Here is a 65,986-nt window from a genome sequence, read left to right as displayed (position 1 = left end):
TTCTCTGTGCTTCATATCCTCCTATTGAATTCTGTCATTAACTGAAATTGAATTATTTTGTATTTTATTTGTAGTGATCACCTCAACAAAATCAGAGCGACGCTGCTCAATCAAGAATGCATTGGCCAATGTGACGTGGCCACTCATGGGATGGGGTCAGGGGTGATAAGTATAGTATTTGAATTAATAGGGGATGTCCTGAACCAAGAGAAACAAATCATCAGCAAGGCTTCGCTCCAGAGATGGTCTAATAAAGTTAAGATGGCTTGTAGTAGCATGTGAGCAGTGGATTTATTTTTTCTCTTTGCAGCTAATTCGAATTTGCATGCATTGTTAACAGTCGGAAGAAGATTTTATTTTAGGATTGTATATTTTTTAGCCTTTTAAATTAAATATTTAGTGACAAAAGCACAGCCTTATAAATAATGTCCTTGCCGAGAGGAGTTAGTTGTTCCTATTTTTTATATTAGACTGTTACACCTTAGATTGGTAAAGTTCTCTCCGCAACATGTGTATTACAAAATTGGATGTTTTTAGAATGTGTTAAACAACTCACAGAGACTGAAAATAAACAATATTCACAAGATAACATTTATTGTTTGTGCTCATCATGTTTATATACAGACCATTAGAATCTAAGTAGATTATCACTCTATGCACATTTGATGATTCTCAATTACTTGTGCTTTCTTTGTGATGGTGATTTTTATTATTTAGGCACATGAATGGGAGCAGACTCCAGGAACAGTATTTACAGAGAGCGTAAAAAAAATGGAACGTTAAAGAAACAAAAGTTGTGGCAATCGCTCAAAGAAATGGGTTCTACTGGCAGTAGTGTAAATAAAGCCAGTAGCATTTGATTGGAGGGTAACGTATTTGATAGAGAACAGGTAGCCAATGAATTGAATATAGTTTACTACAGTTGCTAACAACCTAGTTACCACACTTCCAGCCAATTCTGGAGTACTCAAGAACATAATTTCTATGAAGACAAAGGGGTCCAGTTAGATCCCTTCACCTTCAGTAGATAAAGCCATAACATGTGGAGTTCCCCAAGGAAGTGTGCTGGATCCGTTGCTGTTCTTGCTGTTTCATGTTAATGACATAAAATCAGTTTTCTCCTGCCAACTTTTTCTTTATGCTGATGACTCTGCTCTTCTGGTGTCCAATAAGAACAAAGACACAGCAGAGAGCATCTTGAGTGCAGAGCTGAAAAACATCAGTACATGGCTTTCTGACAACAGACATTTCATTTCATTTCATTTCCTCTTATGGCTGCTAATGGTAAAATTCCTGTCGATGTTCTCAGTTTTAAAAATGTTTGGTATTTTTGGACTTATAATAATTGTGATATTTCATTACAAATCGATTTTGCTTGTTTTTTCTCCATGGGTGCAATACATGGATCCTTCTCTGACTATATTTTGACTCAAAATTTCCAAAAGCAATTTGCTGTGCTTTTTCCAAGGTTTGTTTTAATTCTGCTGTTTCATGAAAGTCTGTACCCTTGGACCATAAGTAAAGTCTTTCAATAATTTGCTGTGTGGCATTGCTCTGGCAAGCTTCTACAAGGTCATGTGGGGTCTGCTCTTCTAGGTCCTGTACATCAGTGTCTGCAAAGATTCTATTAAAAACTTGAGTACAGATGCACAATCTCCCATGGCTAGCTGCAATGCAGGAACATTTCTTGTACTTAACATCAATGCAGCTAAACACATTTGAAAAAAAAAACCTCTCAACTAAGACCATGTCTTTGCACTGGGAAGTCTTTCCCCACTGAAGCAGCTCCTGGACAAGTCTCTTCTGCATAGAGTCCACGTCAAGACCCTTTTGTTTTGCAGCTTCCAAAGCAATGTGGAGGTGTTTGCAAAGACCTATGAACAATGCTACAATTACATTTTTGTGTAACATGAAAATGAAAATAATAAAATGATATACATACTGTGTATATATACTGTAAATATACAAGGCTGTATTCACATAGACATACTTCATAAAGGTAATGTATGTCAATACTATGCAGATGAGAAGAAACAAAATACCTCCATTAGAAGCTGCAACACATTCACAAGTGTACTCTGGAAGAACCACAGTGTACCACCAGTTTTCTCTGCTGGTTGACGGTACAAGGCATCTGTAGTCATCCATCCAGTGACATCGCTCTATCCAGCCCTTTTGAAGAAGTTCCTCAGCTGCCCTAAGACCTGTTGACTCCTTCTCTGCCCTTGGGTTGGTCAAACGTCCAGCTTCTTGCAGCCCATCAAGGTATCTACAGTATATAAGACAAAATAACACTTGTTTGAAAGCCATCAGGTAAGGCTGCAATCAACTAGCAATATTAATCTCAAACCAAAAGTTCTGACAGCAGTATTCTCACAATTATTTACCGTTCAGCTAAATTATTTGTTTCACTGTCCTCATGGAAGAACCGCCTTCCAAAGGACGACCACATCTGACCACATGTAATCCAATTTTCTTTAATGTAATTGGCTGCCTTAGGGTGGACATTCTTGCAGTGAGATGAAAAAACCTCCTGAAACTGTGACTTCTGCAGGGAAAAAGGAAATCACTGTACACCTGTGACATTCATTCAGTTACCTTTCAGGATAAACATTCACACAATACATGTTATTGTTGGATGTCAACTTTAGGATGTAATTAGTGGTAGTCTACTGCTGGTGAAAATATTGGTTTAAAAGCATGTGCAAACTTACTGTTGTGCAGTGCATCAACTGAAACATTAAGGCCATTACTTTATTCCGCTCCTCCTTCAAACTTGGCCCACTTCTCTCTGAATCTTTCTTCGTTATCCATCTCTGAACTGCCTAAACAGTTATGGCACAAACAGACAGTGCATGCCATTACTCTTAGTTGAAAAAAATCGAGAGCATTAGAATTTCAAAACCGTTTTGAGGCAGCCTGAACAACAAACCCCTTAATCACCAGACATGTTGGGCGCAATGCAGGCACTCTTATCCTTAAATGTGAAACGTTTTAAACAAGATGGGCTTTTCCAAACTTATTTGGACCGGGATGAGTGGTGGGCAGGAGGCTATTGTACTTCACTTCAGCTGGCCATGTAAATTCAAGTGTTATCACATTAAACTTCTATGTTAAACTCTCAAAACCTGTCACACTATACATTACCTGTGTTACATGGAACCAGCAGAGCAGAATGCTTGATTGAGGGAAGACTTCTTTTATTGATTTGATTAGTTTCAGGTCCTTATCCACCATGAAGGCCCTGAAAGAATTTGTATACATGATACATTATTCTGCTTATTTTACTTATTTAAAAGAAACAGTAACTTGCAAAGCAATCACTGTGGTTTCATAAGTATCATACTCTGAAAAAATGTATTGATAAATCTCATATTTCAAACATTTAAAAGGGACAATCAGCAATTGCTGCAATAATACAGAGTCAAGCACAACAAATACTGTAAATATGGTACGGCGGGTAAGGATTAGGTATAGATTAAAAGCAAGTATACAACATGGGTGGCTTGAATAAAAGTGGAGAAATAAATAAATATTTCAACATTTATTTCAACATTTATTTCTCTATGTATTTTTTTTTTAATTTTGGCATAGATAGTCATCCAAAGATTTCCTTGAAACAATCTTTTATAGTAAAATGAACACATTTATTCCTTTTAAAAATAAGTAAAATTGAGCTGTCAGCAGTGGGATTTGAACCCACATCTCCATTCAGAGACCAGAACATACAATTCTTTGGAAAAACAGTGTCCTTGAGTCTGGCGCCTTAAACCACTCGGCCATCTTGACAAGCTACGTTTTCTGCACTAGAAAACCACATTATTTATTTCAGCACAGACTAGGGTTGTCTATTGTATCAAGGCCCGATTGGGTTTATTACGCACATACCAACTGTTGCTCCATGAAAGATGTAATGACAAGTGTAAAAAAAGAAACGGATTGAAGCCAACCCAAAAAAGTAAGATTATTTATTTCAATATCGTTATAGCTATAAACGATGCATGCATTTTACAATAGCCATTGCTATATGACAATGACCAGTAACCCACGACACTGAGATTAAGAGTTTCATGCTCTACCGACTGAGCTAGCCAGGCTGACTAGTGCATGTTTCTTTCACTCTAACCAACTGAGCTATTAATTTGTGTTATTTGAGAAAATACTGTAAGTGACAACGACAGAACCCAAAGATTCCAAATATAATCCACTGAACGTCACCAGAAACAGCTTTGATGACACAAAGTCGTATGACACGAACCCTAAGAATGTTATTCCAGATTCATTGTCGCGTAGAAACAACTGCAGCCTCCCAGCCTCAATACAAATAATACCAATACAAAAATCGAATTACATGTATTTAAAAATGAATAGTCTCAACCATCTGGAACAATTGGTTCTGCATTTATACAGTATCAACCTTAATCTGAGTTGAGAGGCACCCAACCTGTGGAGGATTTTAAATGTGAGGGGATGTGAATAGAGTCAAATACATTTGCATCATTCTCTATATATTTCAAGTAACTGTAGCTTTATATCATAATGAAAACACATTACACAAGACCACAGTTCTGTAACAAAATGCCACGACGTCCCCATACCGGGAGTCGAACCCGGGGCGCCTAGGTGAAAACCAGGAATCCTAAGCGCTAGACCATATGGGAAGCTGAAAAATTATGGACATACAACAGTAGCTAGTATACAGCACAATGATTTGTAATTGAACCACAAAAACTGATATTTCATCACAAACACATTACAAATGAAAGCAAACTTCAAACCATTTATATTTATTATCAATTAACACAAACTGTTCAATTGCTAAAAAATATATAAAAAATCTCCCTTTGTGTTTCTCGGAAGGCATACGATGGAGGGCGCACTGCAGTTTTTCAGTCGGGAATATTACAAATTAGCAGACTGTGCTTTAAAATACCATGTAGGCCGGGCGTCTCTGTTACAAAGAATTGTCACACTTTGTATTTATCTCCATAGTGCGTTGGGACTAAATACACAGATACATTAAAACTATTTGGAGAATGCGGGCATCGATCCCGCTACTTCTCGCATGCTAAGCGAGCGCTCTACCATTTGAGCTAATTCCCCTTGAATCAGCCAGCGATTCTCATAGTCTACATCGCAGCTTGATACGAGCAATTCAGATTGTCCATGGTTTGGCCCGGCCACTGCCGTGTCTGGTTAAAACGAGGAGTTCAGTTTTTTTTCTGCTGTTTGGTAATTCAGTCATGAGGCAGCTGTAGCAGAGTGGCGCAGCGGAAGCGTGCTGGGCCCATAACCCAGAGGTCGATGGATCGAAACCATCCACTGCTAGCTTGTTTTTCTTCTGTTAGCAAAGTAGTTTTTCTAAAATATTAACTGAAGGCAATTAATTAATATTACATTTCGCAATCAAGGATGATATAATGCACAAGGATACTTGTCTTTCATAAGAGCTGAAATAAATTATAGCGCTTTGAGATTATATATGTTACATGCGGTAATGTACTTATATTACAACTGTTCTAAAAAATAATGTTATCTCGAAAAATGAGCCTTCTCAAGCCGAAATAGCTCAGTTGGGAGAGCATTAGACTGAAGATCTAAAGGTCCCTTGTTTGATCCCGGGTTTCAACAAACAGCAAGAATATTTTTGTTTTGTATTATTTTGAACAAAAACAGATCACATTTTTTTCCCTCAGTGTAATTGGAGGAAATAATAATGTATCAGAGTGCCATTCTCTAATGTGATTAAGAAATGCATAAAGCACCGTCCCTGGGTGGGCTTGAACCACCAACCTTTCGGTTAACAGCCAAACACACTAACCGATTGCGCCACAGAGACCAACCTGCTCAGCCGAACCTGAGACCACATCTAAGAAGAAAGCAACACTGGGCAGAAAAGTGAAATCACATGTATGCAAACCAATGCAAGCAAACTTCAAGCCATTTATATTTATTCCCAAATAACATAAACTCTTCCATTGCTAAAAAAATATATATAAAAAAATCTCCCTTTGTGCTTCTCGGAAGGCATACGATGGAGGGCGCACTGCAGTTTTTCAGCCTGGGGAATATTACAAATTTGGAGACTATGCTTTAAAATACACAAGTAGGGCGGGTGTCTCTGTTACTGTGGCCTCCACGACCTATTCTCTACTTAACTGTACAAGTCGCTATGCAAACTACTCCATCTATAGTTTAACGAGGAATTGAACCTCACATAACCTTATCTATCTAGCAGCAATATTTGGGTACCCCACATAGAGGTACCCCTCAAATAAATGAAAAGACAAAAGAATGGAAATTGGTTGTGCTCTTTTCAACAAAATCTTTACTATAAAAACACTAAAATCAACAATTGCTGCAGTGCAATAAAACAAACACAATCCTAACCATATATCTTGCACAAAAGAATAATTGCTTATTTATTGTCCCTAGCGACACCTAGAGGAGAGATAGAGAAACGTCCATCCAATTAATAAATATTTGGCTGCTCCACCCACCAAAGCCCAGAAGGGCAATCAACCACCACCTGTGATAAAATAAACAAAAAGAAACCACACGTGAATTATTAAAGTAAATATATTAAAAGTGTAACTACAATCAAAAATCACCACACCAAACGTAATAGTGCACAATTCAAAAAGAAAATACAACCCAGCACCCAACTTGACTAAGCGTTCAATGCTCTGTAGAGCAGAGCAGCCACAATAGCGACGCTCTCCTTTGCAGCTCCTATAGACACACACACTAAAAGCTAGCTAACGCCGCACGGTACTATAAAAACTGTAAAGACAAATAAAACCGTGCGTATACACAAACTAAAACAAAGGGGACAATAATTACAAAAACAATGTGCAAGATATAAACACAGGGAAAGAAAACTAACAAGAAACAGTGGCTGGCGGCGTTACACTTCCTACACAAAAGAAACCTTTTTACGCCGCACCAGCACAACACATCTAACACAGCAATTACATTTCAAACACAGTTTATATTACCTCGGGAGAGTCCGGAATACTGACGTCCAAAAGTATATCCGCCGACTCGCCCTACAATATACCAATAAACAATACCATAAAACCAGAACACCAAAAGAGTACTGCATGTAATGATAAAGAGGGAGCAAAATAATAGTGCAACCGGCTTACCTCGTCACAGGGGGAACAACGAGAACACAGGAACACCAAAACACAGCTACACAGCGACTACCTGGCATTCTTGCACCCTTATGGTGCAGGTATTTATAATACCAGCAATTCACACTTCCTGGTTCCCACGGTCCCACCTGTTACATTACAGAGAATTGTCACACTTTGTATTTATCTCCATAATGCGTTGGGACTAAATACGCAGATACATTAAAACTATTTGGAGAATGCGGGCATCGATCCCGCTACTTCTCGCATGCTAAGCGAGCGCTCTACCATTTGAGCTAATTCCCCTTGAATTGTGCCTGCGATTCTAATTGGCTACATTGCAGCTTGATACGAGCAATACAGATTGTCAGTTTTTTATTTTATTTATTTATTTTATTGGCAATGTAGTCTGCCATTTGTAAATTCGAAAAATAAATACATTAACTAAATAGCAAATATTTCGACGAGAGGTATGTTTTCAATTTCTTCAAAAAGTAGTCTCAGCTCGTTGATTCAGTCGCTTTAAAATCCACCTCTCTTTATTTATTTAAAAATATTTATTTCTAAATGTATTTATTCCTCTGTGCATTTGTTTAAATCATTTATTTATTTTGTATTTAAAATGAGGAACTACAGTTTATCAGAGTTCAGAGATTTAGAAAAGGAAGCTACATGCCACTCTTGTATGCAATTCCATTCTATGGTATCTACCAATCAAACAGGAAACTAGAAATTTTCAAAGAGGAAATCGGAGCTGGTCAGGCTTCGGTGTAAGCTTAAAAAATGATTGCTAAGGTCGTGTGCTTTTCAAGAACGTTATATTCCAAGTTCAAACCACGGTATTTTATTTTTCCACTGCGACATGTGCTGTTTTAAAACATAAATAATTTGTTTAATATAAATGGTGTGTCTGTTGCTAGCGGATTGTTTAGAAATGTACTCAATTATATTACAACTGTTCTGTCTACGAAATATATCTGTAACATTTATGTGATTTCTTTGTGGTTTTTTGATAAAGTTAATTTGCTAACAGGCTGTGCTGATTTGTTTCTAACCGTGAAGCGATCGCTCTGTTTGTCGTATATTTTCTTTCTGTAAGGGGAATTTCCTTGTGATCCCATAAAGAATGCGATGAAAAAGGTCGCCCTCCTTAATATAAACAGAAAAATAATAAGTACACACACCCCCCAGGTGATTTATTGCAGCGTCAGACATCGGAGGATCAGCAGTGTAGTGCGGTGTTGTGAAAAGTTGTGCGTGTAGTTCAGGATGGTTGAGCGGTATCAGGCGCTGCGTTCAGATCACAGTTACCCTGGAAGCGTGGGGTCGACTCCCAGTGCTGACAGTTCTTTTTTGGGGTCGAATCCCAGTGCTGACAGTTCTTTTTTGGGGTCGAATCCCAGTGCTGACAGTTCTTTTTTGGGGTCGAATCCCAGTGCTGACAGTTCTTTTTTGGGGTCGAATCCCAGTGCTGACAGTTCTTTTTTGGGGTCGAATCCCAGTGCTGATAGTTCTTTTTTGGGGTCGAATCCCAGTGCTGACAGTTCTTTTTTGGGGTCGAATCCCAGTGCTGACAGTTCTTTTTTGGGTTCGAATCCCAGTGCTGACAGTTCTTTTTTGGGGTCGAATCCCAGTGCTGACAGTTCTTTTTTGGGGTTGAATCCCAGTGCTGACAGTTCTTTTTTGGAGTCGAATCCCAGTGCTGACAGTTCTTTTTTGGGGTCGAATCCCAGTGCTGACAGTTCTTTTTTGGGGTTGAATCCCAGTGCTGACAGTTCTTTTTTGGAGTCGAATCCCAGTGCTGACAGTTCTTTTTTGGGGTCGAATCCCAGTGCTGACAGTTCTTTTTTGGGGTTGAATCCCAGTACTGACAGTTCTTTTTTGGGGTCGAATCCCAGTGCTGACAGTTCTTTTTGTTCATTATCCACTCGGCCACGACTACATGCTCTCACGGTTTTCCGTGAAAACATCCATATTATTGTCAAAAGAAGCAAACGACACCCGCAGTAATGTTGTAGATTGCAGTATAGTCTAAATAATGAACCGAAGTCAAACGCCTTTGTTGAAACTCTATCAGATTTGTACAAGGCAAGCACACGTGGGAAATATAAATACAATATCCTGTCTGCCAACATTCATAATAATGAATACATCTTTATTTCAAAATACGTAGCTATGTAACTGATCTTTTCAAAACACCCATACACAAAAACAAAACAGATATTTATTTCAACTGAAAAACGAACTTACTTCATGGCTGCTGCTACCGCACTCGAGCACATAGTGCCTAGCGTGAGCGGACATAGCAGATAACAAGATCTACAAAATATCACATGCCAAGAAAAAAATATGATAAGAATGTTCGTTTTAATAATACCATTTCACTCCAGATGGGATTCGAAGCCACGATTCCTGGTTTAGGAAGCCAGTGTGTAATCCATTAGGCCACTAGGGGTGCCAGGGTTAGCATTTTTGGTAGTACTAAAGAAAGTGGGAACAATAGTATTGTGTTTTACTACATAATATCCCACCAGGTGTTCAAACAAAGCAGAGTGTTACATTGGGAAAGGGCCGTACCTGTCAGTAAGTATTTTAAATTCATTTGGGAAGGTTTAAGATTGTGAAGAAGTTTAAATATGCTGCGTATTTGCGCATTGGGAACTTTGCATAATGACGTTTTTATTAATGCCACTTTCTTACGGACAGTAGTCAGGGTGATGATACAAGACCAGAGCCAATAAACCTGTTATTTGCTTGTCCTTTCACTACCATATTCTATTGTGCTTGTTCAGAATACGTGTGAATCATGAAAACATCTTGTTAATATTTAAACAAAGCCAGCAGCCACTTTATTGATCACCCTGTGGATTATGATTGTGTTAAAGATGTTAATAGACTTTCAATGTACACGTTTTAGAGCTAAGCGTTTGTTGAGGCAGTTCAAGCGCTGCACTTTCAGGCAGCCAGTTCCAGTGTTTGCCTTTTGGACTTACTCTGGAAGGAATACAAAAAAAAAAAACATTTGTTGAGAACCGCATTTGGGAGAAAACTTAAGAGTTTCAAAACGCATTTGTAAGGCATCGGATTCTATTATGGTGTTGCCGAGCTGTTGAACGTTTCTCATAATTCACAGGTTTACTGGATTGACAAAAAGGCGATTGCCAAAAAGAATGCTATCTCGAAACATTAGTCTTGTCAAGCTGAAATAGCTCAGTTGGGAGAGCGTTCGACTGAAGATCTAAAGGTCCATGGTTTGATCCCGGGTTTCGGCAAATAACAAAACGATATTTGTTTTGTATTATTTTGAACTAAAAAACAGAGTTAACCGATAGTGCCGTTGTCCTAATCTGAGGCTACTTTGTCATTTTTGGCTCATATTTAACTGGCATTTATTTAAATGTTCTTTTAGCTCTATTGTTATGATAACATACTCTAATTGTGTTAACCGTAACAGTTAAGTCTAGATGTAACGTATCAGATTACAAAAACACACCTTGTGTTCAGATTTCTTTTAATGTATTGGTCCTCTATGGGTAGAGGCAGGTAAGATGCGTACCTGCCATTTCTACACATTAACATTTACGAAATACACACTATAAACTGAAATGTAATAACACAAAGTCTTGCCTTCAGTTAATATATTAGAAAATCTACTTTGCTAACAGAAGAAAAACAAGCTAGCAGAGGATGGTTTCGATCCATCGACCTCTGGGTTATGGGCCCAGCACGCTTCCGCTGCGCCACTCTGCTGCAGCTGCCTCATGACTGAATTACCAAGCAGCAGAAAAAAAACTGAACTCATCGTTTTAACCAGCCACACGGCAGTGGCCGGGCCGAACCATGGAAACGTTGCAAATCAGAGATGATCCGTTTTCTTTTTTCCCAAATACGTTATGCAAAGTATGCAACTTTTCTGCCCACTTTGATCACAGGCAGTTTTATCCCTGAGTTTCGGCTGCCAATTCCAATATTCTGTCTCTCGAAAGCATCTTAAATCATGGAAAGCGCTCTTGGTTTAAAATTACACAGGTTCCATAGTGTAGTGGTTATCACGTCTGCTTTACACGCAGAAGGTCCTGGGTTCGATCCCCAGTGGAACCATTGCAGTTTGTTTTTAAATTATATTAATCCCTAGTCAAGACAAAGTCTCTCTGGGGTGGGACCATCATTAAATTGCGGATGTAAGGTTCTTGGTCCCATCGTAGAAGCAAGATAGTTTATTCACAAATAAATACCTACACACTCATTGTCAGCTCGGTGCTGAAAAGAAAACACTCCCACTCCTCCTGGTGGATACCGAGACTAATCCCTTCAAAACGTATTTCACTCTAGAAATGATCCTTGCAAATATAGTCTTAACTTTTATTGGCAGACCGTCGCCCCCAAGACAGCCAAGCCGTTAAAGCATACCTTAAGTTTGTCGTGTGATACAAAAGCAAGTTTTGGCATTTTTGCATTGTCTGCCTCGCCAAACAAGCTCGAGCCACAGCACACAGCGCTGCTGCATCGGGACACAGAGGTGGATTTTAAAGAGACTGAATCAACGAGCTGAGACTACTTTTTGAAGAAATTGAAAACATACCTCTAGTCGAAATATTTGCTATTTAGTTAATTTATTTATTTTTTGAATTTGCAAATGGCAGACTACATTGCCAATAAAAAATCCAATATGAATTGCTCGTATCAAGCTGCGATGTAGCCTATGAGAATCGCTGGCACAATGCAAGGGGAATTAGCTCAAATGGTAGAGCGCTCGCTTCGCATGCGAGAAGCAGCGGGATCGATGCCCGCATTCTCCAAATAGGTTTAATGTATCTGTGTATTTAGTCCCAACGCATTATGGAGATAAATACAAAGTGTGACAATTCTTTGTAACAGAGACGCCCGCCCTACATGTGTATTTTAAAGCACAGTCTCCTAATTTGTAATATTCCCCAGACTGAAAAACTGCAGTGCGCCGTCCATCGTATGCCTTCCGAGAAGCACAAAGGGAGATTTTTTATAGTTTTTTTTTTAGCAATTGAAGTTTGTGTTAATTGAGAATAAATATAAATGGCTTGAAGTTTGCTTTCACTTGTAATGTCTTTGTAATGAAATATCAGTTTTTCGTTTTTTACCAATCATTGTGCTGTATACTAGCTACTGTTGCATGTCCATGATGTTACTAATCAACTTCCCATATGGACTAGCGGTTAGGATTCCTGGTTTTCACCCAGGCGGCCCGGGTTCGACTCCCGGTATGGGAACGTCTTTGTTATTGTCATTTTGTTACAGAACTGTGGAAATGTGTAATGGGTTTTCATTATGATAATAAAGCTACAGTTATAAAATAAGAAAGTATTAAACAAAATTAAGAAAATAAAGCTACAGTTACTTCAAAGGTCTGCAAGGGTGTAATTGCTGCAAATGGAGGATTCTTTGACAAAAGCAAAGTTTGAAGGACACAATTATTATTTCAATTAAAAATCATTATTTCTAACCTTGTCAATATATTCCCTATTCATTTTGCTATATTTCCTACTCAAACTCATTTCATGTATGTTTTCATGGAAAACAAGGAAATTTCTAAGTGACCCCAAACTTTTGAACGGTAGTGTATGTATATATATATATAATAATGCAAATGTATTTGACTCTATTCACATCCCCTCACATTTAAAATCCTCCACAGGTTGGGAGCCTCTCAACTCAGATTAAGGTTGATACTGTATAAATGCAGAACCAATCTTTCCAGATGGATGAGACCATTCATTTTTAAATACATGTAATTCGATTTTTTTATTGGTTTTATTTGTATTGAGGCAGGGAGGCTGCAGTTGTTTCTAAGCGACAATGAATCTGGAATAACATTCTTAGGGTTCGTGTCATACGACTTTGTGTCATCAAAGCTGTTTCAGGTGACGTCCAGTGGATTATATTTAGAATCTTTGGGTTCTGTCGTTGTCACTTCCAGTATTTTCTCAAATAACACAAATTAATAGCTCAGTTGGTTAGAGTGAAAGAAACCTTCACCAGTCAGCCCGGCTAGCTCAGCCGGTAGAGTATGAGACTCTTAATCCAGGGTCGTGGGATACTGGTCACTGTCATATAGCAATTGCTATTGTAAAATGCATGCATCGTTTATAGCTATAACGATATTGAAATAAATAATCTTACTTTTTTGGGTTGACTTCAATCCGTTTCTTTTTTTAACAAGTCTTAACAGCATTCAATAAACCCTAGTCTGTGATGAAATAAATAACACGGTTTTCTGCTGTAATAAAGGCAGCTTGTCAGGATGGCTGAGCAGTCTAAGGCACCAGACTCAAGGACTCTCTCTTTACAAAGAATTGTGTTTTCTGGTCTCTGAATGGAGGCGTGGGTTCAAATCCCACTTCTGACAGTTCAATTTTACTTATTTTTAAAAGGAATAAATGTGTTCATTTTACATTGGTGTCAGTGTGTGTGTGTCTGTGTGTGTCTGTGTGCGTATGGTGTGTGTGAGTGTGTGGGTCTGTGTGTGTGTCTGTGTGTGTGAGTGCGTATGTGTGTTTGTGTGTGTGTGTTTGTCTGTCTCTCTGTGTGTGTGTATGTCTGTGTGTGTGTGTGTGCGTGCGTGCATGTGTGTGTGTTTGCGTGCGTGTGTATGTGTGTGCGTGTGTGTCTGCGTGTGTGTGTGTGTCAGTGCGTGTGTGTGTGTCAGTGCGTGCGTGCATGCATATGTGTGTGTGTGTGCATGTGGGTCTGTCTGTGTGTGTCTGTCTGCCTGTCTGTGTGTGTGTGTGTCTGTCTGTGTGTGTCTGTCTGTGTGTGTCTGTGTGTGTGTGTGCGTGTGTGTGCGTGTGTGTCTGTCTATATATGTGTGTCTGTGTGTGAGTCTGTGTGTGTCTGTCTGTTTGTGTGTGTGTGTGTCTGTCTGTGTCTGTCTGTCTGTCTGTCTGTGTGTGTGTGTGTGTGTGTGTGTGAGTCTGTCTGTGTGTGTGTCTGTGTGTGTGTGAGTGTGAGTGTGTGGGTCTGTGTGTGTGTCTGTGTGTGTGTGAGTGCGTATGTGTGTTTGTGTGTGTGTGTTTGTCTGTCTCTCTGTGTGTGTGTATGTGTGTGTGCGTGTGTGTCTGCGTGTGTGTGTGTGTCAGTGCGTGTGTGTGTGTTTGCGTGCGTGTGTATGTGTGTGCGTGTGTGTCTGCGTGTGTGTGTGTGTCAGTGCGTGTGTGTGCATGCGTATGTGTGTGTGTGTGTGCATGTGTGTCTGTCTGTGTGTGTCTGTCTGCCTGTCTGTGTGTGTGTGTGTCTGTCTGTCTGTCTGTGTGTGTGTCTGTCTGTGTGTGTCTGTGTGTGTGTGTGCGTGTGCGTGTGTCTATATATGTGTGTGTGTGTGTGAGTCTGTGTGTGTGTGTGTGTTTCTGTGAATGTGTCTGTCTGTCTGTGTGTGTGTGTGTGTGAGTGTGTGTGTCTGTCTGTCTGTGTGTGTGTGAGAGTGTGAGTTTGTGTGTGTGTGAGTCTGTCTGTGTCTGTGTGTGTCTCTGTCTGTGTGTTTGTGTGAGTGTGTGTTTCTGTCTGTGAGTGTGTGTGTGCGTATGTGTGTGTGTCTGTGTGTGTGTATGTCTGTCTGTGTGTATGTGTGTGCGTGTGTGTGCGTGTGCGTATGGTGTCTGTGTGTGTGCGCGTGTCAGTGTGTGTGTGTGTGCTTGTGCGTGTGTGTGAGCGTGAGTGCATGTGTGTATGTGCGTGTGTGTCTGTCTATATATGTGTGTGTGTGTGAGTCTGTGTCTGTCTGTCTGTGTCTGTGTGTGTCTCTGTCTGTGTGTTTGTGTGAGTGTGTGTTTCTGTCTGTGAGTGTGTGTGTGCGTATGTGTGTGTGTCTGTCTGTGTCTGTGTGTGTCTGTCTGTCTGTCTGTGTGTGTGGGTGTGTCAGTGTGTGTGTGTGTGGAGCCTCTCTTTTTTGCTGTTGTAAAAAACAATGAGTGACTCCAAATATATATAAAAAAACACGTAAGAAATGCAATTGACTATTTTTTTTTTTTTAAAGATGAAATTAAATTAGATTAATACTGATGGCTAAACAGTGCTAATGGTTCAAACTGTTATGTTATCTCTAGGATTGTAAATATTTATTATTATTATTTTTCTCAAACTATATTTAATGTTTATGAACCCAGTCAACCAAATATAGATTCTCCCTAGCTTTTGTGATGTGCAGTTCGTGAACGACTCGTTCTTTCCGGTTCAAATAAACCTACGAAAACAATCTTAATGCGGTCTACATTGATTGGTTTTGTGTCATTGAATCAGTGAATCAAATGAACGAAATGAATCGATTCACCAAACTGAACTGAATCCAATGAATCGAGACACTAAAAAGAATCGAACTGCCCATCACTGCTCCGCGCTGCTACCAGGCAAAGAGAGGAGATCACCGATTCAATTATTGAAAAAATGAAAAATGAAAATGAAAAGACGAAATACCGAAATAAAAAACAGAATAAATAAAGAAATAAATATATAAGTAAATAAATAAATAAATAAATAACGAAATAAATAAATAAATAGATAAATTGTTAAACATATTTCAGTTTTTACTTTATGGATTTATTTCGTTTTATATTTATTTATTTATATTTGTATGTATTTATTTCGTTTTTATTTATTTATTTATTTATTTATTTATTTATTTATTTATTTTGAATTGTATTTATTTATTTAAAATTTTGGCACAAATTATCCTCCATACCAAACGCCGCTCGGAACGTTCGCATTTTTAAATTCTAACGGTCTCTGCTCAGCTAAGTGGAATGTTCACGAGCCGGTTGCCTAGCAGCGTCTCCCCCTACTTCTCTGCTCCGCCCTCTCGCCCTCTCTCGTTAGAACATAAGAACATAAGAACATAAGAAAGTTTACAAACGAGAGGAGGCCATTCAGCCCATCTTGCTCGTTTGGTTGTTAGTAGCTTATTGATCCCAGAATCTCATCAAGCAGCTTCTTGAAGGATCCCAGGGTGTCAGCTTCAACAACATTACTGGGGAGTTGGTTCCAGACCCTCACAATTCTCTGTGTAAAAAAGTGCCTCCTATTTTCTGTTCTGAATGCCCCTTTATCTAATCTCCATTTATGACCCCTGGTCCTTTTGTCTTTTTCCAGCTATAGCGTTGATCCAGCTATGAGTTCAAATTTAGCTTCGTTATATTAGCGCAATTCTTTACTAACTTTTACAAATGAGCTTATTAGAAGCTTCGTGTTTTTCAAACAGTTTCAAATATAATTTAGATTTAAATGGCAGGTAGTATATAAAACAATTTCTAAAACAGGTTGCATTTTGTAATTTAAATAGGCCTACGTATGAGCTACCAAAACGTATTTTTGTTTCATGTCGTTATTAATGTATTTACTTATTTATTTGGTTAAACATTAATCCAGCCTTACATTTTAACTAACTGAAGTTACCACAGCGTGTCTATGTATGAATTACTGACGAGTAATATTTGTGATTTGATTACTCTAGCAGATGAACTGATAATGTATGGATGTTATTTTGTGAAAACAATACAATATTAAAAAAAAGAAATACTACAACATTTAATAAATAAATAAATTATACACCAAACTGTAGCACATTTGTTTAGTCTTAATATCATAACAAATGTACTTATTATAAATACGCACTTCCTTTTATTTGTTGGAAAACGGTCTGGAACTGAAGTAAAGTATTTTTTAATACAGTGCTATTTGAGTATTTAAAATATGTGTTTCTTCAAAATTAAAATGCCAGCAACGGTGTGTTAATTTAACGAAGCGCCTAACGCCGCTTGGAACGTTCGCATTTTTAAATCCTAACGGTCTCTGCTCAGCTGAGTGGAATGTTCACGAGCCGGTTGCCTAGCAGCGTCTCCCCCTCCTTCTCTGCCCCGCCCTCTCGCCCTCTCTCGTTGCTCCAGCTAGGAGTTCAAATTTAGCTTCGTTATATTAGAGCAATTCTTTACTAACTTTTACAAATTAGCTTATTAGGGGCTTCGTGTTTTTAAGATGGTTCAGGTGCAGTCCGGGCAGACTGACTGGAGCATCATTACAGTATACCGCACTGCGCTCGGCTTTGTGTGGCGACCAAAACACAAAATAATGAACGACTGTTAAATAAATCACATGTATTGCTTTTTAATGCTAAATATGTATCTGGTATTCTAAGTATTATCTACAATTAATAATCCAGCTATATTCATATTCAGAATGTAATACAGTATTAAGACAGGGTCCAGTATTAGAAATAAATAAACACGCTTTAAGAGAAACAGCAGTGATGTTTATTGTCCAGTCCCATACATTCTCTATATGTTTCTACATTGTGGTTGCACAGGGACAAGGGACTCAGTGATGTTAAAAAAAAAAAAAAAAAAACTAGAGCCCACAATTAACCAATATAGAAAGGAAGGGGGGAGAAGTGTATTGCCTGTGTGCAGTACCTTACACTTTTCTCTATTAAATGTTAGCCTTTAGGCATAATTCGGGGGGTGACGTAGAGGGCTCTCTCCCGCTTTGCGCTGCTTTTTTCTTCTCCTTTATCCTTTTCTTTATCCTGTCTTTTCTTCCCTCCGTGGCGTCCTGCCCGGTAGCGTCCGCGATCTCTTCCGGGTGGAAGCTGATCCCAGTTCAGCCTCATTTAGTAATTCCAGCCAATCACACAATGCAGAGCTCGCCTCGTCAATTATTAGGGCAGGGCCAGCGCTGCTCCACGTATGTTATTGGCTGTCCCTCCTGTCTATCTCTCTCTCTCTTTTTCTACTTTAACCCAGCACTATTTCCGCTCCCTTGTCTGTGTTTGTTTTTTGTTCGTTTCTTTCACTGCAGGTCGTTTCTCTGCTCAGCGCTCTCAAGATAGTTTCTGCTATTTTCCTACCTGCTCAGTCTGCGCCGTTCAAAGCGCAGCGTCATTCTCAGCTTGCTCTGCGTTTTCATCAGAAAGACTGTTCCGACGTCACCGCTGCACTGCAACTCTTTCACACCGGCGCCTCACAGACCATGGTTACCACGGCAACGCCTCATCGAGTGACTCCTGGGAGTGGTAAGTTGCCATGGCGACCAGGCAGCTTTAACAGGCAATGCGAGCCTGTGCCTCACTACTGCAATCTTCTGGCTCCTGCTGCTGCGCTTTTGCAACATGAGAGCTTCAACTCGCCGAATTGTGACATCTAAATACTGCAGGCTCCTCTTCTAGACCTACGTTAACTTACTTATATCATCACGAACTGTTCTAAAGCAAATGCTTTATACATAGACAAGGATTTTAATCGCAATAACCAAATATATGCTACCCTGCTTCACTGAAGCCAATAGTTTCAATTCCAATCGCAACCTCTAGATGGCAGCATAACACCACAAACTACATAATTTAAACTGATTTGCTATCGCTGCGAATCTCGCACACTCCAAACTTTCTATCAATTCCTGCAGTTCGTTGTCATTCCGAGGGATTCTCAGTACCCTCCTGCCTCAACCTCTTTTGCTACATTATATTAAATTGAATTTTTCAAATCCAAACCCCTCCCTTCGAGGATCTGGTCAAGAAGCCATGCTTATCAGCTTTCTGAGATGTTAAGAATCCACCGTCACATTATTTTCCAGCTTCCCTGCATCAGGCCATTCCTGCAACCTTCTTGTTCCCGGATTTGCACTTCCTCATTTGCCCCCAACTTCATCAAGGCACTTAATACAACTTTCAAAGTCCATTTCATTCAATTTGAGCTTCCAGGCACATACGGAAACTATGTCCTACGATTATCAACATTTCAGTCAAGCGTCCTCCAACACCGCAATAGACAATACACTCTTAGACTGCTCCTGATCAAATCAATGGGTTTTGCAGCAGCTTCCGAGCAACGCATTCCGTCGTTCAGTATTTTCTCAAATAAGACGACAAATTAATAGCTCAGTTGGTTAGAGTGAAAGAAACCTCCCCCAGTCAGCCCGGCTAACTCAGTCGGTAGAGCATGAGATTCTTAATCTCAGGGTTGTGGGTTCGAGCCCACGGTGGACGTCCTTTTTAAATACAAATTTTAGCTGTTTCTTTGAGGCAACGGATCAATGTCAGATTATGTTCACATTGTATTCAGTATTGCAACAAAATTACTTATTGGTCATTGTCAAATAGCAATTGCTATTGTAAAATGCATGCATCGTTTATAGCTATAACGATATTGAAATAAATAATCTTACTTTTTTGGGTTGACTTCAATCCGTTTCTTTTTTTTAGAATTGTCTTAACATCATTCATGGAGCAACAGTTGGTATGTGCGTAATAAACCCAATCGGGCCTTGATACGAGAACTCTAGACTGTTCTGAAATAAATAATGCGGTTTTCTACACTAACAAACACAGCTTGTCAGGATGGCCGAGTGGTCTAAAGCGCCAGACTCAAAGCGTCTGACTTTCCAAAAAATTGTGTGTTCTCATTTCCGAATGGAGGCTTGGGTTCAAATCCCACTTCTGACAGTTCAATTTGACTTATTTTTATCGGAATAAAATAGCGTTCCTAGCTCAGATTGCATTTTTGTTGTGAACAGACTAGTTGTTAAAGTCACTGAAATATTTTGTGTCCAAACATGTTATTTAACTTCATTGTTTTAATATTCCAAATAACATATTACTGGAAAAACATCTCTGTCGACCACTGGATCGTGGTCTCAGGCTGGGATGCGGACCATTGAGAACAGTATAAACGATCTATTACTAGACGCAGCTTACAGGAGAAATGCCCTCGTTTAACATGCTAGGATGATCGACTTCGGCATTCTCCAACTGCTGTTTACATTTTCTAACACGTTATGAGGAAGAACAATATTTTGGTGTCCAAACGTGTTATTTAATTTGATTATTTTAATATTCCACATAACATATTACTTTGAAAAACATAATATATATTTTTTAATACAGTCCTATTTGAGTATTTAAAATATGGTTATATTCAAATGCCAGCAACGGTGTGTTAATTTAATGAAGCGCCTAACGGCGCTCGGAACGTTCGCATTTTTAAATCCTAACGGTCTCTGCTGAGCTGAGTGGAATGTTCACGAGCCGGTTGCCCAGCAGCGTCTCCCCCTCCTTCTCTGCCCCGCCCTCTCGCCCTCTCTCGTTGCTCCAGCTAGGAGTTCAAATTTAGCTTTGTTATATCAGCGCAATTCTTTACTAACTTTTACAAATTAGCTTATTAGTGGCTTCGTGTTTTTAAGATGGTTCAGGTGCAGTCCGGGCAGACTGATTGGAGCATCATTACAGTATACCGCACTGCGCTCAGCTTTGTGTGGCGGCTGATACACAAAATAATGAACGACTGTTTAAATAAATCACATGTATTTCTTTTTAATGCTAAATTTGTATCTGGTATTCTAAGTATTATCAACAATTAATAATTCAGCTGTATTCATATTCAGAATGTAATACAGTATTAACTCTATCAAACTGACTGGAAACATGGAACACATTAATTGCGATTGATTCGATACCAATAGGATTACATAAGAGCTGTTGTGTATAGACAATGTCATAAACGCCGAAATGAACATGGACGGTCTTTATTAAGGCTGACTCGTTTAGATGTTCGAGAGATCTAGGTGTACTGGACACGTAGATCTTCTAGATTTTCAGATCTTAAATTCTGTGGCATCCAAACATTTTCAGGATCGCAGTGGTGGTAATGTCACGGGTGACGAATGTGTTGATTATTATTTTATTCAGTATTATCACTTATGAATTTTGATTTTTAATTGGATTGGTTTTCCTTTTTTGCACAGTTTGTTTATTTGAATTATTGTTTTATTTTTGAGCATTAGATGCATTTTAAAGTGTATTTGTTCACTTAACCATATGTCATCCACTCTCTGGTCCAGACCTCCTCTTAGGGCTCCTGTCCAGACGCCTGTTTGGGCAGCCCTCTCCATAGGGTGCTGCGCTTCAGCTGAAGGCCTCAGGAGAGATCCTGATATCCTGACATAAACCACGAACGCAAAGGTTCTTGTCAGTACCTCTTTTCAAATGTCTTCAATCACCAAGTTCCGCAGTCCTCCCAGAGTGAGTCCACGAAAAAAAATAACAAAACGAAACTGACACTGTCCGTGCACAAAAAAACCCCAACCACTCGCTGTCTAATCTCGTCCTCTTTATTTTCGTTTACTTCCCTCGGCTTCTCCCTCTTTCCTATTCCGGTATCTCCTAGTTCCATGCTCCCAGTCTCTTAGTTCCTCACTCTTTTTATACCTCAAAGCCCACCGTGGGTGTCTTCAAAGTGTGGGATCGGCAGCCTAAACAAAAAAAAAATGGTCAGCGGAACATCCTTCAAAGAAGTTCTTGAAAAAGGTGAGTAGATAAAATGTTACTAATATAACTTTCTATAATTCCAAATAATCTTTTATAATCTTTCTGTATGGTTGCAATGGGTGGACGGGTGGTGTAATTAACTACATTCCACTTATATTTTACAGTCTGTTATAGAAATTTTAAGGCAGTGTTGGGATGATTCATTATTCTGTAGTTGAATTGGCTGGTGGCACAAAATGGAGCACGGATCTAACAACAGCTGAAAAGATTCAAAATCGAATGAAAAAGTCAAATAGGTTGAATGGCTGTCTGTTGTTCTTGCCATTTCTTATTTTGTTATGTATAAATCTAAATGATCAATTATTGATAACCTTTTCAGGTTCACAAAAACTTGGCCTTCCAAAAAAGGGGCATATACTGGTCCTGGAAACTGACGGAACTGAGATTGATGATGACGAAATCTTATTGGAGATGCAATCAGAATCTTTAATAATACTGATGGAAGGAGAGAGCTGGATCCCACAGATACCCATAGAAGAACAAGTGAACATAACATCAATTGAGCAGAAGTCTGATTCCGAAAAAATAAATGAAATCATATCCCTTGACTCCGCAGCATACATGGAATCTTCTGCAAATCGGAGTAAGTACCTGTTTATGTTTATTTTTTTCTTGCTGCTCATCAGTTTAATTTTGTTGCACATTATTAAGATTGCACTCTTTATCAATGAATGTCAGCCTCAGACTTAATTATTTTTTGTTTTGTATTATTATTTGTTATTATACTCAACAGGATGTTCAACAGTGGATGATAGAACCCCTCTGCCTCCATTCTGACCTGGTGCATAGAAGTCTTCTGGCTGGCAATTCAAGAGGGATATGGCATAAAATGGTTGATGAAGCATCTAATTATTACCTGGCTAATTATCCCAGCCTAAGTGACAATTCTGAATACAAGGCCATTGGAAAAAAGAGCTGTATAGCAAATACCCATGCATTAAGCATGAAGGGAATGAACCGTGGGTAAGATGGAATTCAAGTATGCAAAACAATACATTGGGAATTGAAGCTTGCCATTTCTTTCTGAAACTTGATGTATTTATTCACAATTATTGTTTTCACCTCTTGTTCTTTTGTAGTCCTTATTTTCTAAGTGCCTCAGTCAGAAGATGAGGCACATGAGGTGGTCTTTAAAAAGGAAAAACCTGCCCATTGACTCCAGTTCGGCACCAATTATGGCAAAGAAAGCCCAGGTACCTACCATACAGAGGCGTGAAGAACGGCCCGATGAAGAATACGACCGCCATGTCGAAGAATTAAGAAAAGAATTTGACAAAAATAAGCCTGATGACAATCACATAGACATTCTTCTTAAAGAAACGTTTGGCAATCGTCGATTGTGGCTGACCACTCTTCCAGCTGGAAGAATTAAACCAGTTGTTGAAGTTTACCCTTGTTTTGAATGGGGAAAATTTGTAAGTATCTGTTTATTTACTCATGTTATTGTAAAGTTATAGAGGGCATACTACAATTCACCTGCTTACAGTTAACTGCATTATTATTTTCCTTCTACAGTCTCATCAAACAGTCAATATTACTGATCACTAAAATAAAATTCAAATTGTGGTTGTGAATGTTGGATTAAAGGTTGCGATTTGCTTTAATCCAATCCAAGTACAGTTATTATGATGATGATATACAGAAACTCATTTTGTGACATTTATTTTACTTTATTTTTTATTCATTTTAAGTAAATATTTATTTTTAATGTAATGTCAACCATTTTCTAAAACTGTTATCTGACAGCATAGGTCCTGGGTTTATAAATTCTAGTTCAACATTCCTGCGTTGGAGGTATTTTTTTTTTTTCAACTTCATACTTGTGCATGTGTTTTTCTATTAGGTAATGGGTGAATTTGCAATGGTCCTTGGAAGTACATGATTTGAAACATTGTGCAAAAGGGCTCAACAGGTTAGGACGGTCTCTGAGTTACTGATTGGATCCAAGAAAGATGTGAGGAAATAAACTATCACAAAACACATTGTATTCTTGTGAATGACTTGTGGCTTTGCCAGCTGGAAACGCACAAAGGTAACAAACAAAAAGAACAACAAACCTCCTCCCTCTCCCCCTTCACACCCCGCCACTGTACAAAGCAATTACTTATACAAAGGTCATTACCCCCACCCCATTTTTCTTTTCAGGGAGATCTCAGAATGCTACCTGTAATTCAGCTCATTGAAGAAAAAACTAAATTTGATGAAGGAAAGGGGAAAAAGTCAGTTTCGGTCATCACTGTATATGAGGTAATTATACTAAATAACATTAATCAAAATGTTTGGGAGTGGGGGGGCACCCATTGACTCGGCTTCAAACAAGATGTCCTCTTACTGTCATTCAAGCATAATTATATTGACTTATATAATGCTAACAATTGACACAGTAAATTTAAAATTAAATTAAATGTATCTAACAAAGTACAATAAAAATGTTATATTTTATATATTTATATTATTTTGTCATCATTTCATTATGTTATATTTTTCAGGATATATCTACAAGTGAACTTGACAAGTACTTGAAAACGACACAAGAAGAACCACCACATCTTGTTCTTTGTGTTGCAAAGAACACCCTCCAGGAAGCTGTAATAGTAGGAGATACTGTTGCGATATTTTGCCAAGCAAAAACTGTATTAGATGCTGTGCTTGTTCTCCTGGGAATGTACTATGCCTTCCACCTGCAGTACCCCACAGTTTATTCGCAGGTGCTTGGATTCCTGCAGCAATATATATTGGGAGACCCATTTACTGGATGCAAATCCCATGAATACAGATTTTTTGCAAAAGGGTTCAATGATTAAATTAGTGAATTACAACAATAACATTCTTACATAATTGTAAATATCTGTAAACAAATTAAATAATTATTTGTTAAAACTGAATTTCATGATAAGGTAGTATGTTTTTATTGTCTATTTAAATAATTTATTTGAGGGAGTGGACATATACAGTATTCTATTTGATGTTTTAGATGTTTTAAATACAATCAAATATATTGTAGCGATCTCGGTTCCCGCAGGCAGGCGCATCACACAGGGCGAGGCAATCCACACACAGCCAGAGGGCAGGCGCGAACCCGGGACCTCTTGCACTAAAGCATAGCGCCGATACCGCTGTACAAAAGAGCCGGCTCCTTTGCAAGGAGCGTATATCGGGCTCATGTCTCTGTGTGTGATTACGTCACCTACCAGCCCTATTGCTGCCTTCCACCATGCACGCTAGAATATGTAGATAGGTGTAACAGATTTTATTCTTCAAATTGTAAATATTTATTACAATTCAAATACTTGTTACTATTGCAATAGATTTTTTGTTTAAAAAAGTTTTTGGCTTAACTTTGAAATATGCAATAAATAAAAGTAAGTTGTTTAATTTGTGTCTTTTTGTATTGTAAAAATAAGAAAGCATTTACGTGTTTAGATCTTAAACACCTGTAGATTTGTAAACGTGTTCAGGTGTTTAAAAAGTGTTAGAGCGAATAAACATGTTGACGTGTTTATTACTTTAACACCTTAACGCGTTTATATTCTAAACATGTTTATAAAGTAAACGCCTTGACGCGTTTAAAAAGTGTTACAGATAAGTGTTTATGAATGTTCCAAACTTTCACATGGTTTTAGAGTGTAGCTACTGTTGCATGTAAATGAGTTTGATAATCACCTTCCCATATGGTCTAGCGGTCAGGATTCCTGGTTTTCACCCAGGCGGCCCGGGTTCGACTCCCGGTATGGGAACGTCTTTGTTTTTGTCATTTTGTTACAGAACTGTGGTCATGTGTAATGTGTTTTCATTATGATAATAAAGCTACAGTTATAAAATAAAAAAGTATTTAAAAAAAACCTACAGGTACTTGAGGTATATATATATATATATATATATATATATATATATAATTTACAGAATGGTACAAATGTATTTGTCTCTATTCACATTCCCATCGCAGTTTGTTTTTAGATTATATTAGTCCCTGGTCAAGACAAAGTCTCTCAGGGGTTGGCCTATCATTAGATTGCCGATGTAAGGTCTCTGGTCCCATCGTATAAGCACGATAGTTTATTCACAAATAAATACATACACTTTTATTTATGTTTCTGTTGGTAAATTAACACATTATCGCATGCGTTCATGTCACGCTGTGCACTCTAACATTGCATCACAAGCAAACAGTACACCAGGACTTCGTGGCGCAACGGTAGCGCGTCTGACTCCAGATCAGAAGGTTGCGTGTTCAAATCACGTCGAGGTCAAAACCGTCTTTATATCTATTCCACTCTATATCATTTTTTAGCGTGTTTGAATTTGAAATCCGGACATTTATTTATACAATTTAGCCCACACAACATATTGATTATATAGCGACAAACAAATTACTTCCTGGGGGGGGGGCAGTTCAGTTTCAATCAAGTTCCAGTCTCTCTGCCATTATCTTGCGCTGCTGTGTTTGGTCAGGTAAAAAGACCGTGACCAGAGCGGTATGGGCAATCCCGTTAGGTAGCTTGCATGTCAATCTCTCCTTCTTTTCTATTTATATACCCAGCACTGCTTCCGCCCTTCGTCTGTGTTTGTTTCTATTCTTTTCATCATTCAGCTTTTGTATTTTTCTGCAGGAGCTCCAACGTTAGTCTTTTCTGCTCCATCCAGTCTCCAGCGCAGCTACAGCGCCGTTCAAAGCGCAGCGTCATTCTCAGCTTGCTCTGCGTTTTCATCAGAAAGACTGTTCCGACGTCACCGCTGCACTGCAACTCTTTCACACCGGCGCCTCACAGACCATGGTTACCACGGCAACGCCTCATCTCGTGAACAGTGGGAACAATAGTGTTGTGGTTTACTACATAATATCCCACCCATCGTTGGTGTTCAAACAAAGCAGAGTGTTACATTGGGAAAGGGCCGTACCTGTCAGTAATTATTTTAAATTCATTTGGGAAGGTTTAAGATTGTGAAGAAGTTTAAATATGCTGCGTATTTGCGCATTGGGAACTTTGCATAATGACGTTTTTATTAATGCCACTTTCTTACCGACAGTAGTCAGGGTGATGATACAAGACCAGAGCCAATAAACCTGTTATTTGCTTGTCCTTTCACTACCATATTCTATCGTGCTTGCTCAGAATACGCGTGAATCCTGAAAACATCTTGTTAATATTTAAACAAAGCCAGCAGTCACTTTATTGATCACCCTGTGGATTGGAATACAGATGATTGTGTTAAAGATGTTAATAGACTTTCAATGTACACGTTTTAGAGCTCAGCGTTTGTTGAGGCAGTTCAAGCGCTGCACTTTCAGGCAGCCAGTTCCAGTGTTTGCCTTTTGGACTTACTCTGGAAGGAATACAAAAAAAAAAAAAAAACATTTGTTGAGAACCGCATTTGGGAGAAAACTTAACAGTTTCGATACACATTTGTAAAGGCATCGGATTCTATTATGGTGTTGCCGAGCTGTTGAACGTTTCTTATTACAGGTTTACTGGATTGCCAAAAAGAATGCTATCTCGAAACCTCAGTCTTGTCAAGCCGAAATAGCTCAGTTGGGAGAGCGTTAGACTGAAGAGCTAAAGGTCCCTGGTTCGATCCCGGGTTTCGGCAAACAGCAAGGCGATAGATGTTTTGTATTATTTTGAACTAAAAAAAGAGAGCACATTTATTCTTCAGCGTAATTGGATGAAATAACAGCGTATCAGAGTGCCATTATCTAATGTGATTAAGAAATGCAAAAAGCATCGTCCCTGGATGGGCTTGATCCACCAACCTTTCGGTTAACAGCCGAACGCGCTAACCGCTTGCGCCACAGAGACCAACCTATTAAGCCGCCAAAGCATACGGCAGTGATTAGCAAGGCGAGATGCTGCAGAACGTGATCGAGGGAGCAGAACTCAGCAGAACCTGAGATCACATCTAAGATGAAAGCAAGACGGGGCAGGAAAGTCTATGTAATCCTTTATGGCAGCACAGCATATGTCGTTTTGTTAGATAACACCCTGGGAGACAACAGAGCAGTGTGTGTAAATAGCTACAATGGAAACCATATACTTACGACTTAATTTTGATACAGAACTGTGGTCATGTGTAATCTGTTTTCATTATGATAATAAAGCTACAGTTCAGTGGATTATATTTGGAATCTTTGGTTCTGTCATTCACTATTTTCTCAAATAAGATGGCAAATTAATAGCTCAGTTGGTTACAGTGAAAGAAACGAGCACCAGTCAGCCCGGCTAGCTCAGTCGGTAGAGCATGAGACTCTTAATCTCAGGGTCGTGGGTTCGAGCCCCACGTTGGGCGTCCTTTTTAAATACAAATTGAAGATGTTTCTTCGAGACAACGGAGCAATGTCTGATTCTGTTCACATTGTATACAGTATTGCAACAAAATTACTTATTGAATAGAGGCGTGGGTTCAAATCCCACTTCTAACAGTTCAATTTTACTTATTTTTAAAAAGAATACATTTCTTTATTTTACTATTAAAGATTGTTTTAAGAAAATCAACAGCTGATACCAAACTCTTGTCAGCACTCAATACCATTTTAATTTCCATTTTAAATCCGACTAAAATAGTGTTCCTAACACAAATTGCATTTTTGTTGTAAACAGACTACTTGTTAACGTCACTGAAAAATATTTTGTGTCCAAACATGTTATTTTACTTGATTGTTTTAATATTCCAAATAACATATTACTTTGAAAAACATAATATATTTTTTTTAATACAGTCCTATTTGAGTATTTAAAATATGGTTACATTCAAATGCCAGCAACGGTGTGTTAATTTAACGAAGCGCCTAACGCCGCTCGGAACGTTCGCATTTTTAAATCCTAACGGTCTCTGCTCAGCTGAGTGGAATGTTCACGAACCGGTTGCCTAGCAGCGTCTCCCCCTCCTTCTCTGCCCCGCCCTCTCGCCCTCTCTCGTTGCTCCAGCTAGGAGTTCAAATTTAGCTTCGTTATATTAGCGCAACTCTTTACTAACTTTTACAATTTAGCTTATTAGGGGCTTCGTGTTTTTAACATGGTTCAGGTGCAGTCCGGACAGACTGACTGGAGCATCATTAAAGTATACCGCACTGCGCTCGGCTTTGTGTGGCGGCTGATACACAAAATAATGAACGACTGTTAAATAAATCACATGTATTGCTTTTTAATGTTAAATATGTATCTGGTATTCTAAGTATTATCTACAATTAATAATTCAGCTCTATTCATATTCAGAATGTAATACAGTATTAAAACTATCAAACTGAATGGAAACATGGAACACATTAATTGCGGTCGATTCGATACCAATAGGATTACATAAGAGCTGTTGTGTATAGACAATGTCATAAACGCCGAAATGAACACGGACGGTCTTTATTAAGGGCTGACTCGTTTAGATGTTCGAGACACCTACCAGCCCTATTGCTGCCTTCCACCATGCACGCTACAATATGTATATAGGTGTAACAGATTTTATTCTTCAAATTGTAAATATTTATTACAATTCAAATACTTGTTACTATTGCAATAGATTTTTTGTTTAAAAAAGTTTTTGTCTTAACTTTGAAATATGCAATAAATAAAAGTAAGTTGTTTAATTTGTGTCTTTTTGTATTGTAAAAATAAGAAAGCATTTTACGTGTTTAGATCTTAAACACCTGTAGATTTGTAAACGTGTTCAGGTGTTTAAAAAATGTTAGAGCGAATAAACATGTTCACGTGTTTATTACTTAAGCACCTTAACGCGTTTATATTCTAAACATGTTTATAAAGTAAACGCCTTGACACGTTTAAAAAGTGTTACAGATAAGTGTTTATGAATGTTCCAAACTTACACATGGTTTTAGAGTGTAGCTACTGTTGCATGTAAATGAGTTTGATAATCACCTTCCCATATGGTCTAGCGGTCAGGATTCCTGGTTTTCACCCAGGCGGCCCGGGTTCGACTCCCGGTATGGGAACGTCTTTGTTTTTGTCATTTTGTTACAGAACTGTGGTCATGTGTAATGTGTTTTCATTATGATAATAAAGCTACAGTTATAAAATAAAAAAGTATTTAAAAAAACCTACAGTTACTTGAGGTGTATATATATATATATATATATATATATATATATATATATATATATATATATATATATATATATATATATAATTTACAGAATGGTACAAATGTATTTGACTCTATTCACATTCCCATCGCAGTTTGTTTTTAGATTATATTAGTCCCTGGTCAAGACAAAGTCTCTCAGGGGTTGGCCTATCATTAGATTGCCGATGTAAGGTCTCTGGTCCCATCGTATAAGCAAGATAGTTTATTCACAAATAAATACATACACTTTTATTTATGTTTCTGTTGGTAAATTAACACATTATCGCATGCGTTCATGTCACGCTGTGCACTCTAACATTGCATCACAAGCAAACAGTACACCAGGACTTCGTGGCGCAACGGTAGCGCGTCTGACTCCAGATCAGAAGGTTGCGTGTTCAAATCACGTCGAGGTCAAAACCGTCTTTATATCTATTCCACTCTATATCATTTTTTAGCGTGTTTGAATTTGAAATCCGGACATTTATTTATACAATTTAGCCCACACAACATGTTGATTATATAGCGACAAACAAATTATTTCCTGGGGGGGCAGTTCAGTTTCAATCAAGTTCCAGTCTCTCTGCCATTATCTTGCGCTGCTGTGTTTGGTCAGGTAAAAAGGGAGTGACCAGAGCGGTATGGGCAATCCCGTTAGGTAGCTTGCATGTCAATCTCTCCTTCTTTTCTATTTATATACCCAGCACTGCTTCCGCCCTTCGTCTGTGTTTGTTTCTATTCTTTTCATAATTCAGCTTTTGTATTTTTCTGCAGGAGCTCCATCGTTAGTCTTTTCTGCTCCATCCAGTCTCCAGCGCAGCTACAGCGCCGTTCAAAGCGCAGCGTCATTCTCAGCTTGCTCTGCGTTTTCATCAGAAAGACTGTTCCGACGTCACCGCTGCCCTGCAACTCTTTCACACCGGCGCCTCACAGACCATGGTTACCACGGCAACGCCTCATCTCGTGAACAGTGGGAACAATAGTATTGTGGTTTACTACATAATATCCCACCCATCGTTGGTGTTCAAACAAAGCAGAGTGTTACATTGGGAAAGGGCCGTACCTGTCAGTAAGTATTTTAAATTCATTTGGGAAGGTTTAAGATTGTGAAGAAGTTTAAATATGCTGCGTATTTGCGCATTGGGAACTTTGCATAATGACGTTTTTATTAATGCCACTTTCTTACGGACAGTAGTCAGGGTGATGATACAAGACCAGAGCCAATAAACCTGTTATTTGCTTGTCCTTTCACTACCATATTCTATCGTGCTTGCTCAGAATACGCGTGAATCCTGAAAACATCTTGTTAATATTTAAACAAAGCCAGCAGTCACTTTATTGATCACCCTGTGGATTGGAATACAGATGATTGTGTTAAAGATGTTAATAGACTTTCAATGTACACGTTTTAGAGCTCAGCGTTTGTTGAGGCAGTTCAAGCGCTGCACTTTCAGGCAGCCAGTTCCAGTGTTTGCCTTTTGGACTTACTCTGGAAGGAATACAAAAAAAAAAAAAACATTTGTTGAGAACCGCATTTGGGAGAAAACTTAAGAGTTTCGAAACACATTTGTAAAGGCATCGGATTCTATTATAGTGTTGCCGAGCTGTTGAACGTTTCTCATTACAGGTTTACTGGATTGCCAAAAAGAATGCTATCTCGAAACTTCAGTCTTGTCAAGCCGAAATAGCTCAGTTGGGAGAGCGTTAGATTGAAGATCTAAAGGTCCCTGGTTCGATCCCGGGTTTCGGCAAACAACAAGACGATATTTGTTTTGTATTATTTTGAAATAAAAAAAGAGAGCACATTTATTCTTCAGCGTAACTGGATGAAATAACAGCGTATCAGAGTGCCATTTTCTAATGTGATTAAGAAATGCAAAAACCATCGTCTCTGGGTGGGCTTGAACCACCAACCTTTGTGCCGATTGCGCCACAGAGACCAACCTATTAAGCCGCCAAAGCATACGGCAGTGATTAGCAAGACGAGATGCTGCAGAATGTGATCGAGGGAGCAGAACTCAGCAGAACCTGAGATCACATCTAAGAAGAAAGTAAGACGGGGCAGGAAAGTCTATGTAATCAATTATGGCAGCACATCATGTGTTTTTTCTGGTTAGATAACACCCTGGGAGACAACAGAGCAGCGTGTGTAAATAGCTACAATGGAAACCATATACTTACGACTTAATTTTGATACAGAACTGTGGTCATGTGTAATCTGTTTTCATTATGATAATAAAGCTACAGTTCAGTGAATTATATTTGGAATCTTTGCTTCTGTCATTCACTATTTTCTCAAATAAGATGGCAAATTAATAGCTCAGTTGGTTACAGTGAAAGAAACGAGCACCAGTCAGCCCGGCTAGCTCAGTCGGTAGAGGATGAGACTCTTAATCTCAGGGTCGTGGGTTCGAGCCCCACGTTGGGCGTCCTTTTTAAATACAAATTGAAGATGTTTCTTCGAGACAACGGAGCAAAGTCTGATTATGTTCACATTGTATACAGTTTTGCAACAAAATTACTTATTGGTCATTGTCAAATAGCAATTGCTATTGTAAAATGCATGCATCGTTTATAGCTATAACAATATTGAAATAAATAATCTTACTTTTTTGGGTTGGCTTCAATCTGTTTCTTTTTTTTACACTTGTCATTACATCATTCATGGAGCATCAGTTGGTATGTGTGTAATAAACCCAATCGGGCCTTGACATGAGAACCCTAGTGTGTGCTGAAATAAATAATGCGGTTTTCTACAATAATAAACGTAGTTTGTCAGGATGGCCGAGTGGTCTAAGGCGCCAGACTCAAGGACTTTGTCTTTCCAAAGAATTTTGTGTTCTGGTCTCTGAATGGAGGCGTGGGTTCAAATCCCACTTCTCTGGCAGTTCAATTTTACGTATTTTTAAAAATAATACATTTCTTTATTTTACTATAAAAGATTGTTTTAAGGAAATCAACAGCTGATACCAAACTCTTGTCAGCACTCAATACCATTTTAATTTCCATTTTAAATCAGACTAAAATAGTGTTCCTAACACAGATTGTATTTTTGTTGTAAACAGACTACTTGTTAAAGTCACTGAAAAATATTTTGTGTCCAAAAAACAAAAAACATAACGGTGACAGTACAATGGCAGAGTAAAGTTCAGCAGCACCGAGCACCTCAAGGATTTCTGTAAAATCCTTTTACACAAAAAGAGCAGAGCAGGTACAAAATATATTCAAAGAAAGTCATGTTTAGGGAATAACATGGTATATGTTTTGTTCTAATAGTCACTATTTTTTTCAGTTTATGTTAAACCATATGTCCACTTAAGTGGACGTCATGCACTATTAAGATTCATAATGCACATTAGGCCTATGTTGTTCTATAGGCCTATGCTAAATACTTTTTGTCCTATAAGAGCTATATATTGCAGTGTGGTCCATAAATAGGCTCATTTGAATCATTTTATCTCCTCTCAACTGTTTTTTTTAATTGAAAATGAATTTTCTGAATAATTATTATTCACAGCAGCTGTGTGGTAGTAGTAACAGTTTTATTAGTAGTATTGTTATTTTCTTAGCCAGACATCAAGAGCATCGAGCTCCAGGGTAGTAGAGGAGATTCCATCACAATCAAGTGATAGTGATGATGGTGAATGGCAGCCAGACACGCAGGGAGAGGAAGCAGGGAGCCCACGTAGCAGCAGTGAAATCTATAAAAAGTTTTTATGTTTTTATAGGCCCTGAAGACTAATAAAAACCATTTGAAAAAAATCTTGTTTAAGGTTACCATAATTCATGCATGAGAGGGCTAGGGTTGTCTATTGTATCAAGGGCCAATTGATGATATTACAAAACATCGAGTTTACTATCCGCGCATTTCTACAGCTCTCTCTCTCTCTCTCTTTCTCTTGTGGTCACAGAGTGTAGTGCAGTCTGTGCTGCCGGGCTGTGGAATTACTCTCTCCCTCTTGTGGTCACAGAGTGTAGTGCAGTCTGTGCTGCTGTGCTGTGGAATTACTCTCTCCATCTTGTGGTCACAGAGTGTAGTGCAGTCTGTGCTATGGGCTGTGGAATTACTCTCTCCCTCTTGTGGTCACAGAGTGTAGTGCAGTCTGTGTTGCTGGGCTGTGGAATTACTCTCTCCCTCTTGTGGTCACAGAGTGTAGTGCAGTCTGTGCTGCTGGGCTGTGGAATTGCAACAGAAATCCCTTCCCATGCTGGTGGAATGACATGCTGTAACCTCTATGCTGACACACACTGATGCGAGTCTGCAGGAATAACTGGGGTGTGGGACAGACAGCTTACAGCAACTCTCAGAGAGGAGAGCAAGGGGAGAATCATTGTGTTTAAAATGCTGGCCTGCTAAAGGGACATTTTAACATTCTTTAATATTCACTGGCAGGGGTGGAAGTTGCAGATGTTGAGATATCAGAGTCAGTGTTTCCCAGCATGCATCACTGTGAGCAGCTCCTTCCTCCAGACACAGACCACACTGTAGTGTTTAGATGACTGGGTGTGAGGAGCCTTGTGTTAACAATGGGAGAACTGGGCTGACAGGGGAGGTAACTGCTGCCTATTTCAATTGTCTTATTACTGTGTTATTGCATTATAGACAGCAGTGGTGCTCTGGCTCCCTCTTGTGGTCAGTGTGAATGATGGCAGTGTGTGCAGCTTGGCAGGGCACTGATGCCTGTTTCCAGGCTATACAAACACAGAGAGGGATTCAATCAAACACTAAGTTCACAGTTTAATAGAAGAGTGGATTAGTTCTATTTGTATATGTGTTCTAAGCGCTGCACTTCTGTTTCAATAAGTGTCACAAACAGTTCTATGAGATCTGAGCTGTGAACACAGGTGGGACTTGATAGGGTTGGGTGACTCACAGTACAGTTAGATTATTAGTGTCTTTTCTATGCAAATTGTCTTCCTTGGCACAGCAGCCACTTCTAGCCAAGCAGTGCTCTTAAGTTTAAACTCATTTTCAGCTGATGCAGTTTCTTTGACTTTCGGATGAAAAACTGAAAAAAACGTTTATCTTGCATCAAAATGTTTTCTCTTGCAAGCAAAACAAAAAAAAAATAGGAACAGAACTGTCCAAAGAAAACCCCAAACACACACAGCACTGAAGCATGTGCTGCCAATGCAAAGTGTCTTTTCTATGCAAATTGTCTTCCTTGGCACAGCAGCCACTTCCAGCCAAGCAGTGCTCTTAAGTTTAAACTCATTTTCAGCTGATGCAGTTTCTTTGCTATTCTATAAAAAAACTAAAGTTTCCTTTTGCAGGCAAAAAGAATAAAGAAATAGCTGATAGTTTTCTTTGTGTTGAGTTTGTACAAACACAGCTATTTCTCTCTCTTCTCCCTTCTCTCAAACAATTCATCTTAGCCACAGCTGCGATTATGTAGCTTTGTTACACAGTATAAATAATTATTAATTGTAAAATATTAAAATCAGACCTGCAGTTTAACAGATCCATCATAAACTTTGTGAAATCAAATACATTCAAGAAGCAAACATTTTGATTTTCCACATTGCTAATGTTGAGTGAAAAGTTTCCATTTTTTTCCTGTGGACCCCCTGGACTGTCTCTGAGGACCCCAGGTTAAGAACCACTGCTCTGGATTAAAGAGCATCATTTTATTACTCTCTCTCTCTCTCTCCCTCTTGTGGTTACAGAGTGTAGTGCAGTTTGTGGTGTTTGGTGTTTTGAAGAAACATTGATGAGAGTCCCTGCAATGGGGGTCCTGTATGGGTGGTTCCATGGTGTAATGGCTATCACTCTGAATCCAGCGAGCTGAGTTCAAATCTCGATGCATTTGTGTTATATTTGTCTCACAAAAACACTTGTTTTGGTTTAACTAACTAATGTTTTAAATTCTGGTTTAATGTCTTTCATAGTAACTAATATTAGTATATACACTACTGATACTGCAGATTCCACCCTCGCCCCGCAGTGGAGGAGCGACCTTCCTACAGATGTCAGGACTGCCCAGTCCCTGACCACCTTCCGGAGCCTCCTCAAGACACACCTCTTCAGACAGGACCTGTAAAACTCAACTCTCCCCTTCTGGACAATATAGCACTCGGCCTTTAATGCACTTTAACTTGCAGTTATCTGCTCCCTATTTTACTGTATTTAATCCTGCACTGAACCCAATCTGTAGTGTCTTATTTTTTAAAATTTTAGATTGTGTGTGAGTGTGTGTGCGTGTCAGAGAGAGAGAGAGAGAGAGAGAGAGAGAGAGAGAGAGAGAGATTCCGTGTGAGCAGTCACCAAAAAGATGTGCTCCTGAAGAATTTGTATTTATACTATTTCTTAGTGAAATGAAATGCTAAATTAATAACACAAAGATATGTAAACAAATATTGAATTAAAATAGAAAAGAAAAATAATTTAAACAAAAATAACAAGCACATGAAAACAGAAGAAAAATAATCAAACCTACCCAGGATCCACAGAGTGAAGGAAATAAACAAAAAAACACACAGAGAGAGGAGGGAAGAATAGGAGAGAGAGGAGAGAATTAGGAAAGAAAGAAAGAAAGAAAGAAAGAAAGAAAGAAGAGAAAGAAATCAAAGAAAGAAGAAAATAGAGGTAAAAGGTAAGCCTCTTATAGCTGCTACAGTTAAAAATAAATAATAAAATAATAATAATATAATTTTTAAAAAATAAATAAATAAAATAAAATACAAACAAATAATATAAACAAATAATATAAACAAATAATATAAACAAAGTGTAGTTACTCTAAAAGTACAGTGGTTCTAACTGTTCAAATTCAAAAAAAGCAGTGGCAGTTGGAAGCAACCGTTTGAAATTGGAACTTTAAGTGTAGCAAGTTGTGGTGGTTGCCATGGAGACGAAGCAGAGTGCAGGCAGCAGGGAGGTGCAGTACCCTGCAGAGCTGAGCAACGCACAGACCAGGAGGCAGCACAAGAGCAGTGTGCTGAGAGACAACCCTGAATGCCTGTACTCCGACTACACGAACACAGGAGGCAAGAGGATAAAAAACAACCTCATCTTCCACACTGAACACCCCCAAACCTGGCATGCTGCTATATGCAGCAAGCACAGAAACATTAAAAAAAGAGGGATCTGGCACGGAAGACAAATTACTGTGGGAGAGGACTCTGACCCAGACAGCACAGTCCTAACTATAAACATATACCACAATGGGACTGTGGTGATCCAGGGAAATGAGGCCAGCCTTGACCTCTTTGAGGAGTCCTTTCAACCCCTGAAAGAAGAGGTGGAGAGAGAAAAAACACACCCGGCATCCACCGACCCTGACGACCCCGGCCCTGAAAACACAGCACCAATCACAGATGACACACCCGACGCCAGCCAGCTGCCCAGCTGCACCCAGCACCTGCGGGAGAGCCTGGCCCAGCTGGAGCTGGAGTTTGCTGAATTCAGGGAGCTCACCCTGGCTAGCTTGTCCGACACCAGCCTCACCTAGCAGCTGCGAGACGAGGTGAGCCAGGTGAAGCGAGAGAGCAGGGTGGCCGTCAGTGAACTTATTACCGAGGTGAGAAACCTGCAGCTGGAGAACGAAGACCTGAGAGCCCAGCTGGCCAGTGTCATGGAGGACATAAAGCGCCGAGAGAGGACCCACACCAAGGAGCTGCAGGGGCTGAGGGAGCAGCTCCACAGACACACAGCCCCTCCCTGCACCACCACACACAACACAGCCATCACACCCCCCACCTCCCCCCCTGACACACACTCCACTCTCCCCACTGACACACAGCCCCCCCCTGACACACAGCTCCCCCGTGACACACAGCCCCCCCCTGACACACAGCCCCCTCCTGACACACAGCCCCCTCCTGACACACAGCTCCCCCCTGACACACAGCCCCCTCCTGACACACAGCTCCCCCCTGACACACAGCGCCCCCATCACACACAACCCCCTCCTGACACACAGCCCCCTCCTGACACACAGCGCCCCCCTCACACACAGCCCCTCCCAAACACACCAGCCATAAGGAAGACCAAAGCAGAAGTGGCCCTTCTCACTGACTCCAATGGGAAATACCTCGACACGCGGAGGCTGTTCCCCGGCCGTCAGGTGAACAAGATCAGTTGTGTGAACACGGAGCGAGCCCTGCAGCTGCTGGACCGCCACACTCTGGGGAGCCCAGCCTGCATCGTCATCCACACCGGCACCAACGACCTGGGCTCCCTGCGCCAGCACACCGGCAGAGCCATGAAGAGAGTGGCAGAGAGAGCCTCGCTGGAGTTCCCCGACTCCAGAGTGGTGATCTCCACACTGCTACCACGAGCCGACACCCCCCCACACATCATCGAGGCCATCAACACAGAGCTAGCCAGGGGCTGTGCCACCCTGCCCAATGTGCACCTGGCACACCATCCTGCTGTGGGCCCCTGGCACCTGTACGACAAGGTGCACCTCAACAAGAAGGGGGTAGGGGTATTCGCCAGGACCCTGAAGGATGCAGCCCTCGGCCGTGGCCCAACCAGCCCCCATCTCAACACCCCCAGCAGAGCCCAGCGGAGCAAGAAACCCCCAGGTGCCACAGCACACCCTCCCGCGCCCCACACCCTCCATGCAGCACCCCCCCAGCCCCCACGCACCTGGCCTGCCTCCCCCAGGCCTCCTCCTGCCAGGCCCAACGCCCCCCAGCAGCAGCTCAGCTACGCCGCAGCCCTGGCCCAGCCGCCCCCCCACGCCACCAATGAGCTGGGTGAGATCAGGCAGCTCCTCAGCATGCTGTGCTCCAGACTGCTGAACTGAGCTCCACTGCACCCGGGAACAGCACTACCTGTATGTATACATCTGGATAGCTCGATACACATTGAAAATATACATGAAAACTAAAAGTAATACATAAACAGGTAAATAAATTATATATATATATATATATATATATATATATATATATATGTGTATATGTGTGTGTATGTACACGCGCATGCATATATATAGTGTTAAAAAAAAAAAAAACCCTGCTGTACATACATATCTATAGATATGTATATATCTCTATGTATGTATGTATATATGTATGTGTGTGTATGTATACGGTATATATATGTATGTGTGTACATATGTGTATATACAGTATAGATAAGTACCAAAATCTATTTTTGTGTTGCTGTTTGCATTGTATTTCACTAGAATTAATAAGTATAAAAACAAACAAAAATATATATATATATATAAGTAAAAATAAACATGAGATCTTTTTCAGTGAGTTGTTGGAACATACAGGGTTTGTATTCCTCGGCTTTCGGGCTGAAGAGCACAGACCCTGAGTTTATTAAAAATGTAAATAACTTAGACGTTCTCATTTTGTTAGAGACGTGGTGCCGCACAGACGTGATCACTCACTGCCCCTCAGGCTACAGGGAGGTAATAGTGCCCTCTATCAAACTGAGTACTGTCCGGCGCGGCAGGGACTCAGGGGGGATTATAGTGTGGTACAGAGGGGAGCTCGCCAACTACATCAGCCCAGTCAAACAGGGCCAAACACACACATGGCTCAAAATTAACAAGGGACTAGCCCAGTGTGAAAATGATATTTACCTGTGTGCAGCATACACGCCCCCTTCCGAATCCCCCTATTATAATGAAGAATATTTTAACACCCTCCACACAGAGATCAGCTACTTCCAGGTCCTGGGGAATGTGCTGCTCTGTGGGGATTTCAACGCCAGGACAGGCTCAGAGCCTGACTGTATAAACTCCCAGGGTAACAGGCATGTATTTGGAAAGAGCCCTCTGTACCTCTCACCTACTACAATCCAGAGAAACAACCCTGACCCTGTCGTAAACAAGAACGGGAGAGAATTAGTGCATCTCTGTCAAGCCCTGGGTCTGTACATCGTTAATGGCAGGATCAGAGGGGACTCTTTAGGGAGGTTCACGTTTTGCTCAGCTCTTGGGACAAGCGTAGTCGACTATGCCATCACTGACATGGACCCCTCCTCTCTTAATGCATTCACTGTCAGGCAACAAACCCCTCTATCGGACCACAATCAAATCACTGTGTTCCTGAAAAGGACAGGTCAGTCTAGCACCGCACAGACACAGCCCAGTAAACTGTACAATCTGAATCAAACATACAGATGGGCCTCAAATAGTGCAGAGGAATTTAACAAGGCAATCAGTTCTACTAAAATAACTAACCTCATGAACACTTTCCTCAACACACAATACCAACCAAATGTGTCAGGACTAAATCTGGCAGTTAAAGACATCAATAAGATATTTGAGAATGCAGCCACAATGGCAAATCTTAAAAAGAACAAAAAGAAAATACAGCAGAAACAAAAACACAAACAAAGCTGGTTTGATGACGAGTGTAAATCTATTCGAACAAACCTAAGAAAATTATCCAATCAAAAACACCATCAACCACAAAACCCAGATTTACGCTGGAGGTACTGTGAGACCCTCAAATACTACAAACACACCCTGACACAGAAAAAACAAAAACACACAAACAAAACCCTCACTGACATAGAACAAGCTGTCGACAAAAACCAGTTCTGGGAAATGTGGAACAATTTAAACTCAACAAAAAAACAAGAACTGACAATACAAAATGGAACAACCTGGAAAAATTATTTTGAAAACCTTTATAAAGATATCCCTCAAAAAGATCTAACAAATACACAAAATGAAACTAGAGAAAAACTTAACTTACTAGAAAAATCAATTAAAGATAACCAAAATCCAATTGATGCTCCAATCACCCCACAAGAATTAACAAAGAAGCTCCAGGCACTTAAACCTGGAAAAGCCTGCGGCCCTGACAGCATCTGTACTGAGATGCTAAAACACAGCAGCCCTAAATTACAGGAGGCAATGCTTAAATTGTTCAACATGGTACTAAGTACTGGTTACTTCCCTGACATCTGGAACCAAGGGCTTATATCCCCAATTCACAAGAGTGGAGACAAATTCGACCCCAACAACTACCGGGGCATCTGTGTGAGCAGCAATCTGGGGAAGGTGTTCTGCAGTATCATTAACGCCCGGATACTGGCCTTCCTTACCGAACACAATGTCCTGAGTAAGAGTCAGATTGGATTCCTACCAAACCATCGCACAACTGACCATATTTACACCCTGCACACCCTAATAGATAAACATGTACACCAAAAAAGTAAAGGCAAAATTTTCGCCTGCTTCATTGACTTTAAAAAAGCCTTTGATTCAATTTGGCATGAAGGTTTATATTATAGAATTCTTCAAAGTGGTGTAGGGGGTAAAGTCTATGATATAATAAAATCAATGTACACAGAAAACAAATGTGCAGTAAAAATTGCCAACAAAAGGACAGATTTCTTCACTCAGGGGCGGGGGGTGAGGCAGGGCTGCAGTCTGAGTCCAACACTGTTCAATATTTACATCAATGAGTTAGCAACGATGTTGGAACGGTCTGCAGCCCCTGGCCTCACATTACATGACACTGAAGTCAAGTTCCTGCTCAACGCAGATGACCTGGTCCTGCTGTCACCCACAGAGCAGGGGCTGCAGCAGAGCCTGGCACTGCTAGAGCAGTACTGTCAGACCTGGGCCCTGGCAGTAAACCTCAAAAAGACCAATATAATGATTTTTCAAAAAAAGGCCAGATCTCAGGGAAACAGATATCACTTTACACTCGGCAACACCACCCTAGAGCACAGCACCAGCTACACTTACCTGGGTCTGACCATCAGTGCGTCAGGCAGTTTTAACCTGGCAGTGAATGCACTAAAAGCAAAAGCACTCAGAGCCTTTTATGCCATCAAAAGGCGATTCTATAAAATCAATATACCTGTCAAAATCTGGCTAAAATTAATTGACAGTGTTATTCAGCCCATTGCGCTGTATGGAAGTGAGGTATGGGGTCCACTCAGTCAACAAGACTACACTAAATGGGACAAACACCCAATCGAGACCCTGCATGCTGAACTATACAAGAATACACTGCAGGTGCAAAGAAATACACCAAACCACGCATGCAGGGCAGAATTAGGCCGATATCCAGCTCTTATTAATATAAAGAAAAGAGCACTCAAATTCTGGTTGCACCTTGAAAAAAGTGACCCTGACTCACTCCAGTACAAGGCCCTCCAGACCCAAGAGCTCAGCCCTGAAAAGAGTCCCCTATGCCAGCTGGCTTTGAAGCTCATCACACTGACCCCCTCCAATACTAACTCCAACCAGCTTCAGGTCAGCACTGCTTACCAGCCCCCAATCAGAGTAAACCAAATTATAAAACAAACCAAAAACTCCTATCTGGAACACTGGGACACAGAAATAAAATCCCAAAATAAACTTGATTGCTATCGGGCCCTAAAAAGAAACTACAGCCTAGCAGAGTATCTCTCCACTGTCAGAGATACGAAGCAGAGACAGATCCTGACCAAGTACAGGCTCAGTGACCACAGCCTGGCCATAGAGACAGACAGACACAGGCAGACCTGGCTGCCCAGAGAAGATCGGCTCTGTGGTCACTGCGAGACAGGAGAGGTGGAAACTGAGATGCACTTTCTCCTACACTGTATAAAATACAGCCATATCAGAGAATCATTCTTCATTAAAATACAAGAAAAATATCCTCTTTTCAGACAAATGGCAGACTCAGAGAAACTTGCTGTCCTCCTAGGGGAGGGACACACAGCTCCACTGGCTGCCAAATATGTAGCCACCTGCCACAACCTGAGGGGCATGCAGTGACATGGCACAATTTAATAGTTTCAATATTATTATTTCAATATTTCAATTTCTGTATTATTATTATTATTTATCTTCTATTGTATTTATTATTATTTTGTTACCATTGTTCCTTGTTTGTATATATATGCATCTGTTCATAATATGTATGTATTTGCTTTGGCAACACTGTGGAAAATAAGTCATGCCAATAAAGCACTTTGAATTGAAAATTGAAAAAAAAAGAGAGCAGAGGATACGGCGAGAGGTGACAGTGGGGGTAGGAGGAACAGGGAGAGAGGGAAGAGACAGAGAAAAAGGGGGTGACAGAGAGGGTGGAGGGGCAGCAGGCCCTGGAGAAGGTGAGGTCCAGTTGATGGCCAGCTTTGTGGGTAGGAGGGGATGGAGAGAGACAGAAGTCGAAGGAGTGAAGGAGAGGGAGGAATCCGTCAGATTGGCTGGGGTTGGAGAGATGGATATTGAAGTCACCTAACAGGACAGTTGGGGTAGACAGAGAGGGGAGGGAGGAGAGTAGATAGTCAAGTTCATCCAGAAAGTGGGCGAGAGGCCCAGGGGGACGGTACAGTACAATTAGCAGGAGTTGACAGGGAGAGGTTAGTTGGACTGCATGAAATTCAAAGGTATAAACAGAGAGTGAGGAGAGGTCAGAGGGGACAGAAAAGAGTAAGGAGGGAGAGAGGAGACCAGTCCCACCTCCCCGTCCAGTGAAACGCAGGGTATGGGACAGGATGTAGAGAGATGACAGGGCAGCAGGAGTTACAGTGTTATCAGGGGACAGCCAGGTTTCAGTGAGAGCAAGGAAATCGAGAGAGAGGTGGGAGGCAAAGGCAGAGATGAAATCAGCTTTGTTAGCAGAAGAGTGACAGTTCCAGAGTGCACCAGAGAGTGTGCGGGAGGGGGGGAGAGGCAGAGGGATGAGGTTAGATGGGTTGGAGGAGCAGCGGCGGAGAGAGAGCAGAGGACGAGGGTGAGAGGACAGAACAGGGATGTGAGAGACAATCACAGCAGGACAGGCAAAACAAATAGGTACAGTGAGAGCGGTGGGGTGGAGGGTACAGACCTGACTAGTAGATGGCATCTTCCACAGCGCTGTTAGGTTCGGATCTATTTGAACAGCGTCTCGGCGCAGGCCTGCCCTCGCTGCATTCCCACAGCTAGACTCCCGGCTCTTTTGTTCAGGCTCTTCTGTTTGCTGGCGCTTCGTGCTGGCCGTGGAAATAGCCTGCCTGATTAATATAACAGCTGGGTGGGAAAAGAACAGCTAAACAGTTTGGAAACGAATCAAATAGCAAATCAACTTCTAAAATGGTATTGAGTGCTGACAAGAGTTTGGTATCAGCTGTTGATTTCCTTGAAAAAATCTTTTATAGTAAAATGAACACATTTATTCCTTTTAAAAATAAGTAAAATCAAACTGTTAGAAGTGGGATTTGAACCCATGTCTCCATTCGGAGACCAGAACACACAATTCTTTGGAAAGACAAAGTCCTTGAGTCTGGCACCTTAGACCACTCGGCCATCCTGACAAGCTGTGTTTATTACAGTAGAAAACTGCATTATTAATTTCAGCACACACTAGTGTTGTCTATTGTATCAAGGCCCGATTGGGTTTATTATGCACATATCAACTATTGCTCCATGAATGATGTAATGACAATTGTAAAAAAAGAACCAGATTGAAGCCAACCCAAAAAAGTAAGATTATTTATTTCAATATCGTTATAGCTATAAACGATGCATGCATTTTACAATAGCAATTGCTATATGACAATGACCAATAAGTAATTTTGTTGCAATACTGTATACAATGTGAACACAATCACACATTGCTCCGTTGCCTTGAAGAAACATCTACAGTTTGTATTTAAAAAGGATGCCCACTGTGGAGCTTGAACCCACGACCCTGAGATTAAGAATCTCATGCTGTACCGACTGAGCTAGCTGGGTTGACTGGTGGAAGCACTTTGTCTTACTATTTGAGAAAATACTGTGAACGACAGAACCAAGGATTCCAAATATAATCCACTCGACGTCATCAGAAACAGCTTTGATGAGACAAAGTCGTATGACACGAACCCTAAGAATGTTATTCCAGATTCATTGTCGCTTAGAAACAACTGCAGCCTCCCTGCCTCAATACAAATAATACCAAATGAAAAATCGAATTACATGTATTTAAAAATGAATGGTCTCATCCATCTGGAAGGATTGGTTCTGCATTTATACAGTATCAACCTTAATCTGAGTTGAGAAGCACCCAACCTGCAGAGGTATTTAAATGTAAAGGGATGTGAATAGAGTCATACATATATATATATTCATTCTTCAAGTAACTGTAGCTTTATTATCATAATGAAAACACATTACACATGACCACAGTTCTGTAATAAAATGACAATAACATAGACGAATCCTAACCGCTAGACCATATGGGAAGGTGATTATCAACCTCATTTACATGCAACAGTAGCTAGTATACAGTACAATGATTGGTAATCAAATTGAAACAAAAACAGATTTCATTACAAACACGTTACAAATGAAAGCAAACTTCAAGCCATTTACATTTATTCTCAATTAACACAAACTCTTCAACTGCTAAAAAATATTTAAAAAATCTCCCTTTGTGCTTCTCGGAAGGCATACGATGGAGGGCGCACTGCAGTTTTTCAGCCTGGGGAATATTACAAATTAGGAGACTGTGCTTTAAAATACACATGTAGGGCGGGCGACTCTGTTACAAAGAATTGTCATACTTTGTATTTATCTCCATAATGCGTTGGGACTAAATACGCAGATACATTAAAACTATTAGGAGAATGCGGGCATCGATCCCGCTGCTTCTCGCATGCTAAGCGAGCACTCTACCATTTGAGCTAACTCCCCTTGAATTGAGACAGTGATTCTCATAGGCTACATCGCAGCTTGAAACGAGCAATTGAACAAAGCTGCAGGAAGGTTCTCTGTCCAGTGAAGGAACTGTTAGATCCTGAAACCCTTCGGTGTCAGCAAATCCCTCATCTTCCTCCAATTCAATAGACAGATCAGAGCAAGCCTCCAACCTCTCAATCATGGCACCGTCGTCACGGAGAACTGATTGTACAAATACTCCACACCAATTAGTTCCCCTGCAAAAAAAAAAAAAATGTGTATTTGTAATTAAGAAATGCAGCTACCTTATAATTATCTGTAAAAGATTAAAAAAATCAAACATTGCTACCAACTCCTGTGTGGAATTTCACAGAAAATTGCACTAATAATTCAGAACCTTTATTCCTACATTTTTAATGGTAATACTGACAATCCTTTATCAAGTTCACTGTACCTGTGTATTTGCATGGTCCAGTGTAAGAAGGTACGATTTTTCTGGAGTTCTTGGTCGCTCAGTTCAGCACCAGTCATCAGAGCTGAAAAACAACAGCAATAGGTACCTGGTATGGTAACTGGACCACATATCATTTATATCAACTGACTGTTTTCCTCCAAATATAATAATGCCAGTATTTGATATGTGTATACTAAAACATTCATTATATAGCACCCAAGTTCAAATCACACCATCAGTTATAAAAATGCATTGTAATAGATAATGAAATTAGCACTGAAAGGGAGACCTATAAAGTAGTTATAATGTGAAGATCATTATTTTTATAAGCATTGATTCAAATTCAAACTTACATGGTTGAACCTTCTGGGGCGATACCAGCTTATGGATTACTTTGTATCAGTCAGGTTGAGCTGCCATCAGCCTTTCTTCTAAACAAGGGTTCCATCTGAACCTGGAAAAAGAGCATTTGTGACAGAATAGCAAGGTTGCAGTTAAACAAAAGACTTCAATTAAACAAATAGCCTAAACACAAAATAGTCACAATGGCCAAATAAAAGGTTTCTACACAAAACAACAAGAAATCAAAAAGGGGTTCACTGGGTGAAAACAAATAAACACTACTATACAATGACAAAAGGGATTTACTGTTGAAAAAGAGAGATTATCTTTTTAAAAAAGCATGGAGTACCCATGTTCACATTTTTTAAGTATTGCTTTCAAAACAAGATCATTTTTCAATGAAAACTAAATTAAACTTAAAAACCTAAAGTTAAATACAGTACTATAACGTTCATGGATACATAATTAAAAATAAATGATAGAAAAACACAATGTATCCGATACTATCAATGTACAATGCACTATTCTGGTACTATAATGCAGTACCACCATGATAATACGATTGTACTTTTTATTTCTAAGAAGTATCCTGGTATCTACAGTATAATGCAACACTACACCACGGTACTATATGGTACTATTTATTTTACCATGGTACGATTTCTGTTGTCCCGGATACAAGTATTACAGTATCATTATAACGGAGAAATGTATTAAATATAATTGCGCTTTGAATAAAACAGTCCCTCAAACAAGTTTCTAGCTGTCGTAAATATTACATTTTTTAACACTCAGAACTGACACCTATTGTAAAAATGTCAATCGTGTATTTTTATTGATAATATTACAAAACATAGAGTTTACTATCCGCGCATTTCTACAGCTGACATTTGTAATACGAACATATATTATTATTGGCATTTTTTAAATTTGTGGTGACTATACGTACAGTACTAGTGACAATTAAAATAATACTGTAATAAAATTCTTCCCTTCAGATGATTGTATTTCGAAATAAACCAAAAGTCTTCACGATTCAATAATCTCCCGCCGTTGAGAACGCGCAGGATTCTTGGGAGTTCTACGAGATCTGATTGGCTCGCTCCTGGTCAATTCTTGGTAGTGACACGGGCTATGATTGGTCAAAGCTACCAAGATCTTCCCAAGATTGCAGATCGGGTGGGAGGGAGAGCTGGCCGGGCTGGGGGGCGCACAGAAATGCACAGCTGAACAGAACACCCCCCCTCAGACATGTGCTGTCTATTCACGGGAACACACCACTGAACCAGTTAGTTCAGATGAGCGCTGGATACACAAGAAACAATCTGACAATTTCACAAATAAACCCGTTTGTGTTCAAACCTATGAGAGGTGGAATGTAACAAAAATGTGAACTGCAAAAGACAGAGCGTCAAACATCAACGACAAAGATCAACATTTGAATTGAAATAACAGCTGTCAAATAGACAAAGCACAACACTCGAAGATAATATGCCAAATTGAAAATGATCAACACACTAATTGAATGAATTATACATAAAATAATGAATGTAATTAAGCTCAAAAATTGAAATGGGAACTTGAAATCTTAAATAAATTGATTACAATTGAAATTTCCAGCACGCCATCCGATTTGTGTTTAGTCTGTTCTAAATCAATACTGCGCGTTGTATTTCAGGTTAAGCGCTGTGCTTTCCATTTGCCACTTGGTCATTCTATTCCCCGGGACTGCCCCTGTCATGGCAAATCTGACATGCTAAAGAGATGCTTTGCACTGTTTCTTAAATCAAGTGGCCTCAAATAAATTGTCTACATTAATGTCTGCTTAGCCTACCTGTCAGTCTGGTGAAATTGTAAAAATGTGTAATTGACTTGTGGATGTTCACATCAGAACTCGAGCTGTCATTCTCGTCCCCTCAAACTGGCGCAGGCAACACATCTGCCTGGATTCCTGCATGATATAAATGTGTTTCTTCATTTGCGCGGCCTGCTTTTTATTATTCATTGTGGTTTGTTTACTCCACGCCTCCATAGCTGAGCCTTTAATCAGACAGTCCTTGTAGGTGACAGTGCAGTTTGATCCGCACGTACTTCTGACAAACTTCAATTCAAAGTACAATCTTTTAAATGGGTTGTTATTATTATTATTATTATTATTATTATTATTATTATTATTATTATTATTATTATTTATTTTAATTAACGTACTGACTGACAATTAGAGGACTAATATGAAAGAGGTGCGCGCATCAATAGCAGCTAATCAGCTACCATTAGCACCTGAACCTCTTTATAACCCCATTGCGCACTAAGGAACACCAAACTCAGCTACTGACGGTTTTGTTTTTATTATTGTTTCTTTATAACGGTGAAAGAAGTTCACGGTCGGGGCTGCCTTGGATTTAATGATGCCGTGTTGTCTTAGATTTGGGTAATTGTTGATCTTTTCTCTACTTTAGAAACGTTCATTTTATTGTGTGTTTCTCACTTGCGTGTTTTTGTTTCCAATGCAGAATAACATTGCTGTTAGCAGTGTTAGTCACTGAAGTTTGGACGCAGAACCCCCCTCTAGGTACGATAACGGTCGCTTCAGCAGAGCTGTCCTTTCAGCTTCCTGTTTATTTGCCGGTTGTGTGTTTTCAAGTATCGTTGTCTTCTACAGGCTCGGTGAGGACAGAATGTCAAGGGAGTGTTATGATGATGATGTTGGAGAAGTCTTTTGTTGGAAAGTATTTTCGCAACAATGTGATTGGTGAGTGATCATTTTTCTTGAATGGAAAGCTTTTGATGTCTAAAGCCTGTTGACTCGTAATGTAATAATTTGAATTAAGTACGGAGCACTCCTGCGCTGTATGGCAGCAACCAGGCTTTGTTTTTGTAAGATGCAGGGTATGAAAGGCTCTTGCGTTGGCTTTAAAAGCATGTTGCTGATCACACTAAATAGACCTGTGCTGCTACAACCTTAGTCAGATTTGTTGACTGCAAGTGCGTGGAAATAGGAATCATTTACTTTTAAACTTACTGTTTTGAATGGGTGTCTAATTCTACTAATATAAATCATTCTAACAAAATTGCATTTAGTAGATGGAACGGGTGGTGGGGGTGTACACTTTGTTATATCTCTACCTTGCTTGATCACGTGTACAGTTTCTTAAAAGGCCGATTGAATTTCTTTCCATAGACAATAAGGGGGCGCTTGTGTCCCTCTCTCCAAGACTGGCCGCACAGTGTGGATATAGCTTAACTGTTGACTTCTTGGGGAAATGCCAAGTTCCTTGCTTCTGTGCTGAGCTGCTTTGCTCAGAACACAGTGAGTCATCATTTTATTTCTTGTAAACTTGTTTCTAATGGTGACATGCTGGGACTAACTTTAGCCTTTGTTTCCAGAATGATGAGACCTACAAGCTGACAGTACAAATCAGTGTCTTCTCAAACAGTGCTATGACTTCAGCTTCCTCCTATGTTCAGAGCATGACATGCCGCTATTCTCCATGGGCAGAGAGGGAGATTCTGTGTGAAAGAAACTACATGGAGGTAAGGGCTGTTGGGATGTGATAATGCTGTTCAGTATAACTTGTTGTGTTGGTATTTAATTGTCACTACAGAAGTGCTTCACTCATGACTACTGTGAATTCTCTTTAGGTTTCTGTGAGAAGAGGGGTGCCACTTATTGAGCCAGACTTTGTTCAAGATGATCCTGATTGGTCCCTTGCATTCCCTGAGTTAGAATCATGTGACTTTGCATTTGCTTCATTCATGTCCCCTTGGTCTTGCCTATTGAAGTCTACTCTACTGTCTCGTCTAGAGGAAGCAAAATCTAACGGCCCCCTTAACTTTAACCTGTCTCCCAATTGGGTGGCCATCTACGAATTGTGTGACATTTAAGGCATTGGCTTTGCATGCATGTATTCTGTGATTGCTTTGATAGAAATTGATTGGAGAAATCAACCGTTTCTTGTCAGTGTAAGCCTTGTATTTCAACCACTGAGGTAGTGGCTTCATATGTGCAGGGCTATAAATCCTTCATGATAAATGTGTCCTGATTTACTTTTTTAGGACTGCTGCATAGGAGCAATTTAGGTGTCCTAAAGTTTGGTACACTGATGTATTAAGGTCCAGTACAAATGAATGGCTGTAAACTCTGCCTGTATCGGATCCAGACAACATGCTTTCACATAGGCTTTCATACGAAGTTGTATTTGAGGATTCTCTGTTCCCTTAGATGCCCGCTGAACCTAGAACGGTTTCAGTGATGTGTCATTAAACTTTCAACTTTCAGTTTTAGTTCCTGTTTATTAAACATGACATCTGTTATGACAAATCCTTTTAGACTGGTGATGCTTTGTGTTCAAACTCCCTAATCTAATGAGATTTTCTCCTGCTAGGCAACTGCTGCTGACAACAGCATCTGGAAAATTGTGTTCCATCTCCCAGCAAATAAAGACAACCATGACTGTTGCTCAGGCCATGACAAATGGCTATGGTATAAACACGACACCAACTCGAGTTCTGGTTAGAGCTGCATACAATTCCACAGAAAGCCAGCCTCGGGTGGTAAGTAGTCTAGGCTTCATTGTTGTCTAATACAGTATATCCAGACTATTTAGTCTTGCTTTTGTTTTAGTAAAAGTTCCCCTCTCCTCCAACAGATCCTAACTGTACCAATGGCTGTGCTGAGATCAACCACCTTTTATAAGCAAAGATGGATGGTCATGATGGTGGACACTGCAGTTACATGTCCTACTGGTGAGTAAGCTTATGGAGGGCAACGGTGCTCAAAAACTGTTCTAGGTTTATGTATGAATTTTCTATACCAAGTCTATGGTGTTCCTTTCTGTCAGATGGAACAGCCTTCACAGAACAGATTACATGGAATGTTCCCCGTGTTCTACCTCCTCTTGTTCCGACACCACAAATTACTACCCTTGATGTTCAAATGGGAGTTGATGGCCGCAAGCTTGACCCTGCAACGATTCATAATCGAGATTATAAACTGGATGTCGGTCCCCAGCTAATCACTGTAAAAATTCCTGTGGGAGCTGATGGTGGATATTACAAGGTATGTAGAAGTTCAACATCTAAATCCTTCTCATTTTAAAGCTTTCCTCCTAAGATGCTTCTGTGCTTTCAGAGCCATGTATTGGACAACACCTATGTGATCTCTTACTCTATTGAACCAATGCTGGAGCATACCTGGCAAGATGGGCCTGAGAAGACCAAGTACACAGTACTTCATCCAATAACCACTCCTTTCATGCCTCGGCCACCAGTTGTCAAACAGTATGTAGAACTTGTCCACATGCAGTAAATCAAAGGGATTTGTTGCAGTGCTCCACTTCATATCCTTCATTTGAAATGCATGCTTTAATTTCAGACACTGTTCCTAAAGCCAGAGTGTTCAATGTGACCCTGGGGACATTCCTGCCTGATGTGGAGCTGGTCAAAATTTATAGTTGGACCAGAGACGTTAACTGTGCCAGAAGCCAACCTAAAAGGTTATAATGTCCAAGAGCATGTCTTTCCCAATGGATCCAAGACCTACACTCTCCAGGTGCCATTTGAGGACTCCAATGTGAAGCAAAAGGTAACATCCCACCTGTTCAACCATTCAATTGCCCTTTGAAAACACTTGCTTCCTGTGGACGTGTTGCTTGCTGTCTGACTTTGGGTTTAATCCTACAAACCCTTGCTCTTTCAGGTAACTCCTCCAGACACCAGAACCTACATTCTGCCCCTGACCTACTTGCTGAATATACTGCCAGAGAATACACCCTTTACTCATCCTGCTGTAGTCGAAGCCATTCTCAAAGACATTAAGTGCCTGACTATCTGGTCTACAACTACCCTTTTCTAACCAATCCAGTCCATTGCCCTGACAACTGCTCTTCCTCTTGCAGTTCCACCTACAGTAACTGGCTACTGTGATGGTGCTGCATTCTATACCATGGTAACATATGGCAACATGGGTCGCAACTGGATTCCTTTTGTGGGCTCAAGAGAACTTGGTGGAAGTCTGCTTGCCCTGTACAAGTATAATGCCAACTCTACCAATTTCTGGATGACTGTGCCATACAATTCAGTTGATGCCACATATGAAGCAAGTGATGACTCTTTAAAATGAGTTTAGCTGTTTTGGGTTTAACACATTACTGACCTGATGTATTGTCTCTGTAGGTGATCAGTTCTTCAGGCATCAGAAGCAGACTTGACTTGACCTTTAAGGATATTGGGACCATGGTTGTGGTGGCTGACTTCTCCCTGTCCTGCAGTTTCCCTACAAAGATGATTGGTAACTCTCCTGCAAACAAAGCATTCTTTAGAATAGCTGCTTTTGAGATATGCAGCCTTGTGCCAGACGTGGTATTGAAGCTATAATCTGTTTCCTTAACCTGGCTCCAAATGCTGTGTTTCAGATTGCTTCACCAATGGAACTATGGCAGCTCTTGCTGTGAAAGTGGAATCTGTCCCCAGCTTGTCTCCAAGTCAACTAACTCTAAGGGATCCAAGTTGCCGACCTCTTCAGTCTGATGCTATCAATGCCGTTTTCTACTTCAATGTCAACTCCTGTGGCACAACTAGAAGGGTTAGTATTGACCACATTTAAAACCCTATTGAGGAGGTTCAACATATTGATAAGGTGGCCACAACACCCCTGGATCAATCTAGGGAGCCATGGTGACCTGTGTTTCTATCCGCTGAATTACTTGCATGAATTGTGGACATCTGAAGGATGCCACCTTTGTATTGAACTGCTTGTCCAGTTGACAAAGGTGTTGTGACACATGATTATTGGTTATGGCATTGCATGTGCTGCTTAGACCTTTTGGGTCAATGGCAGTGAACTGGAAGGAGCGTACTAACTGGGGATGATCCCGTGGTGAGGCTGGGACTAAACTAATACATGAGTTAATACCAATTGCAGCTTAAGAGTCACCAGCTGTGTATTCAAATGTGTATTTGCAACAAATCCAAAATAACTGCTGTTGCCCTCCTAGAGTTTACTAAAACAATACCATATTCTAGCAGTTTCTGCAGACTGACTTGTGGTATCATACTAACTAGAAGAAACATGAGGTCCCAAAAAAGTGTTCAATTATGAAATTGCAATATTCATAACCAATGATTTTTTTTTATTTTTAAATTGTGAAATTGGTACTACATTAGTACACAGCTGGGGATGATCCAGAGTACCATATCAGCTAGTCTGGAACTTGGTATGCAGCTCCATACTAAATCTACAAGTTCATTGCAACCTGAGCCTTTGTGAGTTTGACAACAACCTCCTGACTTATGAGAATGAAGTTCTGTTCACATCTTACCGGTAAGGATTGCAATCAAATTGAGTATCCTTGTGGTTGAGGCTGAAACTCTACTAACCCCATCTCCTCTTTCCAGGTTGAGAGTTGCCTGTCACTATCTGGTCAATGACACCAAGGTAGTACAGTTCTTGTACCAGAATAATCCTGCACCTGTAGTCCAGCCTGGCTTGGGGGACCTTGCAGTCATCATGCGGCTTGCATTGGGTAGGACTTGGCAATTGAAATATAGATGCTCTAGTAGCGTGTTTCCACCTATAAAATTCTCCCTTGCATCTCTGCAGATTCAACCTAAAACGACTTCTATGGAGCTCGGGATTACCCTGTTGTGAAGTACTTGCGAAGACCCTTGTATTTTGAGGTAGAGCTCCTGTACAGCAGGGATCCACAGGCTGAATTGTTTTTGGAGAACTGCTGGGCAACCTATTCTGCTGACAGGAATAGCTCTCCAAAGTGGGATGTTGTTGTGGACAGGTAAGATGCTGGAATATGGTATTGCTGCTACAAAACCTATGAATTTGAGTTGTGGCTGATGTGCTCCTGACCTACTTTCTCTTTGTAGCTGTGAGAACTCTGCAGATGAGTACTTGACCATCTTTCACCCAGTCTCCACCAATGCAAGAGTGCTGTTCCCATCCCATCTGAAGAGGTTTGAAGTGAAAATGTTTTCCTTCACAAGCGGCCGGGATGCACTGAAAGGACAGGTAAAGTGGAGTGTTGGTATGGGGATCTTGTACCACAATGCATGGTATGGATTGCTTTGCAAGCAGCAAATAATCACTGTGCTCAAATCTTTAGTGAGTTGGAATGAAAACATATAACTGCACATTTGCAAGAAACACTTACTATGATGCAATATATTTGTTTTTCAATTCAGTAATCCTCATTGGATGATGGTCCTGCCTGATCTATTGATGCTAGTTTTGCTTGACAAGGTGTGCTGTCTTTCAGATTTCCTTCCACTGCAGTGTTGTGATATGTGATTCAAACCGGCCATCAGACAGCCTCTGTAGCAGACGGTGCATTCCAGGGAAACAGAGGCTTGGTAAGAGCTCTGTCTGTTGGGGAGAGGGGGGGACATTTTGCATGCATTTGTCAATTTGTTTTGATGGACTCCTAATTCCTCCTGTAGGTCGCAGTGCTGAAGGGATGGATGGTGGTGCAGTAAAGGCATTTGTGTCTTCTGGTCCAATTGAGCTGAAGAGAGATGGATCCCTTCACTTTATGCCTAGAAGCGGTAATATGCATGATGTGAACACAACTGCAGTTAAAGTAAAATATATAACTATCTCTTTATATTCCACTAACTGTTTCTTTCTTCTCTTACAGGCCAATTCAATGTGTGGTCCCTTCTGGGAGCTGCAATGGGGGTGTGTTCAGTGGTTGTCTTTGTAGCTGGAGTTGTATATTTTTGGAAAATGCCCAAAAGTGTGTATTGATAAATAAAAATCTTGCTTGTAAAGACTGTTTTGGTTTGTATTTATTTATTTTTTTCTTTTGGTGGGTGCTTGACTAATTCTACACAGATAATATATTCGTGTGTCAGAATGGCCATGTTAATGGGATTCTCTCCTTACTGCATTGAATGCTTTGCTTGTTTCCTGATCAGGCCATTCAAGATGGTGTGTTATTCAAGGACCCTTCATTAATTCATTGTGAATGCTGGGGCAAAGACTTTCCTCCTCCATGGAGCTGTAACCCTATTTTTATATTCCTTCTTGCTTTTGATATGTTACCTTCAGTATGCAAAGTTTTTTGGGTGAAATAAATTATATATTGATAATCATGTTCTAGCATCACAGAAAGTGTGTAGATTTATTTGGGTTGTTCGTCTTTTTTTCTGTTATGAATTTCAAGTTTTTATTGTTCACTGCGGTTTATACGTCTTTTACTGGAAGTGGTCCCTGGTGAGAGCTCCAAGTAAGGTATTAGTTTAGCTTTTCAGTTTGATACTGTGTGTACAACTGAGTCTTATTTTATGAGGAATTGGTTAAACAAACCACTACTTGGCAACATGTTCTCTTCATGTTTGTTTTGACTGTGGTTTATAGTCTGTTACTGGATAAACTCATTTTACGAAACACGTTCCGTAACAAACCGGTACACCCGATGCGGGGAATCTTTAGATCCGCGAACCGGAAGTTCCGTTCTTTGAGCTGTTCGGTAAAACAGGAGGACTATATAATATGAGAGAAAGAGAGGGCTGAGTTATTAGAGCTGAATTCACTACAGCCACTGGCAACCCCTTGTGTAATGTGTTTATGTTATATAGAGGACGCTGAGTTTGATGCAAGGCTCTCGTGCAGGCACATTCATATTATTAAACCTGCTCGTAGACTCTCCGGCGTCGGTGCTCTTTGAAACAGACTGAGTTTGTATTTATATTCATGTTGGGTTAATCAGAGATGACTATCGGCGGCCCGTCTGTAGTACTACCGGAGATTTTAATTGCACAGTTTGTACCGCTCTGTGCAGCACCGTCCCGTTTGTAACAAGGTACGTGAACTGCATTCTGCTAAACAAAACATCACAACAGCAGCAGCTCCATCTACTGGACAAAACCCAGACATACACGTTGAAACAATGATCCAGTTCAATATCTACAAAGTTTAAACAAGAAACTATTAGCGAAGCCCCAAAAAAGAAAATATTCTACAAAACAGTTTTAAATCAAATATTTAATTGTTAATCTAACCATTTTTAGTTACTGTGGAACTACTTCTCTCAGTGGATGGTGACACAAATAAAAATTATTAAAATAAGGTTTAAAGTCTTTATTTGTCAACAACACTCTCCTAGACCCATTTAATAATAGCAATAATACACTCCAGGGTCTGTGTGTTATCATGAGATATATCACCACTTCCTGGGTGGTTGAAGAACTCGACTTCGTCTAGTGCCTCCCAACGCACCCAAGGCGTGGTGATATTACCTCATGATAACACACACACCCTGTCGTGTATTACTGCTTCATTAATGTAGTCATTAGGTTTATATGTCACATTCCTTTGTTGTCACTGTATTGATTTAGATATTCGGGTTGGATACCTCGGAAGCCAGCGGAACTCCAGCGTTTCTCCGACAACCACTGATAACCCCTCCCGTGATGATCGGCGCTGCCATGACAACCCATGACATCACCCGCACGCGTTACAACACGGCGAGTCATTTTTTGTAGCACAGTATTAACGTGTTATTGTTTTCACAAAATAACATCAATAAGATTATCAGATCACCTGCTAGCGCGTACTAAACAAAACCTCAAATATCAGTGTATTGATACAGAGACAAGCCGTGGCACCAGCAAGAGGTTAAAATGAAATTAATAAATAAATTACGACCTGAAACAAAAATACATGTGGGTATATTTTAATCAAAAATCCATGCATCCATAATTCTGATTATGATCCCACAGCTAATTCTTTACAAATTATCAATTTCTATGTTTCTCGGAGTGCTAATGTGGTGTACATATTAATGGATTTTAGAAATCATCTATGCTAGTCTGCCCCTCAAACAGTTTTAAATATAATTTAGATTTAAATGGCAGTTAGTATATAAATCAATTTCTAAAACAGGTCGCATTTTGTAATTTAAATAGGCCTACGTATGAGCTACCAAAACGTATTTTTGTTTCATGTCGTTATTAATGTATTTACTTATTTATTTGGTTAAACTTGATTCCAGCCTTACATTTTAACTTCTTGAAGTTACCACAGCGTGTCTATGTATGAATTACTGACGAGTAATATTTGTGATTTGATTACTCTAGCAGATGAACTGATAATGTATGGATGTTATTTTGTGAAAACAATACAATATTAAAAAAAGAAATACTACAACATTTAATAAATAAATAAATTATACACTAAACTGTAGCACATTTGTTTAGTCTTAATATCATAACAAATATACTTATTATAAATACGTAACTCCTTTTATTTGTTGGAAAACGGTCTGGAACTGAAGTAAAAAAAAATTTTAATACAGTCCTATTTGAGTATTTAAAATATGGTTTTCTTCAAAATTAAAATGCCAGCAACGGTGTGTTAATTTAACGAAGCGCCTAACGCCGCTCGGAACGTTCGCATTTTTAAATCCTAACGGTCTCTGCTCAGCTGAGTGGAATGTTCACGAGCCGGTTGCCTAGCAGCGTCTCCCCCTCCTTCTCTGCCCCGCCCTCTCGCCCTCTCTCGTTGCTCCAGCTAGGAGTTCAAATTTAGCTTAGTTATATTAGTGCAATTCTTTACTAACTTTTACAAATTAGCTTATTAGAGGCTTCGTGTTTTTAAGATGGTTCAGGTGCAGTCCAGGCAGACTGACTGGAGCATCATTACAGTATACCGCTCTGCGCTCAGCTTTGTGTGGCGGCTGATACACAAAATAATGCACTACTTTTTAATGCTAAATATGTATTTGGTATTCTAAGTATTATCTACAATTAATAATCCAGCTCTATTCATATTCAGAATGTGATACAGTATTAAGACAGGGTCCAGTATTAGAAATAAATAAACACGCTTTAAGAGAATCAGCAGTGATGTTTATTATCCATTACATTCTCTATATGTTTCTACATTGTAGTTGCACAGGGACAAGGGACTCAGTGATGTTAAAAAAAGACTAGAGCCCACATTTAACCAATATAGAAAGGAAGGGGGAGAAATGTATTGCCTGTGTGCTGTACCTTACACTTCTCTATTAAATGTAATTTGCCATGTGTCTGTCCAGTTCTGAATGCTGTCTAGAATCACCTCCTGACGACTTCTGTAGACATAGCGATCTCATGGCAATTTGAGAACTCTAGAACTCTTATTGTTATCACCCTCCAGGAGCCCCCGGATTGGTGACCGTGTTCACTATACAGTTTATTATTTGGGCTGCAACCCATAATTATTGTTACATCCGTGGTTTACACATTGATGTGTATTGCCAGAGTTTTATTGTTTGGTCACCAGACCGGGATTACAAATAAAAGAGCCCTTTTCCAAACAGATTCCAGATTCTGGTTGTGATTTTTCCTGCACTGATTCGCCTCTGCACCTGTTCTCACTCAGCAGCCACTTTGACACAGTCCCAGCACTCATTTATTTGGACTAGCTGTAGGAGTTCAAAGCTTTAGTTATTTTAAAACAAAACCAGACGATAAGGTGTATTTTGTAAGACAACTACAACATGATTACAACAGGTTCAACTGAGATTTGAACCCGGATCACTGGATTCAGAGTCCAGAGTGCTGGACCATTACACCATGGAACCACCCATACAGGTCCCCCATTGCAGGGACTCTCCTCAATTTAGCTTTTATTTGAAACGGTTTCAATGTATTAGGGCTGGAGCTATCCTATGTAACAGGTGCTGAAACCACATCCGTTCATCTTCCAGGGACAGGTTTCCTGTGAGCCATTGTTTAAACTGCAAGCAAATGTGCATAATGACGCTCTTAAGAACAGGTTAGAGGCTTCTATACCTGTCATGTTCTGTGAAAAACAGGGAGTGTTCCACGCTATGGAGCCGACTGGAAAAGGAGTGCATGTATTAAAACAATCTGGAAGCAACTGCTTTAACTTGCTGGGGTGACTAAACTTTTATTAGGTCATTGAGTCACACAAAGTGGCTCAAAGGACAATATAAATCAATTAGAGTCTCTCAGCCAATTAAAACGCTGAATTCATGAAGATGCCAATACATCTTTTAGGGGAATTTTTCTGATATTTACCCTTTGAAAATATTCAGGGTAAATTGAGTCAGCTGAACCTGTCTCTTATGGCATGAGAATATCTCTCCACAACCTTAAAATGAGAAAACACAAAACAGCACAAACTGCACTACACTCTGTGACCACAAGAGGGAGAGAGAGAGAGTAATAAAATGATGCTCTTTAATCCAGAGCAGTGGTTCTTAACCTGGGGTCCTCAGAGACAGTCCAGGGAGTCCACAGGAAAAAAAAACTGGAAATTTTTCACTCAACATTAGCAATGTGCAAAATCAAAATGTTTGCTTCTTGAATGGATTTGATTTCACAAAGTTTATGATGGATCTGTTAACCTGCAGCTCTGATTTTAATATTTTACAATTAATAATTATTTATACTGTGTAACAAAGCTACATAATCACAGCTGTGTCTAAGATGAATTGTTTGAGAGAAGGGAGAAGAGAGAGAAATAGCTGTGTTTGTACAAACTCAACACAAAGAAAACTATAAGCTATTTTTTTCTTTTTGATTGCAAGAGAAAACTTGTTTTTTTTTCTGAATGGCTGTGACAGAAATATAATGAGTTCTGGTCGTAAATCTCCCTCTCGACTTGTGAGGATACAAAGTAGCGAAAGGGAAAGGCTTTGGACAGGTTGTCCTGACAGTTCATTCCCTGGGTCGGGAAGTCAATCAGCCTGGAAAAAGGTAAATGAGGAAGCAGCTGCAGGCAATAGAGTCAGCTGTAATCGTTTACCAAGGGGTCATGCATAACCGCATAAAAGGGGCTGGAGAATTGTAAATCTTTTCCTTCGCTTGGGTTTTGACATGGAAACTGGAAGGACCGGGAGATTGCCCAAAATAATTTTAAAAAAGAATTTGTGAGTGTTTTGTTTGTTTGTCTGTTTAGTAATTGTCTGTGTTTATTATCACCAGACGGCTAAACACAAATCCGGAGCTGTCACCAAGGGCCAGCACGAAACCAGATCACCACTGCACTACCGTCACGAATAAACGTTGTTATCAGCACCTGTTTCACTAAAAGCACGTATTATATTGTACTGCACCACAAGCACTGAGAGCACTCACTTTGGAACAGTGATCGTGTTTGTCTAATTGTGTGTTTTGTACCATGTCTATTATTTGCGGGACTGCAACCCTTTGTTTCATCACTGTGCAATACACATTGTTGTGTATTGCCAGCTCTTTATTATTTACTGGCAGGTCATCAGACCATTGGATTATAAACCATTAAAACATTTTCACCCGTACTTTGTTGTCTGTGTGATTCTTGGAATTACGGTATACGCACTGCACCTGCTATACACCTGCTACCAATTACCACTTTGCCACAGGAAGTGTTCTGAGAAATCTTCCTGAAGTATAGCTTCACATTCATTTCAATTCATCTTCAGTGTCTTGATTTGGTGAAGTTGCACCTTGGCAATAAAACTGTGGCTCCGCAGAATGGTGCGCTGGGTTTGAGCTCCTCCGTGGCATCGTGTAATGTTGACTCAAGCAGTTCCTTTTTATTGTTAGCCATCTATTGGTAGTAGTGTACAATTGTATCTGATTGATAGAACTAGCAAGGTCTTGGCAGCATTTCATCTGCCAGTTGCAAAGTGACCCAGTGACCAGGAGATTTCCATTGGGGATATTTTGACAAACCTTTTTCAAACCATCTAGTAGCATCTCTGTGTTGTCATGGTAACAACAGACAGACAGGCTGAACATGCACAGGGCGCAATGCTGCAGACTTCTTTTGATGTTCTGATTTTTACATCAGGATATTCATTCTTGAAGAGGCGGTGAGCTTCAAGAACCGTCATCAGGAGCACTTTTTTGTGCATTCTTTTTTTTGATAGTGATGCAGTCTTTTCATCCAGGCAGCTAACGGGACACACAATCAATCTCACAGAATGCACAAACCTGACATTCTGTTTCACTAACTTCAGCTCTTTGTGTGGAAGCGTGCTTATCTACCAGAGCCAAACCAAATTGAGTTGCCAGTTTCTTTCCCACAACACTTTGGAAGTGCCCGGTTTACTCCACTTACTGCCTTCCCTAGTGACTGAGCTGAAAAGAGAACTTTTGACGGTGAGTTTGTCAAATTATTCTCATTAAGTTGTGGTTCTGGTTCATGTCATTTTGAAAGATTTCTCCTATACTTTCTTGTATTGTTTCTTTGCTCTTTTCTGCTTCCCTTTTCTTCCTCCCTATACTCCACTTGCATGCTTTCTGCTGCTCTCTGTTCCTCTGTTTCATCCCTACTCTTTTCTCTTCTCACATCCTTGCATGATATGCACACATTCTTTCTGCTGCAGGTACTGGAAGCATTTTCCAACTTTAATCTAGATAAAAGAAAAAGAGACGGCTGATTCAGCCAATTAAAACACTGAATTCAATACATCTTTTAGAGGAATTTTTCATGTTCTTTACTTTTTTAAATATTCACAGTAAGTTGAGACAGCAGAGCTTCTTATGGTATGAGAATCTGTAGCAGCACAGACTGCACAACACTTTGTGACCACAAGAGGGAGAGAGAGAGTAATAAAATGATGCTCTTTAATCCAGAGCAGTGGTTCTTAACCTGGGGTCCTCAGAGTCAGTCCAGGGGGTCCACAGGAAAAAAAACTGGAAACTTTTCACTCAACATTAGCAATGTGAAAAATCAAAATGTTTTCTTCTTGAATGGATTTGATTTCACAAAGTTTATGATGGATCTGTTAACCTGCAGCTCAAGTTTTAATATTTTACAATTAATAATTATTTATACTGTATAACAAAGCTACATAATCACAGCTGTGGCTAAGATGAATGGTTTGAGAGAAGGGAGAAGAGAGAGAAATAGCTGTGTTTGTACAAACTCAACACAAAGAAAACTATAAGCTATTTTTTTCTTTTTGATTGCCAGAGAAAACTTGTTTTCTTTTTTCTGAAAGGCAAAGAAACTGGATCAGCTGAAAATGAGTTTAAACTTAAGAGCAGTGACAGCTTGGAACAGAGATCCACAGTGACAGCTTGGAACAGAGATCCACAGTGACAGCTTGTAACAGAGATACACAGTGACAGCTTGAAACAGAGATACACAGTGACAGCTTGTAACAGAGATCCACAGTGACAGCTTGGAACAGAGATCCACAGTGACAGCTTGTAACAGAGATACACAGTGACAGCTTGTAACAGAGATACACAGTGACAGCTTGAAACAGAGATCCACAGTGACAGCTTGTAACAGAGATCCACAGTGACAGCTTGGAACAGAGATACACAGTGACAGCTTGTAACAGAGATCCACAGTGACAGCTTGAAACAGAGATACACAGTGTCAGCTTGGAACAGAGATACACAGTGACAGCGTGTAACAGAGATCCACAGTGACAGCTTGTAACAGAGATACACAGTGACAGCTTGTAACAGAGATACACAGTGACAGCTTGAAACAGAGATACACAGTGACAGCTTGGAACAGAGATACACAGTGACAGCTTGAAACAGAGATCCACAGTGACAGCTTGAGAAGTCAAACAGTCTGTATGAGAAGACATCGAGCAATGTGGAGGAATGTTTTCTAATGCAGCCTCATTATCCTCATTGCAAAGTGAGCAAACTGGGACAAGGGCCACACAGTGACAGCGTGAGTATTCAGAGTAGACTGGAGCAGAAAGGATGAATGTTTTCAAAGGTGCCCACATTGCCCCACTATGCTGATTGCATCTTTACATTGTATTCTCACTACCAGTGAATAAACACACCCTCAAATTAACACAAAACTGTTTTTGACTTTGACTTAACTTTAATTAAATCTTCTCATCACGGCTGTTAAAAAACTAAATAAAAAAAGACAAATCATCATACAGATAGCTAATTGAGTTTTTATCAGCTCACACAGTCTGTTCCTTCATGCCCCTTGTCCTATATGTTACTCCACTTTCTCCTGCAATGACTTTTACTGTGAGAGGCTGATGAAAGTGGAGCACACATTTTAAACCAAGGGATTGCATCTTCATTAAACTGATCCTGAACAGCAAAGACTGCAGTTACTAACACTCACCACAAGAGGGAAACAGGCACTTGATCAAACCCAATCTGTAGGGGTGTGTTATTTTCAGCTTTACAAAACACACAGCACCACTGATTTCCATAATGTAAAACAGTTCCCTGAACATCATATTTTTAAAATGATTTCTATTAAAACATTCTTAAATATCCTTCAGCAAACTCAAGTGAATAAGATTGTATTTCATTGTATTCTTAAGCAATTTCCATTCAAGCCATCAGACCCAATCCTGCACAGGGTGTACTTATGAACACTATCAAAGAGAAAGCCAGAACAGCACTCATTGTATGAAGTAATGACACAGTAATAAAACAGGCTGTTACAACACAACCCCAGACTGACAGCAATCCCAATCACATCATGTTTCTCCTGCCAGTCTGACCCTTCCCATCCCAACCGTGCTAAACTGCTAATCTTGCTCTGTCAGAACACACAGCACCAAGCCTGTGTTTACGCCACTGCTGGGCTACAAGTGGCTGCTGTGCCAAGGAAGACAATTTGCATAGAAAAGACACTTTGCATTGGCAGCACATGCTTCAGTGCTCTGGGAGTGTTTATAGCCCTGTGAGTTTAACACTTCATGATTGAGAGCTGCCCTTCATGGCAACAGAATCCACATCAACAATGACTTTTATCAGCATCTTCATCTGGGCACTTGTCATCTGCACTCAGGGTAAGAATCATTTAGATAAACATGTTTAAAAAAAATAATTTGTGGAACAATTTTTAATATATGTGTTAAAAGTAAAACGGACAAACTGAAAAAAAATCAACTGAAAAGTATTGATAATTAATATGGTTTCATTATTTAAATAATTTATTATAGTGTTCTATGTTATTATTTATTATTTTCAGAATCCAGTGGACAGTATACTGTGACTCAGACTCCAGCAGTGAAATCTGTTCTCCTAGGAGACACAGTCGCTCTGAGCTGTAAAGTCGTCGGACCAGTGGCCACTTGCAACAGTAAACCCTGTCTAGCCTGGTACCAACAGAAACCTGGAGAAGCTCCCACACTCCTGATCTATGATTCAAGTACCCGTCAGCATTGGCTCCCAACTCGTTTCAGTGGCAGTGGATCTGGGACTGACTTCACTCTGACCATCAGTGGCGTCCAGGCTATAGATGCAGCATATTACTACTGTCAGTGTTTATACACTGGCTATGTGTTCACACAGTGCTACACACTCGTACAAAAACCTCCCTCAGCAGGACTACACAGCGACTGCACTGCTGCAGCTGGGACCTACTGCAGGTGCTGAGGGTGAAGGCAATGAAACGGGACACGGCCTGTGGAGGAGCTCAAATGCACACAAACACACTGAGCTCAATAACAAGGGCTCAAAATAAAAGACAAGATCAATCTGGTAAATATCTTGATTATTCATGTATTCTAATACATTGCAGAGGCTGAAGGGCTGTCATTGGATTTATATTTACTAATTTAGTTTCAAATGAAAAGGAAAATATTATTCTTGATTTATCTACAGGAAGGAAAAGATAAAGGTGAACATTGTTAATTTTCTGATACTTAAATACAAACTGAAAATAAACTAAATCAGACACTTTACTCCTCGTAAAGGAAATAAATAAATATATACATGCATACATACATACATACATAGCATATTACAATCCAACATATTTCTATTGCGTTACAAGTTTTAAAGCAATCTATGGTTTAAAACACATATTAACGTATTTCAATATTAATATACAAGATTATTTTTTATTTCTTTACATGTATTTAAAGCAATTTAATATATTTCTAATTGAAACTATAAAAGAAAAAAAATATAGTGAAATAAATATGAATAAAAAGCTATTTCTATAAAGTGTATCAGTAATGCTACAAAATTTAAACCTCACGCTGAAAGTTCAAGCATTTCATTCATTTGTATTTGGTGCGTTGATGATCAGAAAAGTGTTGATAGTGTGAAAACATGGAGTACGCACACAAACACATTGTTAATTCACCATTGTGCAATTTAAAGAACTATATTAAGGGTGGGGTTTGTTTCTTGTTTCAATTTGCAGATCGTTGATGGTTAGATAATTCATTGTAAATTTCACTTCATTAAGTGTATGTTTGTGGTAATGAGCTGGCTGTTTAACAATACCTGTATCTAATCATCTTCATCAATTGATTAATAACTATTAAGGTTTGTTTGGGTTACAAATTGTAACTTATTTGCCAATCATTGATGTTCGGATATCTGATTGAAACTTTACTTGATGAAGTGTATGTCTGTGATAATGAATTGTCTGCTTAACAAACCTGTGTTTAATCATGTTCACTAATTGGTAATAACGATATTAAGGGCTGGGTTTGCTTTGTTTCTTTTAAACACTGAGGACGGCTCTTTTGAGTCGAAACACGTCTGTTGTTTGAAGTTTTGGTCTCTGTTTTTAAATAAATGTAGAATGTTTTAAATATCACAATGGTGAATTAACCAGTTTTGTTTTCCTGCTATAAAGTGTAGCATTGACAGGAACACACCCAGATGTTTAGCTGTGGAAGCTGCTGTATGTGCAAGGACTTGGCACTATCAGTGTGAAGCTCTGTGTGGAATGCATGCTTTCACAGGCTGATACAACCAATGCATCGCATTGAAAGAGGAAGAAACCATTCTGACTTCATTGTCAACCATACAGGACATTGTCAGTCAACGAGCAAACTGGGGTAACAGAGTGATATACTGTAAGCAAGGAGCTAGTCAAGTCTTGTGAGGCTTTTGTCTGCTCCTTGTCTGGTAAAGCAGGAGATGATGTTGAATGGGGTTACAGATTGATCTGCAGCAGAAAATGATGCATGCAGCTCTCCGACATCCCCTGCCTGCACGCACTGCTGTGTTTTGTGTTGTGTGTTGTTTTCAGAGCGGTCGTTGTTTATATTTGTATTTATTTGTAATGATTGTAGTGTTAAATCAATCATTTTTCACAGGTATTTATTGCACCGCGCACTTTAGTGTGCTTCTGGTGCTGAACGTTTCCTGCTGTGTATTAATCTGCTGCTAACAT

At 39.9% G+C, this 65,986-nt stretch overlaps 1 protein-coding gene, 2 long non-coding RNA genes and 14 other non-coding genes across 17 annotated transcripts; 14 read left to right on the top strand and 3 right to left on the bottom strand.

Annotated features, from left to right (window-relative positions):
• Positions 1 to 634: 634 nt before the first annotated feature.
• On the bottom strand, positions 635 to 2,621 carry LOC131703196 (uncharacterized). Its single transcript, XR_009309717.1, has 3 exons — positions 2,388 to 2,621; positions 2,043 to 2,269; positions 635 to 1,874 (listed from the first exon to the last, which is right to left on the bottom strand). It is a non-coding gene; the product is annotated as an uncharacterized LOC131703196 (long non-coding RNA).
• Positions 2,622 to 3,678: 1,057 nt separating this feature from the next.
• On the bottom strand, positions 3,679 to 3,789 carry trnal-caa (transfer RNA leucine (anticodon CAA)). Its single transcript has 2 exons — positions 3,752 to 3,789; positions 3,679 to 3,724 (listed from the first exon to the last, which is right to left on the bottom strand). It is a non-coding gene; the product is annotated as a tRNA-Leu (tRNA).
• A 7,375-nt stretch (positions 3,790 to 11,164) lies between these two features.
• trnav-uac (transfer RNA valine (anticodon UAC)) lies at positions 11,165 to 11,237 on the top strand. The gene has a single exon. It is a non-coding gene; the product is annotated as a tRNA-Val (tRNA).
• Positions 11,238 to 12,310: 1,073 nt separating this feature from the next.
• On the top strand, positions 12,311 to 12,382 carry trnae-uuc (transfer RNA glutamic acid (anticodon UUC)). Its single transcript has one exon. It is a non-coding gene; the product is annotated as a tRNA-Glu (tRNA).
• Positions 12,383 to 13,407: 1,025 nt separating this feature from the next.
• On the top strand, positions 13,408 to 13,518 carry trnal-caa (transfer RNA leucine (anticodon CAA)). Its single transcript has 2 exons — positions 13,408 to 13,445; positions 13,473 to 13,518. It is a non-coding gene; the product is annotated as a tRNA-Leu (tRNA).
• Positions 13,519 to 25,139: 11,621 nt separating this feature from the next.
• Positions 25,140 to 25,211, top strand: trnae-uuc (transfer RNA glutamic acid (anticodon UUC)). The gene has a single exon. It is a non-coding gene; the product is annotated as a tRNA-Glu (tRNA).
• Positions 25,212 to 25,652: 441 nt separating this feature from the next.
• trnaw-cca (transfer RNA tryptophan (anticodon CCA)) lies at positions 25,653 to 25,724 on the top strand. The gene has a single exon. It is a non-coding gene; the product is annotated as a tRNA-Trp (tRNA).
• A 1,266-nt stretch (positions 25,725 to 26,990) lies between these two features.
• On the top strand, positions 26,991 to 27,063 carry trnaf-gaa (transfer RNA phenylalanine (anticodon GAA)). Its single transcript has one exon. It is a non-coding gene; the product is annotated as a tRNA-Phe (tRNA).
• A 623-nt stretch (positions 27,064 to 27,686) lies between these two features.
• On the top strand, positions 27,687 to 27,759 carry trnak-cuu (transfer RNA lysine (anticodon CUU)). Its single transcript has one exon. It is a non-coding gene; the product is annotated as a tRNA-Lys (tRNA).
• A 1,582-nt stretch (positions 27,760 to 29,341) lies between these two features.
• trnae-uuc (transfer RNA glutamic acid (anticodon UUC)) lies at positions 29,342 to 29,413 on the top strand. The gene has a single exon. It is a non-coding gene; the product is annotated as a tRNA-Glu (tRNA).
• Positions 29,414 to 29,889: 476 nt separating this feature from the next.
• On the top strand, positions 29,890 to 29,961 carry trnaw-cca (transfer RNA tryptophan (anticodon CCA)). The gene has a single exon. It is a non-coding gene; the product is annotated as a tRNA-Trp (tRNA).
• Positions 29,962 to 31,222: 1,261 nt separating this feature from the next.
• Positions 31,223 to 31,295, top strand: trnaf-gaa (transfer RNA phenylalanine (anticodon GAA)). The gene has a single exon. It is a non-coding gene; the product is annotated as a tRNA-Phe (tRNA).
• A 605-nt stretch (positions 31,296 to 31,900) lies between these two features.
• trnak-cuu (transfer RNA lysine (anticodon CUU)) lies at positions 31,901 to 31,973 on the top strand. Its single transcript has one exon. It is a non-coding gene; the product is annotated as a tRNA-Lys (tRNA).
• A 345-nt stretch (positions 31,974 to 32,318) lies between these two features.
• On the top strand, positions 32,319 to 32,431 carry trnal-caa (transfer RNA leucine (anticodon CAA)). Its single transcript has 2 exons — positions 32,319 to 32,356; positions 32,384 to 32,431. It is a non-coding gene; the product is annotated as a tRNA-Leu (tRNA).
• Positions 32,432 to 43,645: 11,214 nt separating this feature from the next.
• On the bottom strand, positions 43,646 to 43,756 carry trnal-caa (transfer RNA leucine (anticodon CAA)). The gene is made up of 2 exons: positions 43,719 to 43,756; positions 43,646 to 43,691 (listed from the first exon to the last, which is right to left on the bottom strand). It is a non-coding gene; the product is annotated as a tRNA-Leu (tRNA).
• A 4,479-nt stretch (positions 43,757 to 48,235) lies between these two features.
• LOC117965240 (uncharacterized) lies at positions 48,236 to 49,620 on the top strand. The gene is made up of 6 exons (XR_004661357.2): positions 48,236 to 48,328; positions 48,411 to 48,469; positions 48,560 to 48,649; positions 49,079 to 49,207; positions 49,285 to 49,431; positions 49,540 to 49,620. It is a non-coding gene; the product is annotated as an uncharacterized LOC117965240 (long non-coding RNA).
• A 3,898-nt stretch (positions 49,621 to 53,518) lies between these two features.
• On the top strand, positions 53,519 to 54,678 carry LOC131703195 (zona pellucida sperm-binding protein 2-like). The gene is made up of 5 exons (XM_059006165.1): positions 53,519 to 53,687; positions 53,776 to 53,917; positions 54,165 to 54,258; positions 54,346 to 54,450; positions 54,543 to 54,678. Exons 2-5 carry the CDS (start codon positions 53,876 to 53,878, stop codon positions 54,650 to 54,652), a joined length of 351 nt encoding a protein of 116 aa, XP_058862148.1. The 5' UTR covers positions 53,519 to 53,687; positions 53,776 to 53,875; the 3' UTR covers positions 54,653 to 54,678.
• Positions 54,679 to 65,986: the final 11,308 nt, after the last annotated feature.

The sequence above is a fragment of the Acipenser ruthenus genome, chromosome 32 (genome assembly GCF_902713425.1).
Source record: "Acipenser ruthenus chromosome 32, fAciRut3.2 maternal haplotype, whole genome shotgun sequence".
NCBI lineage: Eukaryota > Metazoa > Chordata > Actinopteri > Acipenseriformes > Acipenseridae > Acipenser > Acipenser ruthenus.
The sequence above is the reverse complement of the archived record's forward strand: the minus strand, read 5'-3'. Positions and strand labels throughout refer to the sequence as shown.

Excerpts from the sequence above, each read along its gene's own strand:
- LOC131703195 (XM_059006165.1), top strand. The coding sequence starts at position 53,876 with ATGTTTTCCTTCACAAGCGGCCGGGATGCACTGAAAGGACAG. Across the intron at positions 54,259-54,345 it reads TCCAGGGAAACAGAGGCTTG|GTCGCAGTGCTGAAGGGATG; the intron begins GTAAGAGCTCTG and ends TTCCTCCTGTAG. Across the intron at positions 54,451-54,542 it reads TCACTTTATGCCTAGAAGCG|GCCAATTCAATGTGTGGTCC; the intron begins GTAATATGCATG and ends CTTCTCTTACAG.